General features: G+C 38.0%; 1 protein-coding gene across 1 annotated transcript; it reads right to left on the bottom strand.

Annotated features, from left to right (window-relative positions):
• Positions 1-17,563: 17,563 nt before the first annotated feature.
• Positions 17,564-44,266, bottom strand: PI15 (peptidase inhibitor 15). Its single transcript, XM_079299743.1, has 5 exons — positions 43,364-44,266; positions 27,451-27,569; positions 27,100-27,232; positions 26,824-26,939; positions 17,564-23,409 (listed from the first exon to the last, which is right to left on the bottom strand). The coding sequence occupies exons 1-5, from the start codon at positions 43,634-43,636 to the stop codon at positions 23,274-23,276; spliced, it is 777 nt and encodes a 258-aa protein (XP_079155869.1). The 5' UTR covers positions 43,637-44,266; the 3' UTR covers positions 17,564-23,273.
• Positions 44,267-72,089: the final 27,823 nt, after the last annotated feature.

Here is a 72,089-nt window from a genome sequence, read left to right as displayed (position 1 = left end):
TAATAGGGGTCTGATGAGCAAACACACGAGGAGATGCATCATGTTTTCACTGCAGCACATGTACTTCAGAGATCACATCATTAACAGGTACCAGAAGGTTAAGAAAAATAAAAGCTTCTCACACAGATCTATATTTGACAGCAGCCTTGGGATATGCTTGGTGCCTTTTGAAATAGATGAGCATTCTTCTTGGCTAATGACTCCTTTGGAGCCTCTTCTCAGCCCTGCTTACTTCATAATGGTTCAGTGTTTTCTGTCTCTGTAACTGGAGGTGGAGTGCTGTGAAAGAGCCAAATAAACAGGAAAGTAATGGTTGTACTGTAGAAAACTGAAGATTCAAAAGGCAAAGCAGCAAGTCTGCTAAACTCCTGACTCTTATCTGATAGAAGAAGAAGAAAAGAGGGAGAAAGGGTATAATTTTCAGTATGTCACACAACTTTGTCAACTCCAACAAAGAACTCCTCCCCTGACAGCATTCCATAAGAGTGTATTAAAACTGGAGATAGCAAAATGCTTCAGCTGGGTAGCCTTAATCAAGAGCCTTTGTCATACTTCTCAACTCACCTGTGGAACTATTACAATAAAGTAACCCAAAGACAATATTTACAAATATTCAACATCAACATTAAATATGAAGTGAGAAGGAAAGTGAAAAACAAATCATCGCTGGTGGAAACTGAAAGACTAAAAACAAATTATGCCTTGATATTGCAGAAATGTAACTGGCTGGAAATTTAAAAATTTTTTAAAATGTACTCACATTCTCTTTTGATATTTAATTTTTTAAAATGTACTCACATTCTCTCTTGATATTTACATTGAAAGCTCTAATCCCAAATGATTTGGAATGAGTTTGTTCATCTTGTTCAATTACCTCTGTGCTGAGTTTTGTTAAGAGACATCTCTGTTCCTTAGACACATTTTTTCAGACAGCTTTCAAGGAATTCCAGTGAAAAAACATATAAAATAAACAAGTAATAGCCAGATCTTTAATGGGTATAAAACCAGAACTCTATTAACCCTGTCATTCTAGATCAGGAGAAGAACTACTGTTAAAAAAAGTAAAAACAACTTTAATTTTTTTGTCCATGCATCCCAGTGTCTTGACTGCCTGTTAAATTGTTATCTGACCATTAGGCATTCAACGGCTACTTAACCATCTAAATTCAAGAAAAACTTAATTTCAAGTCAGTTCTGGCAGTAACAAACCTAGGACTCCCGAAAGTTATCTCTTTGGAGCCTGTATTTCTATTATAGTGCTGCTATTACACTGAAACCCTTTTACTGGGTATGTACATATCTGCCTGCAATCTGACACCAGTAGACTTGAGTTCCTCTCTCATAGCTCAACTCCTTCAGGGCTCATAAAATGCACATTCTTCCACTTCTCCCAAAATACACTTTGATTTGGTAGATGATCATACTTATCAACACTTGCCCATGTCCCCCCTTCCCACACATTCCCAAGCTAGCTGAAAGAGTAACTCAACAGGCCAATCATTAAAGTTCTGTGTGATTTTAGCATTTTTCATCCCTCCTTCACCAGAAGTTTCTTCCCACTCTATAAACAGCCAGAATGGGGTATATTCCAAGGTTAACTGTGTGTCACTACAGCAGAACCTTGCACTAAATCCTTGCATTACCAAGCATCCTAGAGCTGAGGTTTTAATGACTGTTCAGGCAGGGGCTAGACTTTGAATCCATGCAAAAAACAGGGATACTGAGAAGTGACACAGATCTCTGTTGCTAAAACCATGTCCTGATCTGCTGCTTTGGAAAGGACTGATCTCTTCTCATTATCCACGCGGATTAAATATCAACCAGAAAACTCTTGAGAATTTATAACTTTGCCTCCAGTTTATATTTAGAGTCAAGTTATTTATTCCAGTAACAATAATTTATTTTTTTTCTGGCTAATGGAGTTAAAAAAGGCTATTTTTGCTGATTTGAACCTTTATAAAAATAGTCAATGTATTAATTTATTTTGGATTTTGTTTTTGAGAAAAGGTCTCTACATACATGGGGTAATATACCTAATGTGTGTATACTGTAACAAAATAGTCCTCTAAAACACTGGACACAGGAAGAGCAAAGGCAGAATTATTTATACATAGAAACATAAGTTTTCCTACTGAAATAGTTTAGACCATACTTTGCTTCTGGTATAGCAGAGGAAATAACAATAAAAACATTCCTTCAGAAGTTTTGAATGATACCTGAGAAGTTCCAGGAATTTGCTATCAAATACTTCAGTACCTTCTGAAAGAAATTAATAACAGAAATCTCAGATCAAAAGTCTCCCTCAGGAATGGTGACTGTCTATTCTTGAAAGACAATTATTTGTGCTGAATTCTGCTTTTCTACCTATTAAGCCACAAAAACATGACCATAAAACTCTTCACTGATGCCTCTATAATGAGACACAGTAGTTCAGTGCCATGGAAGGTTTGATATCACTGATGGTTTCCTGTCCCTACAAAAAGGTTTAGAGTTTTTTCAGTTGATGGAACTATTCTTCCCCTTTAATGTGCATCGTGTTTATGATGTCCTTCTGCCAGCTCCAGGGAATGAAGCAGCTACAGATTAATGTCATGTTCTCCAACAGAGGTGCTGGAGTAATGTTAAAAGAAGCTGTCTCCTATTCAGCACTGTAAATGAAGTTACATGGTGGAACTGCTGGGCCTTTTCCATATCTTGACTGCCTGGAGTTCCCTCCAGTCTTGTGGTGAGGGCACAAGGCAATTGCCAAGGAGCTAATGATCTTGCATACAAGAGAAGGGGCCAGTGAAAAAAAAGAAAAAAAGAAAAAAAAAGGAAGTGTTCAATTAACACCTATTTAGCTTTTATAATAATTGTCAGACATAATTATACTGTCTGGTGATAGACATATGTGTCTTGTTAACAGCATTATATATATTTATGTATGTTTTGGCAAGAAAGACTGAATCCTAGAATTTTTCATAATGACAACCTTGCAGTCGTTAACTTCACCCTACATTCTTGTGATGGCACTTCATTCCAATATTTTCATACTTTTTCCCCTACAAATAACTCGGTTGGAAATACAAGATTGTTTTGAAACCAACTGTTATTTTCTGTTGAAAATAAACATCTCTTTGCATTTCTCAGTTGGAGACTTGCTTTGAACTTACTCATGGTTTTCAAACTATTCCTTCAGAGTGCCTCAGGTCCAAGCTTTCTCTGTCTGCAGCTTAATCCTCAAAAAAGGAGTACTTTACACCAAAAACATGCTGTTTCAGACTCCTACTGCAACTTCTATGGTACAGTACATTTTTCCTACAAATCCACACATGCTCAAATGCAATGACCTCTTCAAAGAGCTGAGCTGATGCTAAAATATCCCTATCATGATCTTACACTGATTTCCTAATTCTGTCCCCTGTGGCTTTGACAAGACACTCATGTAACAAGCAACCATGAGAAGAAACTTTCAAGATAAAATTTAGTGTAAAACACTGATGTCAAAGAAAGAAATATCCTTTCTTTCATTTTTTCACAAAAATCCTATCATTAGTCAGATGGAATGTGATTAGTAAGAATTTAATTTACTCTGCCTTCTTAAGGAATTTGTACCCTGAGTAAGTTCTTCTGTTCCTTAATGTTCTAGGATGGGCTTCTTGCCTCTAATACTAGTATTTCAGTGGGACATTGTTTAGCAGTAATATGTTGGTCTGGGGACAACAGTTGGATTTGATGATCTTTCCCAACCTTAGTGTTTCTTTGGTTCTTTCCTCAATGAACACTTCAGTTCCTCACCCAGCACAAGCTGTTTCACACTCTCCATGCACTCCTCAGCTGACTGAAACCAAGGCTGTCAGTTCATCAGACAGGATGTTTAAAACACTGCAGTACCCATACTCAGTACAGCACAACTGTTCCAGTGGGCCTTCACTAAATGGCAGCACAGGGTCAGGACTCCAAGGATGTGAGGTATTCCAGCAGCAATTCCCAAATTATGTGAGAAGAAAGAAGAGAAACAACCACAGAACTCCATGCCATGGTGGCACACAGACAGGTCTAGAAGTAAGCAGCAGCAACCAATACACCCTGTTACACTCCTCCTACAGTCACTGCCAACCTCCATGTGCTTCCATGCTGCAGAAGGGAACTGGAGCCAGGGTGCTGCTGCTTCAAGAAGGCCACACTGTCCTCTTTGGGAATAGCACAGCTTTGTCTTTCCACTCACACATGGCCCTTGGCAAGTGAAAGCCTGCCAACTAGCAGTGTTAGAGCTGCAGGGCAGACAGGGAAAGCAAGAGTTCCCACATGCTAAGAAACTGTGGCTACTTTTTCTTGCAGGGTAGAAGGATCTTGAGAGATTAGAGTGATGGGCAGAGAGATACTATCACAAATTCAACAGAGAGAAATGCAGGGTCCTGCCTCTGGTGAGGAATAACCCCACACACCAGTACAGGGGGCTGATCTGCTTGAAAGCAGCTCTGCAGAGAGGGACCAAGAGTCCTGGTGGACAAAAGCCTGTCCATGAGCCAGCAGTGTGTCCTTGGGGCAAGGACAATGGTGAGCATTAGGGAGAGCATTGCCAGCAGGTCAAAGGAGGTGACCCCCACTCAGCCCTAGTGAGGCTGCATCTGGAGTGCTGTGTCCAGTTCTGGGATCCTCAGGACAAGAAAGACATGGAGTGGGTTCAGCTAGGAGTGACAAAGACTGGAGCATCTCTCTTATTAGGAAAAGCTGCAAGGGTTGGGCCTGTTCAGATTTGGGAAGAGACAAGTGAGAGAGGACCCCATCAGTGTCCATGAGTGTCTGAAGGGAGTGTGTCAAGAGGATGGAGCCAGGCTCTGCCCGGTGGTGACAAACAGTAGGGCAAGAGGCAATGGCAGAAACTGATGCACAGGAAGTTTCACCTGGATGTGAGGAAGAGCTTTACTGTGCAGGAGCACTAGAACAGAATGCCCAGGGAAGTGGGAGAATGTTCCTCACTGGAGATATTCAAGAACCATCTGGTTACTAATCCTGTGTCCTGTACTCTGGGCAGATCCTGCTTGAGCAGGGAGGTTGGCCAGATGGCACACTGTGGTCCCTTTCAAACTGACTCAGTCTGTGATTTTTGACTTCAAATGATTGCTGTTTGACAGTATCTTTTAGAAGAATCACCTGGGCTTTCATAGAGGGCTGGCAGACCAATTGTTCCTGTAAGGTGGTGACAGGGAATTTCTAACCAGACTGCCAAAACTACTCTCATAACTCTTTATTTTTCTACCATGTTCACAGAAATTTTGGTTTTGCTTAATGAAAAATTGTATTGTTCTTACAGAATAAGTGTTAGGGGTTTTATAGTCTGCCGTTTTATAGGATTTTGCAATACTTGATTATAAGATATGTTAATAAATAATGAGAGGAAATTTAAACTAGCAAAATTTGAAAATTGCAAAACTACAATGGCATAGTTGGAAGATACTCAATCACCAACACTGCAGAAGTAGCACAAAGTAAAATACATTGCATAATCTCCACCTTTTGTTAGTCCAAAGCAAATACCGCACAATTATGCAGCAATAAAAAAAACATATAATATAAACCTTGGCTAATACAGCTTCTGAATAGATAATTCCTGTATTGTCTGACTTGATGTGATGACAGCTGTAGTACTCTATTTACACATAGCTGTCTAGAACACTTTGTTTTAAGGAAGAAGGGTGGGTGGTGAAATTACCTTTATTTAGTCATACTGATTTCCACATGATCTTCAAGATACACCTCATTAAGTTGAGAACAAAAAGGCTCATTATGTGGTGAAACCCTCGTTTAGAGACTTTGGAATTATTTTCTTCACATTTTCAATTCATGTGAATGTGATAAACACTGTTCACCAAAGGTGCAGCATTAAAGCTCTCATGGACTCATGCTAGTAATACAGCAAAAGAAACTGGCCAGAATACACAAAAATAGATTGAAAAACCTTTTAAATTTAAGCTGTCTAATAAATACCTCTTTTTTTTTTTTTAAAAAAAAAAAGTAGCATATGTATATAAAATACATCAGTATCAATGTTGAAGTTGTCAGCTTCTTCCCTCTGCTTCAAAGAAAGCACAGCAGCATCACATAGTGAAACTGTACAATTATGAATTTTCCTCCTTCTCTGAAAATTTCTTTGGTAGGCTAAACATCTGATAGTTTAAGTTTGACCTATGTTTTGCTTTTTAAAATAAGGATTCATTGATCCATTTAAATACTGCTTGAGAGAATGAATCTATCACCTCCTTAATAAAACTTTTGCAAATTGCTGTAATTTGTATAAAATGTTGAATAAAAGCTGGAACTTGTTTCTATTTATCATTGCCAGTTTCTGAAGGTTGGCTATAGTCTCTTTGTCCTACCAATGACATTGACAAAGCCCACTCAAGTACTGATAAAGAAGTGAGAAATATAAAATGTAAGAAGGTGATAATGAAAAGTACTGGGGTGAACAAGATATCCCAGACTAGGAAATTTTTTTTTTTTTTTTATTTTACGGTATTAAATTTTCAATAATGGGTAAGGACAGAGAGGCATTCTCCATGCCCATGAGGCAGGACAGAATCACTCTGCACCAGGAGCAGGACATATGGGTACTTGAGGCAATGTTCCAGGTGTGGGAATGAATGACAACTGCTTCTTGTAGCAGAGAAAATGGGTGTGTGAGGCTGGACCAAGATGCTGAATATCCTCAGGCCCCAGAAATATGTGCTGACACTGAATTCTGCTTCAAAAAGATCAGTAAGCAGAGAGGAAAATAAAATACCTAGATCTGCTCATTTTCTTCTCATATAGGTGTAGAAACCAGGGACCTTTGTGCTGAAAGGAACAGAGTAATGCTTAGTGGTATAAAAGTGGTGTAAGATGAGAAAAATGTGAAATGAGAATGCCAAAATTCCCTACATTCCCTTTAACAGGAGCTGGGTTTAGGGGAAGGAAGCAAGCCAACTGCCTGGAAAAAAAACGTGAGATTTCTTAAAGATAAAGCAGCAATAAAGCAATAATGAACAACAATACATGTTGTCCAACATGCATGTTGAAGGAAGCAGAAGCCATGCCATATCCTTTGCCCTTGAGGGGGCTGGGAAGTCTTACTTTTTCTTGATTTTTACCCTTAGATGTTTTCTCTCTCTTATAAGAGGTGTAACTAGTACAAGTTAGAATTCTCTCCCGGTGAAGGGAGGACCAGTCTCAACACTATAGAAGTTTGGTTTTTTTTTCCAGTACTGTCATGTGCTTCATGTGACCAGCTTGTCTTGTACCTTCACTGCATTTGGAAAAAGTGTTGTGTGTTGGAACTACTCTGCTGCACTTTTCTTCAGTACAGTTTGGCCTCTACGATTTTTTTTATTTTTAAAGGATAAAATAAATCTTCTCTCCCTGACTGGCTATTAGAGGGCTGAATGTTTTTCAAAAGGAAAAGTTGAAATAACAGTCATAATGACAGAGTGATATAGAATGTGGGAGAAAGTTTGTTTTGGTATGCAAAAGTGGGCCATAGAATTACAAGTTACAGGGATTAAAAATGATTTTACCAAAAATGGTTTATCTTTGCCAGCAGATAATATAAGCTAGAGGTTTCTTTTAACTGTCACTCCAGTTAAATCTAATGTGCATGTTTCTATCATCTTTGTGTTTATTCTGCCTCTTACTCTTTCTGCAATTCCTCCTTCTCTCACTTTCTCTGATTTCTGCCTTCTCTTGGCTTCCTGCTATATGCGTGCTTCATTCTCATCCCACTTTGCTGATCAGATCCTGCAGTCATATCCCTACTTCTTACTTCTCCTTACTCATATTGATCTACCAGATTCATTTTTATGCAAAATCTATTAGCAATTTCACTTATGTACAAACAGCTCCCAAACAATTTTTTTAATTTCTTCCTCAAATTCTAATCCCTATATCCAGTGAGATTTATGTATTTTATTTTTGCTTTAAAATAACCTTCTGGTTCAGAGACTAGGTGAGAGAAATCACAGAAAAAAAATCACAATCTTACTTTCCCTTTTTTAGAATATATAGAGTCCAGGAGGACAGATCAGATGTATGCAGATCTTAAACTTCTGAAATATAAAGGGAAGCAACTTGCTGAAGGAAGTGGCACATGAGTTTTTCAAGCATATTTGGCCATGCCCATGTGCAGTCTCAGAACTGACACAAAAGTATGAACAATAAGATTCCTTCTACTAAGTGAGCTAGTTTCTCTTCTCGAAAGATTCCCAACATTCTTCTTGAGGAAGGAACAGGAAACCAGTTACAAAAAAATCTGATCTGATGGTTGCTTGGTTGAGCTTTGTCTGTTTAATTTTCAGTGGATCATGTCAAGAATTAGACCAGCCAGATGCTAGGAACTCGTACCTCTTTATCTGTGTAAGTTACTCATCCAGCTGTGTTTCCTGACACTTTTTTAATGAATGTGCTTCTTTGCAAACTATTTCAGCTGCTAATACTGCCATTATGGCATTCACTGTACCTACAGCAGCTTACCTCCTAATTCAAAGTGAAATGACTGATACAAAACTGATTTTTTAAGCCAAACAAATTTACCATCCCATGGTTATGACTAGAAGGAAGAGCAATAGCACCAGACAGAAAATTGGGTTTGGATGCCATCTCTTCCAGCATGCCTTTCTCTCTGTAAAGAGCAACTGTTGCTTTATTCATTGTCCCTAAACATAATAGTTTCCTTAGGGTATGGACTCCCTAACTTTTTGTACAATATAGTTTTCAAAAACTTTGATGCTTCCTAATGATCAATTCTGGTGGACAGTGGTTAGTTTTGCTGTTGGAGATAAACCGGCCAATTTTTCACCTTCACAATGTCAGGTGTGCTGGCTTTATTACCAGCAGGAAACTAAACTCGAGATCAGCCACTCCCCTTCCCCCACCCCTTCTAATAAGACAGGGACACAAAGGAGTGACTACAGGTCAAGATAAGTGTTTACTTATTATAAGCACAAAGCTTATAAGAGCAGGGAAGAAGAGTCAGAGTGTTAGAGACTATGGAAAAGGTACTTTGTGACTACACAGTGGCAAGACGGCAGCCTTGCTCTGGACATCCTCAGGTATCATTAGTGTTTCAGTAGTGAAATTTGGGCCTTCTCCATGTATGGTCTGTCTTCTTATCAGCTTTCACAGACCACAGCCATGGTGGCATGACAGGAAAGGGAGAAATCTTCAGTGCTGCTGCCACCACACACACTGCTGAGCAGAGCTGAACCAACTTCTGCTGGAGTCACTGGCAAACTTTGCTACCTGGGATTATGCCAGATCAGATCTAGGGAGCTGAGCTTAATTGAAAGTAATTTAATTTAAAGGATGGGATAGAACAAGAAAGAACACCTCTGATTATTAAAGCATTTGCACAAACAGAAGAAAACTCAGCTGGTGCTATAAATCAAGTGGCAAATAATGAGAATTTGTGTTTTAACTGCAGGAAAATCAAAATCATCCTGTTGCAATAGTTGTTTTAAGAATAGCACTGATAGCACTTCCACTTAGATTTTCTGATGGCACATTATTTTCTATATAAACTCTCCTCATGTACTTGCAGCTTCCATAAACCTAGGTGTCAAGGGTAGGAATCCTCAGTGCTTTCATTGTACAGCTTTTGGGTAGGTAGAGACAGACAGAACTATTTTCTTTGGGTTTATCAAACCATGCTTTCATTTGGCATCATTTACAGAAATGGTTCCCAAAGTGTAGCTTGCAGAACATTCACTGGTGATCCATGAAGAATTAGCTCATCACACAATGCACATTTTACTGCCTTTCTTTTCCTTCTTTCTCCTTTCTAAAAAGACAGATAAATCCAGATTCAATGCTTTGCTAGCACTCCTTCTCAGGGCAAGAAAATGTTGTACTCATTGCTGGAATGTTGCAGGTTTCTGAATGCATTGGTTAAAAAAAGTTGATCAGTCCTTCCACTGGCATCTCCTGAAAGCTAACAGCTGGCCCTCCTTAGCTATCTGGCAAGCACCTGGTGCACAGCAATAAGAAATTATAATCCTTGTGTTCTTTTTTTTTTTAAACATGACAAAGAGGCAATACAAAAACAAATCACAGTAATGCACAATTATTCCAGCCGTGGTTTGTGCACAGTCAGCATGCTGAGATATTCCAAGCCAAGAGGATTTTTTTCCTTGCTTTTAAAGAAAGATTTATTCATAAGGGTGAAGAGGGCAAATTCCCAACATTTCAGCCCTCAGCTGGCTTTTGTCAAGGGTTTCTTATGCACACACATGGTGAAGCTTGGCTAAGGTGCAGGGGAAAAAAGTTATGAAGCAAATTCTATGGATTAATATATACTCTTTGTAGTAATGTTAAGGTTTGCCAAAATTTTCATGGATGAGGAATGTGAAAGCTTAGGAATATATGCAGATCCAAATATACTTTTACATGCACAGATAAATAGCACAGTCTTTGTTTTTCTACCATGACTTTACCATTGTATTATCTTACTTTGCCATTAATCCCACTACATAAAGTCAGTAACCCTTTCAACTACACAGCTGGAATAAAAGTAGCAAAATCTGGCCTCTGTGACCCTAGCACTACAGAGCTCACATCCCTCCCTCCCCTGCCCTATCTTTAGGGTAAGATCCATTCTTATCAGATATCCTTCACTTTACATGTAGAAAACATCAAAGGCAGTGCACTCATGATGTTTAAAAATAATTTGGATTTATGTCTACTTCCTTTTTTGAATTTTTCTGCACTAAATACTTTTTCTGCATGAAATAACACACACTTCAGAGCTGGTTTCTACCTAGTGACCCTGGGGACTTGCCCAGCCTATGCAAGGTTTAAAATGAAGTGATACCCCTTCCCTCAGGTAAGACATACACTATTCTATATCAGGTGGTGGATTCTAGTCTGTGTTCCTTCAAATGATGCATTTTTCATTCTATTTCTTTAAATAAATGCATAATGTTAGACATTTTGCATTGTGTATTGTTAGACATTTTGCATGCCAAAATCATTGTCTACAGCCACAGTCCTGAGAGCAGGGGCAGAGATTTGTAACTCTTGTCATATATCCAAACCACCACTTTTTGTTTTCCCTTGGGCCTCTGACATGACTCTTGTACACCTGGCTGTGCAGCTGTAGATCCTTGCCAATGGTGTTTGACAGTGCTCTTTTGCACTTATAGAAAGCTTTATTTTGGAGTCTACAGAAAGTGTGATAAAGGGCTTGAATTCCCTCTGGACAAGGATGAAAGAAGCTCTGAGGCTCCTACTTCTAGTAGGGGTTATCTAAAAAATAATAGACAGTATGTAAAAAACCTAAACATTTATATAAGCAGCACTTTCTTCCAAAAATTCAGCCTCTTCTTTCTATCTGCAAAAGAAACACTCCATGCTCTGTACCTCTTCTGACCCCTCTACTTCCTCCTAGGAAGAAGGCTCTAGCCCTCAATACTTAGGATGTCAACATTTAGTTTTCCTTTTACCATTGAAAACAGGTGAACATGTTTTGCCTCTATGCAAGGTCATCTATATTAGAACATTGTTAATAGAAAGAAATAATTGTTAGTCACTTTCTTAGATGTAGATATTTATATTCTGTCTAAGCAGCTCTTTAAATAAAGAAGTTGCTTTCTGGAATTTTGCCTTTTTTTATCCAGCTGTTGTTGCACATGATGTATGGACTATTGTTTCAGTACCTCCTCTCACTTTTTGTAAGGAAGAATGAGATTTTTATTAATATAATGGTGAGAAATTTGTCATATAAACAGCATTCTGAACTACTAGTTAAAACTAATTTAATGCATAATGTCTTGAAAGCACACAATTTATATGAAAATAGAGAGCAAAACTTATCCTGCAGTTTTAAGAAACAGTATTTTCTGATTGGCAGACCCCAAAGACTGTTTTAACATTGAAAAGGGCATACCATAACACTAGTTAAAGTGGATTAAGATATTTTAAAGTCATAGCTAAAATGTAATTGGAGAAAATTTGTTGAATAAATAGAATAAAATTGTAAGAATTTAGAGTAGAAACTAATTTCTAATGTCACTGGGTTTACAGTAAATAAATGGCATTGTTTACCTTAAGAAAATAAGGGCCCTTAAAGAAGTTAATTTTTTACTCAAGTCAGATGTTTTGTTTATATTATCTTTTTCAGATTACAGACTTTTATTGGTTCTGTTTCTTGTGTAAATGCAGCTGTCAGAAATAAAAGTATTTACACTTAAAGTAAGTTCCACAGTATGACATCTTCAATGCACAAAAAGCAGCATGTGCTAAAGAATAAATTTTGAAAAACTCTGAGTTAAAATCATCCTTTCCATTTGCATAGTTTCATTCAGCTGGGGTTTTACTCCTGATGGATTTTCTCTTTTTTCTAACCCTGCCATCTATGTTACATGCTCATGCACCTTTTGAAAAGGATAAAGCTTGTAGGTATTTTTTAAAGTTCCTTCATTTGCTGAGGCAATGAGATATTTCTTAAAATTGTTTGTGTTTGTGTTCTTCATAGTAGCTGGTATGTGGCTATGCTTTGGATTTGTGCTGGAAACAGTGCTGATAATATATGGCTGTTTTTATTATTGGTCAGCATCAAGGCCTTCTCTGCTTCTCACCCCACCACTCCAGCAAGCAGCTGGGGGTGCACAAGGAGCTGGAAGAGAACACAGCTGGGACAGCTGACCACAACTGACCAGAGGGATATTCTGTACTGGTTGGTGTTGTGCTGAGCATTCATAACTGGGAGAAGGAGGAAGGGCAGGGGTTGGGAGTGATGGTGTTGGTCTTCCCAAGTCACTGTTATGCAAAACTGAGCTCTGCATTCCTGGATGGTTGTTGAGTCTCCCTCACTGGAGATATTCAAGAACCAGCTGGTCACAATCATGTGCCATGTGCTCTGGGATGATTGTGCTACAGCAGGGAGTTGACCCAGTGTGGTCCCTTCCAACTTTGTCTATCTTGTGACTCTCGATTTCAAAAGATTGATGTTTGAGTCCATAGCTATACATCTATATAGAAATACATGCACCTAAATATACATGGACCTCTAGCTTAGGAGAAGAAAAAGGAAAAAATCAGATAGCATGATCTCACGCAAGAAGCAGGGAGAAAGTTATGCAATAATATCAGCAATGTTCAATAACATCAGCATCCACAGAGCATTAGTAACAAGCTGCAAAGATTACACAAAAGAGAGATGATGTTTGAGGGCAAATTGGTAACCCAGTTGTGAGAGTGGGGAATTGACTGCCTCAAAAGCCGTGTTGGCAACCATAATCTATGGAAAACATCGGAAGAAGAGAGTGTCATAAAGATAAAAGGAAATTAAAATACCTTTTATGGAGGAATAGAAAGCTCAAAAGAACCAACTACATTGAAAATTTATGCATATATCAACGATTGCAGACCATAGTCAAAACATTTTCTTGTCATGGAAAGATAATAAATAGATAGAAATAGAAGAGAATTTTAAAAATTTAGCTTCCTTTTTTTCCTGAAACATTCCTCATATTATTCTCAGAGGACCTACAAGTAAATAGAAGATGATACAATTGGATGCAATTCAGGTTGAGTTTACTATCACAGAAGAGTAGAGGAGTTATGCCTGGGTGCCTGAGTGACTAAATGATGGCAAACTTCAATAACAGCTGAGTAAAGAGTGTCTTTTTAAAAAAATTTTCATTAGAAGTATGTCACTCCATTGGTCTTATGAAGAAAGTTCATGCTTTAGGAAGAAAAGCAGCTAAGCAGGTAAGGAATGTGACACTTTCAAGGAGGGGAGGATCTTTCACTGCTGTGCATTCTCCAGTCAGGCTGTTCCAACAATAAAACAGATACTTCCCACCTCTGACTCCTGAGTTGCTGTAGGAATTACATTTAGACCTTTAGCTGCAGCTTTGTCATACAAACAACAAGACTACTTCTGTGTGATGGTTTCATGACATGGCTTATTGAAGGCAGTGAAACACTCTGGAGGTGGAAATGTTACAATATCATCATGAAGCCCAGCTCTGGGGCTCCTGTTAAGTCTTGTTTAGCAAGGAAATAAAAGTATTCCAGTATTGCCAAAGACATCTTCTGTTCCTGAGCCCCTCTTGGAGCATTCCTTGCCCTCAGCTCACTGGTCTATACTATTCGTAGGCATTAGATTTTGATATACAGCTCCAGGTGACTACACTTGGGTTAGAATAATGGATAAAACAGACACAGTCACTTAAAAACAGTGTGCTTATTCTTGCTTTTGGACATACCCAAAATAATCAAACAGATATGTAGAAGAGGAATATTTTCCACTACCTGTGATGGGAAAAATCCTTCAGGAGATGGCTAATGACAAACATTTTTCCATGTCTGATATATCAGCAGGATTCTGGCACTGCCCATAGGAAAAAACCCCACATGTCTGTGCACATTCAACACACCCATAGGAAGACACTGTTTTTTGCAGACTGCCATCACAGTTATGTTTGGCACATATGTTTTTCATTGGAAAATAGAAAATGTTGGTGGTATACAGCACATTAAACAGTACACTTTCTACTGGGAGGAGAATGAGATGAGAATGGCTACAAGATTATGCAGCTATGGGAAAAGCTGGAGATTTTAGGTAAAGCTCAAAAAGTAAAAAAACCACTTATTTGTAATGAAAATAGCAAATATGGGGAGAAGTTTACCTGGCAAGCTTTGCAGGTAGATCACAGTAAGCATGAAGAATTTATCAACCCAAGTGATCCTGCAGACAAGGAAGAAATACATAGATTCTTTGAAGAACGATGCAGAAAAAATGGGGCCAAAATAAAATCCTACTTAAAGCAGCCAGCCAAGGGTCCTACAGTGCTCAAACGAGTGTAGAGATATTAGAAGTTTACAGAACATAGACTGTTATTTAAATAATGCAAATTATTTCTTCACCTTTGACATGTATATTAGCACATGCTTCTCTGTGTTCTGCTCTATATTCTAGTACAACAGTATGATCAAATATGGACTCAGCTGCCATGGCTGCTAATGAAAGTGAATTTCAATACATTCACTTAAAGAGGAGACTTCAGATGCTACCTGGGTGAAAAAATCTTCCATCATTATTCAGGGTCCTTGTTGGCTGAAAATACCATCACCTCAGGGCTGCCAATGTCTACAAAATGCTGTAAAACAGCACTCCAAGGCTGGAGCTGCAGATGTATGGACTGCAAATTGGCCAAAACCTCAGAGAGTTTTGGGCTTACAGACACATTTTCAAACTTTTTTTGACAAAAAAGTGAGATGGAGCAAGTCCAGTGCTAGATTTCACAGACAAAATCAAATAAACCTGTCCTGCTTCAGATGAAAAGAGGATTCAAAATGATGGAGTTAGAGCTCAGGATGAAATCCCACAGAAAATGCAAAAAAGGCCATAAAGACTGCCAAGCTGAGAAAACACACTCTCAATGGCTATTATCTGTTAAGAACTCTTTATGTTGTTTTCCAATACATGTTTTCATGATATTTCTGCAAAGCCTGTCATATGTGTAAGGAATGCAGCTACTACAATGTTCCCCCAGTGAAGCACAAGGCAATATGTTAAAGACACAGGAAAATTTCATCTGGATGAAGAAATAATTTTCAGCTTATTGTTACTAATATGGAAAAACAATAGCAGGTAAAAAGCACCAAATATAGTAAATAAACATCTCTGGTGTCAAATCACTGGGGATTTGGAAAATTGGAGATTAAGGCAAAGCATATTTCAACTGGGCTCTCAGACACTGCATGACTGCATGAGATGGAAGTTGGTTGCAAATGGCTGTAATGCCACATTGACTATTTGTAGATATATGTGGTTATTACCCTATGGACACATACTCTGTTAGCATGGTAGACACTTTCTCAAAAAAATAAGGAAAACACAATTTCCTAGTTTACATGAGAGTTTTCAGCTTGGCCGTAACCATTGTGCAATGATACAAAGCTACATCAAGCCATGGCACCAGAGTGAAATGTGGACCTGATGCCTCCTGACAAGAGTGATTTAATTTTCCCTGCTGTAATCACAGCTCAGAGCAGCTCTTTAGAGCTGAGCTGTGAATGCCACAAACTTTCAAACTGCCACACTCCATCTACTCTCCATATTGGTGTGTGAGCTACATCAGCTTCTCCATGTTTTGGTTCCTCTTGGAGAAAAATCAAAGTGGGAAAAAAAAAAAAAAGTTTCCAAAGGTGGAAACCATGATTAGAAAAATGGAAGACTGAGACAAGGCACTAAGTGGAAAACTTCAGTTATCAGTTCTGTTTCATTCTCAGGTCCAGATAAAAGGACGACACATAGAAAATGAAAAATACTCCATAGCATTGATGTGTCTTAGCACTGTCCTTCCAAAAATTGCAGAGCAATTAATAGATCATGAGAAAGAAGGGAGAGGCAAGATAGAAAGAGAGAAAAAGAAACAAGTCTGTTGAGAAATAAGAAATTAGGCAAAATCATGTTCTTTTTGTTATGGTCCAAACAATACTGGGCTCAGATGAGGGAGACAAGCAACAACACTGAATATTGTTGCTCAGATACTGACATTTGACATAATCCCATTACAATTCCCCAGAGACTGCCAACAGCTTGTGCTGTATTTATTCAGTTGTTCATTATATTAATCCTAAATTTCTTTAAACTTCTACATTAGAAACAGGTGTTATGAAAATCATAAAATGTCATTTCACAAAAAAATTAGTATAGTAGGGAAAATGCATGGTGCCATTCTAAAATAATCTGCTCTTCCTTCATTCTTTCCTGTGTTATGTAAGATTGTGTCCTCCTTGATTAATGTCTAAATGATACACAAAATAACTTAGTGTCATGCTGAATTTTAAGAAAAATAGGGGGTTTTGTGTCCAGGTTGTGATGGATGAACCAAAGAGAACCAAAGATTTACACTCTGAGTTTCAATAGTTTTTGTGATGCTAAGACTAAGCATTTTAAAAATGTCTTTTCTTCCTCCCTCTGTTCTCCTTTGTTCTCATGACACAGGTTCCTTTTTATTTTAAAATTTTCTGGGTTTTGCTTTCAAATGCAGCTTTTATAGCTCTGGTACAACCTTGGAAGGAAAAATAATCATTCAGGAACAAAGAACTACTCTTTTTCTGTCTGTAGCATGATTTCTTCCATGGAAAAATAATTGGCCAATTGACCATCATTCTTCTGCAATTTTCTGTGGATATCTCTTTTGGTTACAGTTCATATTTTTCTTCTTGGCCAGAGGCACATAATAAAACATAGCCTGAACACTAATTGCTAATTCTGATCAAGAGTTCCATCTCTCAACACCAAAAGACAGGCTCCTATCCATGGGTGGATGCATCAAGAAAGATTTCAAGTACCTAATGGAGCTCCAGTGTAAAGCATATGCACTTACATAAATATATTCAAACTGAATTAAAATTCAGTTTGGATCTGTCCTTTACTGTCTCCCTGAAAACTTGTCTTCTTCAGGATACAAATGGAAAAAAGAAACAACAAAAAATGTCTCAAAAGAGCATAAATTGTAACTATTGATAATTTTACTTTTTTATTTAAATGCATAGATGTTAAAAAATAGATCAAAATGATGTACAGTTTTTTAGCATTAGAAGTTGGAACAGGTATACAAATTTATATTTCAGGTATGACATATAATATAGCATCATATGACAACACAAAAGAAATTATACATTGGTAAGTTCATTGCAACATGTGTTAGACAATAAGCTTTCTTCTCCAAAAAACCAGATACAGCCCCACCCACCCAATCACCAAAAAACCTAAACAATAAAAATGAAAATATATAATATGAGGGAGAAAGAGCATTTCACTCTACAAACACTGAACATTTTTTGTGACATGGGTTCAGATAATAAAGCATAGAAATATACTTTTTTTCCAATCCCCAGGATCTTTAAGCCTCAGAAAAATATTCCTTGTTGCATATGGAAAAAAAGCATCTGTAGATGGTTTGCTTCTTAAATGAACCTTGCCTTTAAGCACCATTTCAATTACATTAGAGCTCTCTACATGAAAAAGAAGCTGTTTAACTCCTAAGAGCTATTGATTCCAATATTACCATTCACTCCCAAGGAAGAATTTTATTAGTTTAAATGTCACATCTGAGATATTTCCTGACTTACAGGATGGTCTATTGAAGCTGGAGTGAGTTAGCAGCATGATGAACAGCCAGTAATTTGAATGACAGCTGCTGTTGTGAGCTAAACATATAACATGAGAGATATTCCCTCTCACTCCTGCTGGCCAAAATAACCCAAAGTATGAATTATATGCATTTTCAGTATGAGGGATTTTAAAGACTTTACAGTCTTATTACCCAACAATAATACGCCAAAATTTTCCTCCACTCTGAATTTTGTATTTTAGCTGAAGGAGATAATGATTTGCAACAATTTTAGTCAGGATTTTTCACAGATCACACTCAGAGGAACTCTGCAGAATGTGAATAACAATCAAAACTTTCTATCTGTTCCACTGACTTGTGTGAATTTAGAAATGCAACGCCTTGTAATCCTTTTCTAACAGAAAATAACTCTACCCTGAGGGAAAGTTGGGAAATGAAGGCTAAGCAAAAAGAAAGTATTGAAATTACTGTAAAAATTATTGAAACACTGAAAGAAATTGAAAAAGTAATCCATTTTGTTTATCATTTCTTGACTTAATCAGACAGGCTGTTGCCCATCTGTTGAATTAATCAGATGGGTAATTCCTATTTTTTCTTAATTTTTTTCAACTATTTTCTACTGAAATAAAGCAGTTTGAGAACATTATTGCTATTTCAGGCTTCTATTGATAGAATTTCAACATTCTTCTTGCAAATTTAAACAAGGTTTGTGCACTTTGAGAACACCAGAACAATTACGTATGATCTGAGAACTAGACCATACAAATTTTCAATTCTGCAGTTTTAAAAAGCACCACAAAAATTTTTTTGTGCCTGGATTCCAAGATTGTCTCATTCTAGAACAGGAAAGCAAGACTTTTGTCTTGAAAACTTAGCAGTAATGGGCAGATTGCAACAGTAATTTGGACCTTTAAAATTTTACTATGGATCATCATAATTTAGTAACTGAGTAATCAGACTTTCCACACCCTGGTTTTTAAAAACTGTATCTGACTTAAAATTTTTAAAAATTCTCTTGTTATGTGAATAGCTGTTTTACCTCATAAAACTCTGTATGTTAGGTAGTCACCAGCTAATAAAACTGTAATTGGGCTCTGTACTTATAAATAATGTAAAACTAAGAAATGGAAGAGTTGTGCCCTGCATCTCTTTTCTCAAAGGAAACAGACAAAGTCACGTGTCTCTAAAATCATGGCTGGAAACTTCAGATTTGCATTTGTTTTCAAAAAATCCTAAAACCTCTTGGATTCCTATGTATTGAATAGGGTTATTCTCAGCCACAAGAGGGCATCCATGTTTGCAACCTGATCCTCAGAGAGGATGTATAAACACACATTACCCACCTACCTACAGATGTAGATATGGATATAGACACAGATGTATTTCTTTCCATGCAATCACAGTGCTTTTGCTCTGGGAGTTTCCTCTTCCAAAGCCCCATGGATTTCCCAGTATTAATAGGGGATGGCACATGAAGTCTAATTTGCTGTTCATAGAGCTCTCATGGAATCCAATTTTTCATTCCTGCAGAACTTATATTAAAACTCTGCCTTTTTTCTCTGAAACTTGATCAAACTCATCTCAAATTCAGAGGGAAAAGGAATGATCTCAAAGAACAGATCCCAAGGATAAGGGTGCAGAATCAAGCTCAGATTTTCTGAAGTCATTTATTGTTCAGAGAGACAATCTGGAATCACTAAAACTTGCTCAGCATCAATCTGAAGTCATGACTCTCAGAGGTCTTACTGTCCCCATAATTTGTTCCACAGGCACTTGCCTGTTGTGATGAGAGGAGGGCACTGTTTGTTTTGGTTTTGAACTGGAATACATTTTCCTCTCTGATGCACATCAAACTCTTATTAGAAACAACCATAAAAAGGAAGGCTAAAAGCAAATCTGACCTAGTGGTAAGTTATATGTTTATCTGGAAAAGATCTCACAAATACTGGAGTGTATATGGTAATATTTCCACAAAACATAATCTGTAACTTCAGCACCAGAACACAGAGGTTAGCACCAAAAGGTAACAACTGCTATCCATTACCTTAGATGTTTAAATGAGGCAAAAATTCACAAGCAGATATTATTATAAACAGCTGCACTCAATAATTAATTATACCAATTTTGTTATATCATTTTTTTCTCTTATGCGTCTCACAGTATTTTGACAAAAAACAATTTTTGCCTTATTTTAGCTTGTGCATACTTTTACAATTTTATATTTAGAACAGAAGTCTGAGCTAATTTCTCTGTCTTTAAGGGCACACCCCTCTGCTGAGAAGAAATTAGTACTTCAAGGCAATCAGAATAGCAAATGAAGGTGGTTGGCCTCAGCATGGCCTTGAAACCATCAAGCTCAGCATGTCTTAGAGCTGCCAAAGACATCTGAAGTCTTCTGCATTTTTCAGTGCTTTTTTTTGTAGCAGCACTTGGTGTCAGGTAGTCAGGAAGCACTGGCACTGGCAATCAAAATAGAGCTTTACTGGCATTGTCATTACCTGGCCCAAGAGCAAAAAGGTAATAGAAATTGGGGCAAATCAAACAGGCAATCCAGAAAGGCCTTCTACTTTTAAGTGGAAATTTCATGTGGCAATCAAATATCTGATGATTGCAATCCTCTCTGTTAAATTAAAAATATTCAGCTAATGTTTGAGTGCTTGTAGCTGGTTTTGTCAGGAGCTGCTCGTATGAAAATAGCTTATTTCCAGATCATATTTTGCTGCTGTCAATTACAGTGTGATTACAATAGTTAATCCCTAGCACCATTATGGGATGTTGTGAAAAAACCTGCATACCTGTTTGTTAAAAGCAAAGTTTTCTATATTCACAGAAAACAAAATATTCCACAAAATCAAGGCATTTGTAGCAACTTAAAAAGTAACAGATATGATAACATATATACCCGTGATAGTAATTTCAGCTGAATTACAGAATTATAAATTAATTTACAATGTCTAGTCCTGTTTGGAAAGTGTACCATACAACATACAAGTTGCAAGTTTCAAAGTGCATAGTCATTTATTGTTAGACCTACTGTTGTAGGCTCCATGGCCTAACCTGAACTTTTTCTTATGCTGTGCTTCCTATTTGTATTAAATAAAAATGCTGAAAATGGCTAGATGCACTGTTTTGACTTTTACCTCTATAGAAGATTTTTTTATGCAGAACAAAAATGCATTTTTCACCTGCATCTTTGCCAAAAACTGTGCTGGCTGAGGGGTTAGTGACCCACCACGTAGTTTTGCCTCACTCATTTATTTCGGTGTGTACATAGATAATGCAGAGGTTGTCTTTCACTCCCAAAACAGGACTGGCTTTTACTCCACCAAAGTATTTGACTGATTGAGTATTGTTCAAGTCCAAACTCCTTTGAAAACAAAAGGAAAAATGTTTATGTTGTACCTGTCAGGATAAAAGTTAGAACATTACAAAGAGTTATCCTTTTACAGCATGGACACATCTAAAGACAATATGCCTGTCTAGTTCCTGTCCTGTCAGATACAGAAGTGTCACTAACCAGAAATATCTCAAGAGCCATAGATCAGCTGCTGATGTTCTCTGAGGGATCAGAGTATGGACAGATACTGAAGGGCTGCTACATTCATACACTATACAGCCTGCTCCAGATATCTTGCTGGAGAAAAAGAGTAACTAATGTGAAGAATTCAAATTCTCATCTTTCTTTTTATATCACCAGCATGTTACTTCACACTCTGGTGACAGACTGTCTCAAATACTCTAAAAAGACTGAATTAGTGACTTAATGATACATACATATGTAGCTCTAGTGAAATTGTCCTCTGTAGTTCTACTTGCTCTGCTCAGTATTGCTTTTCAAAGTTCATAAATTTCAGAGGTCTAAATGTAGCAGTGCAAGCAGACTAAACACTTTTATTTAAAGTGGAGTACATTCTGCCCTGTAACATAAAGCCAAAATTTGAGGCTATTTCAATGACCTAGTAGTAGTGGCAGACATTGGATTTCTTCCTTTTCATAATCTGTTTTTCAAGAAAAGTACCTGTATAATATTTCAGTTTTAATGTCTCTATTAGGCACCCATAAGGCATTCAGGTTTTGGCAGAAAGTTTTTGGCAGATTCAGTTTTTAATAATGCACAGAGATATTTTCAGGAAACAGTGCAGTGTATTTTTAATGGACACTGGTAAATGATTCAGAAATTTGGAATTTTTGCAACAAATCTATATGAATTTTAAAGCTCCCTAATGTCTTTTATTTAGAATTCTTCCTGCCTATTTTTACGTCTGATCTCTCCTGATTCTCAACTGAATTTCAGTCAGAGGGATAACATATATACTGGTGAACTCATAGTGTGAAACACACTATGGATGTCATGTATTGATGTATATTGCTTTGTAGCAATATATTTCCTCCTGTAAAAGAATAAATATACTCCTGCAAAGCACCATTATAGAACAATGACTGTTCAGAAATACAGGAAGGTAGAGTCAAGCTCAGCTGTTACACCAGTATTTTTCAAGTGATGTAGCTTTCTATCTAAATAAGACTTCAGGCATGTAAATTAACAGCCACTGCATCTTGGTCAGTGTGGTTCCTCATTCTCTTTAATATCCTTGTCTGCACACAGACGTGATAGCAGCAGCCATGTGCTGAACTTTTGAAACACCATAAATGAATTGATGCTGTGCATGAGGTAGGTAATATCCTGCAGTTTCTCTTGCACATATGTTTTCCTCTGCTCAGTGTCCCATTGACATTGCAGGTGAAAGCACAGGTGTAAACAGGAGGAACCATTGGGAGTGTGAGGGCAATTTGTAGCTTTGCATGTCACACTCCATTTTTAAAGCACAGTATTAAACAATGACCCTTCTAGCTGTTGTTTTTAAAAGGAAGTAATAGTCTATATTCGGATGTGCTTTTAATACAATCTAATCTTCAGGAAGCTGCATTTGCTAAGAGTTAAATGAGCTTGCTCTCCTTTAATGAAATGTTAATCTAAAAAAGATAATGTGAATCTTAAATCCCAAAGTGTTAAAACCAAATTGTACTGTACCTTGAAAGCTAATTATACAAAAGCATACAAAAAGAAAATATCAGAGTATTATTACAATCTTTCTATATATAATATGTGCAAAATTCAATACACAAGGTTCTTGTTACTCATCTGTGGGTTTTCTTTCAAATAATGTTAACTTATTTAAACCAGTATAAGTAGTTTGATGTTACTCCTGGGAAACAAAGATTGTCGATACAAGAACCTCCATAGCTTGGAGGACAAGCTGAACATGGGACTCCTACTTTATATGGTGCTTCTCCAATCCAATTCCCCCTGAAAACAAAAAGTGAAAAAGAATGCTTAATAATTTCAGAGTGGAAAAAAAATATCATTAACCATACTTGTTTTGAGTGATTAAAGTTAATGTCTCCACTGATATCCATAAGTGCTCTGTTACTAAAACATGACATTCATTTATTTCTGTAGTTTACTGATAAACACTGATCTAGCAACTCCCAAAAAAAGAGCAGGAAAATGTGTGAATCCAGACCAGTAACATCCATTCCACATCATTTAGTCTCGGTGGTGAAGTCCCAGTTTTCCAGCTTTTGCTACAATCAAGTGATTTTTGATTCTCTGATTCTATGATGGAATATTTTTTACTGGAGGTCTATATTTAGGAAAAGCAGCAAAATAAGAATTGATGCAAGGTTTTCCTTAAGCACATTTTTGTCTGGCAGTTATCTTAACTTATCTTTTGCTTGGAAGATGAAAAAAACAAACAGAGTGAAACCTTACTCTCAGGTTGCACCACCCTAAGTTCACATTGTGGAGCTCTGAGGCTGAATTCATGATTAGAGAGAAGGGAAGATAAAAGCTATTTGTAATATATTAAAAGGAACTGGATTGGGCATTTCCAGAGGTCTCACAGATGCAAAAGAGAGGAGAAGGAGGGCTCTTATCTGGTGAATAGAGCTGTGCAATAGACCCTAGGGGGGAAAAGGGGTACAAAGTCTGGATGGAGAGTGATCATATGAAAAGAGGTGACTCTGAAACATCTAGGAGCATCTGAAAAACACATCCAGACTTTTAGGGGTTTATATAAACCACAGACTTTTTAGAGAGTCATGTAACACTCATGATGTAGGCAGAAAGTTAAAATTAGATTTTTATTTAAATGTTATGTCTCACAGAGCAGAGAACTTTCCTTTAGTTTGCAAGTGACATGGAATAGCAGTGAGTAATGCAATTATTTATGAAACATTTTGTCATCCCCTACCTCCCAGCCAGTAACTGGATCAAAAGCCCTGGTCTGGGCTGTACCTTGGAAGAAAGTAGAAATCTCAAATAATTTGCTCATTCCTACTTCTCTTCCAAATGGGTACAGCAGACTAAGTGTTCAGGAAATATATTTAGTATGATAACAGATATGGAAATTCAGAGTTTGCTGAAAACTGCCTTCTGCTTCATTTTCTATGCAGCACATGGCACATTTGTGTGAGACTGCTAGATAACCTGGGGCCTTGCTAAACTGCAATTATCCTCTTTAACTTTAGGGGCTTTTCACTCATTTCAGCAACATAAATATTTTCATTGTTACGGCATGGCAACAGTGAAAATTACTGGAATTTTAAATCATAAATCTCTGCCAAATTCCAATCTTAATAACTCAGATTGGGGCTGCAATATTCACTCCCTTCCTCTAGAGGAGTTTCTGATGTGCTGGTTACTCAGAAGGACACAGACTTTACTGAGTGGCAAAGAGACTTCTGCATGTGTGCCCAAATGTCCTTAACTCAATTAAATCTAGAAATACAAATTTAACCCAGGGAAGGCCACTCAATATATTCTTTGTGACCCTTCAAGGAGTAGATGTGAATATCATTATTCCACTTCCTGTAACTGAAAGGTCTACTCAAATCTCACACAGAGAAAGAGCTTGCAACTTCAGGCTTTGGTTTGCTACTCGGGAAGGTGTGGGACTTTAAGACTTAGAAAATATAAAATGTCATTAATTCATTGCTAACTGATATGCAAACACTAAATCAATTTTCAAAAATGCCTGATGTATAATCCATTTTATTCCTATATATGAAAATGAGATAAGTATTTCAGAAAGTTGGTGGGTTTTTTTCAAATGAGGATACATAAAACTCTCTCAGAATCTTTGATTTCATCTTGTCCATATTGTGGACCTATATATTTTTTCTGCTTAATATTTGCTCCCTCATATTCATTTCTTACCATCCTTTTCCAGTAAATATTAAAGACAAAAGGACAGAGGAATCTCCTTGATTTCCAAAGGTGGTTTTTTCCCCAAGTAAATTTTCTTACGAAATCCTATCTTTTATTCAGTTGCAAAACCTTTAAAAATTCTTTTACTCATGTAACAGCTAGAGTAATGACATATCCTTGCATATTCTTTACCACAAATGGACCTGTGCCACCAAAAGTTTATGGAAAACATGCTCAACTAATTATACCCAGGTTCCTATACAGAATTATGTCTTTGCCTAATACCCAGTCAGAGAAAGCAGCCACTCACACTCTGTGCAGCTTTTGCAACAGTGGTGCAAACCAGACCACAAATTGAAGCTCACCCAGAGCCACACTTCACTGACTCATTCTGCACCCAAATGTAAGCTTGGGATGATGTCTAGGAAGTGCTGGCAGAAAATTAATTTCTGCATTTCAACCTATCACAGCTCTCTGCAAGTTATGGGATTTACAGCCACCTGTGGGTGTCTGTGTCTCCAGGGATGGGGAGTGCACAACCTCTCTGGGTAAACTGTTCCAGTGCCTCACCACCCTCACAGTAAATGATTTCTTCTTAGAGTCTAATCTAAACCAGCCTGCCTTAAGCTAAAGCCATTCCCTCTTGTCCTGTCACTACATGCTCTTGTGAAATGTCCCTCTCCAGCTTTCTTGCAAGACCCCTTTAGGTACTGGTAGGTTGAGACAAGGTCTCTCTGGAGCCTTCTCTTTTTCAGGCTGAACAGCAGCAGCTCTGTCAGCCTGCCTTCATAAAGAGGTAAAAGATTCTAGCCCTGATCAATTTAGTGGCTCTCCTCTGGACCTGCTCTAACAGGTCCATGTCTTTCTTGTGCTAAGAACCCCAGAACTGGGTGCAGCTCTCCAGATGGAGAGAATCACTCTCTTCCAGAGGAGGAGAATTATCTGCTGGGCACATGTCTTTTGATGCAGCCCAGGTAAGTCATATTGAGCTTTTCACTTACAGACACCTTCTCCTCAGAGCTGTTATCAATTCATTATTTACCCAAACTGTACCTATGCTTGAATTAACCCAATCCAGGTGTGTTTGGCCTTACTGAATTTCATAAGGTTTGCACAGGCCCACCTGTCAATAAATCAAAAGCCTGATCTACAGTGGGGCTGCTTACCTGAGGAAGACTAGTCCACCATACCTATCTATAAAAGAGTGAAGAAATAAAGAATTCAAAGTGAAGTCAGCACAAAAAAGGAAGAAAAATAATAATAACAACAACAGCAGTAATGGAAAACAAATTTTTCATTTTGTTCCACACACACCAAGTTGTTCCTTTTCTTCCTTGTATACTGAAGTCATACATTTCCATATGCTCAGATGGAAAGATTGAACAAAGGAGCAGCCCACAGAAAAAGAACAAAGAGAGCTCATGCTGCAGAAAAAGGAGTAAGCAGTCCTATGAGAGGACCAAAACATGCACGAAGTATAAAAATAAGCAAAAATAAAAGAGAGCAACTCACTTTGGGGCATAGTTGCACACCAAGTAAACAGCTCGCCGCCAGACAGATCCCCAGACGTTCATATTGTGGCACGTGTGGATTGCGCAGCCTATACGATTGGAAGTGGCCCAAACCATCTGAATAAATATTTATTATTGGTGAAGTCCAAATTGGAAAGGAATATACATAAACATATATTTATAGATATACATTTATTTGAGAGAGAAGGGTGTAAATGCATCATAGGAAAGTCCAGATTTGGACATGAGATTTTTGAATACAGAAAATTTATATAACCTGTGTGTAATGGGTGCACATGGGTCCATAGCATCGCATTGGGCACCTAGGGTTGCAGTCCTGAGGATAGGGGAAAGCATAATCCTTCACCTCATCATACCATGGCTTTACCAGCTGGAGAATAGATCGATACCTGGGTTTGTTTAAAACACAGAAAGAAGAACACATCATTTTAGATTTCTCCTCACATCACTAGGGTCACAGTATTAAGCAATAATATTCTTAAGTCAAATCAACACTGGCAGATATAGAACGTAGAATACTGGATGACTCTTGCTGCAGTCCAAGATCTGGCTCTCAAAGGCTGTTCAAAGGCTGACAAAATAATTATTTTGTAGGGTATCCTCTTACCTTCCAGTTCTTACAGACAGGTTCTGTCCCAAAAATCTCAGAAGATAGGAAGGGCCATGGTCCCAAATGCATGTAGCAGCCCAAGCCTCAGCAGATTTGGCAAGAGTTTCATCCCAAACCTGACAAAATAAAGAATCCTTAGCAGCAGAACAGAAAAAAAGCAGATAATGGTCATAGTGCTAGAACAAAACAACCGCATACCTTAACTCACAAATATACTATTGTGATACATCAGATCTACAGCTAAGAGGAGAACTGTGGAGCAGCATGTTCCACATGATTCCTGAGCAGCAGGACTTGCCCTATTGCTGGAAAGAATTCCTATCCATATCATTAGAGGAAGCCAAGCATTGTCATTTCTCCCTTTTTTTCTGGAAAACCCCTTCACCAAACAGGCATTCTCCTATCATTTTCCCTTCTGTGTTGATGAGATCCATGTGTGGAGTAGAGTAAAATGTTGGCTGGGACTCAAATAGAACGTGAAGGAGAGGAACATAGAGAAGAAGGTATTACACACCCCAAAATCCCAAGACATTTGAAACAGGACCTCAGGAGTATCTATAGCCAGAGATAATGTGCATGGCAGCTCTTCATATTTGAGGTCACAAAGTCAAGAAAGGGATTCCACAAAGACAAAGACTGTGGATAGTTTCCAGGTGCAGTATGGATTTCACTACTTTATTCTGCACAGGAACTGGCATTGCTCACTGCCTGATATAAAAAGATAACATCTCTGTAAGAACAGACAATTTGACTTCTTCAGTTTGCCAGTGTTGGGAACATGAAGTGGACTTAAACACTGTCTCTTTTATATGCTCTGCCTGCTCAATTACATGCTTGATTTGTAACTGTTTTCTCCACAGCAAAACAGGTTTGTCTCAGAAATAATGGAGATATTGACAGCAGAATGTACTGCACCACTGGAACTCCTGATAAAGAATATCTCAATGTTACATTACGAGTGCACACAAGTCCTAGTATATCTTAGTGTTTAAGGGATGACCAGATAGGCTGTAGATTCTGGAATTACATGTATATTTACAATACCCTTCCTGGAGTGTTTAGGTGTAGAATAGTTGTAGTGAATTGAAAGTAGAAAGGCAGAACAGAATGTGGTAAAATTGCCTATGTAGACCATCAGTACTTTTTAAACACAAAAACATGTATCTTAAGTGGTTATGAAATAAAGAGTATGGTCTCTGAGGCATGAAATAAGTGGCAAAGTCAGAAATTAACTTATCAAAAGATAAACCAGCCCACATCACAAATATTTTCTGTACTATGAGATAATAATGATTTCTAACACTGAATTCAGTTTTAATTTCACAAACCTGAAGAGTGAAAATACTGATAATTGACTCGGACAATAATTCATGCCCTGACTCTAGAACTTTGTGAAATTTCTCTTTGTGAGAATGACAAAATTTAGTAAATGTTATGAAATTGCTAGACCACTGAACCAAGCTTTTGCAGCAAATATGGAGTGGATAAGGTGAAGAAACGCAATAGAGACTAGTAAGACTCCTTAACACAAAAATTTTCCATTCAAGTGGAACCACCTCAGGGATGGTAAAATAGGTGCTGCTTAAAGCAGAGAAGATTTATTTCACACCTGTCCAGAAAATTTTCCAGAACAAAGTCAAAGCAAATTGCTAATATAAGGACAAAAGACAGAAGTCTTAAGAAGAAGCATGCTACAAAGGAATACTCTTCAAGCCAGGAAACACTTAGACTTCAGCTCTGAAAATTATGGGAGTTTCTTGGAGGAGTTAGAAATAAAAAACCCAAAACCCAGGGGTTCTAGGGGCTGAGCAAAAGAAAACTCTGCATAGACATTTCTTCTGCTTTGTATCTGTGCCATTAAGTTTACTAGCTGCATGTGGCCAGTGTATAAAAACCCCTTTATAATCCCTGTGGCACAGCAGTGATCCCAGAAGGAGGGTTTAAAGAGTAGGTACAGACATAAGAGAGTGCCTGGGGAGTGTGCCTGAGAGGCTGGGGCCAGAGCCAGCGTTTGGAGCCTGCCCAGCCCCAGGGGAGCAGAGCAGCTCACGGACCCAGCGCACGGTCCAAACACAGCTGCCTGGTGTGCATCCACGAGGGGCTGCTCTGCCAGGACCCTGACACCCCATAAACACCCTCCTTTGCTGGGATCAATCACGCTTCTGGCACTGGAGCTCCTGCCAGGAGGCTGAACGTGAGGTTTGCTGCTTGCTCCCAAGTGACCTGTCTGCACTCCACCGGCGTCTAAACGTGCACTCGCACAAACAGCGCCAGCATCCTCATTCCCACAGCACATTTCTGTGCACTGAACTGCCTCCAAATAGCATCTTAGGTGTTCCAAAGAAATGTGAAGAATGGACTAGGTTTTCACTCTTAACACTCTCTAAAAAAGGCACAGCCTCTGCCTTGGACAGCAAGGGCATTTCTAGCTCACATTTGCTTCTCCTCAGCTTCATTTCTAGTTATCAGGAGTCATCTGCAGCATTGGATTGGCAAAGCTTTGGGGTGTTGTTTCAAACTCAGTTAAAATGTTGTGTGCTTGTCATGTATAGTATACTCTGCTTTCCCTTATCTATTCACTCTCAATCCCGTTCTGGACAGATTAAATTTTTGGCAAACATAAAATATAGAAACAAAGAGAAGGAAAATAACTACTGACTAAGGAATCAGGCGGAGGGAAGCATATGCAGCACCTTTAAGTTTCCTTCATTCTTTCATTAGCCTGGTGAAAAGTCTCTACAGAGTCCCCTACTGCTATGTAATCACTTGTATTTCATGGGAGAAGTTGATTGCCTCATCTTCCTTATTTTATTTACTTCATTTTTTCAGATGAAAAGGTGGTCTCAGTCATTCTAAATCTAGCTCTAGATGATCACCAGAAGAAGAGAATGTGACCTTATAGAGTCTTTAAGCACCTGAATTGAGCCTACAAAATAGCTGGAAAGACACTTTTTGCACTGGGATCAAGTGATAGGACAAGAAGGAATGGCTTACAGCTGAAGGAGGCTGGGTTTAAATTAGACATTAGAATGAAATTCTTTAGTATCAGGGTGGTGAGGCATTGAAAGAGGTTGCTCAGAGAAATTGTGGATGCCCCATCCCTGGAAGTGTTCAAGGCCAGGCTGGATGGAGCTCTAAGCAACCTGATCTAGTGGAAGGTGTCCCTGTCCACGGTAGGAGGGTTGGAACTGGATGATCTTTCAACCCAAACCATTCTATGATTCTATATAAACGTAAGCAACTAATATAGGTTGAAGGTGAAAAATATTATAATGACCTGAAATATTGTAAGATACTCTGCCATTAATTCGCCCTTTCAAAACTGATCCTGAGTCCACAGTTGTACTAATTTTTATCACAGTTTAGTCCCCTATTTTGGACATGTAAGAGAACAGAGCAAAGACATTTGGATTTTGAAGCCATGTGGCTTCATTGGTGTACATAGATAAATAGCATACCAAGGAATGCAAATATATCCTAAAAAGAGAAACTGGAGCAACTTGAAAGTGGGAGAGATAATTTCTGTACAAGGAAAAGTAAAAAAGTTCAAGCTAATTAGCAAAGAATTTAAAAGAAACTGAGTGATAAACAAAATTACAAGCTCTGAAATATGGGCAATCCAGTGTTCCTATTAAACACATCCAATGAAGCTGCCCAACATGAACATAAAATTGTAAAAGAGAAAAACGAGATATTCACTGGGTTAAGATCTTAGAAAGTGACTCATCCTGAAATGCTGATCATGCAAATTCCCAGTGCCAAACTATGATCATCCACTCCCTGGGGACAGCTAATCTTCAATTGCTAGGTTGCAAGTAGTTGAGGAAGAAGTCACCTTCTATCCATTATAAAGATCCCTCCCAAACTCCAGATCACTGAGTTGGATCACAGCATGGAAACCTTCCCACTTCTCAGCTGGGTCTAACTGAGCCACAGTAGAGTTAAAGCCTGTCACCACACTTCCACTGACAACTTGAAATGAACATCCTTTGGCCAATTTATTTTTCTTCTTGAGCCAAAGATTATTTTCCTAGAAAGCTGTCTGACTGTGCCCTCTGTACTGCTCCTTGCAAAACAACACTTCCAAGCTTCATCTCACTTGAAAATTGTCAGAGGACTGAACACAAGGAACAGGACAGTGTTTGTACATGGGGAGTTTCAACACCTGAGACCCCTTCTTGAGGCAGTTCTGGGTGTCCTCTGCACTCACACAGCATGTACTTGATGAGGGTTAGGAGTAAAATCTGAACTTTAATAAAATCAGCAGGAATTTTGCCAGCGAGCCAGAATTTCATCCTAGATTTTGTTTGTTTCCCTCTGTAAACAAACAGTAAAATATTTAATCCTCAAAATGTGCAATAAGCAACAGAGTGTAAAATAAAATCTCTTCCATGTTGAATGAAATTTCCTGAAGTCAAAAAGTGGGCTTTTCCTTCACCAAGGAAAGCCTTTTAATATTGTGGGTTACAGTTCCCTCATGCACTCCCTTTTTATAGCTGTTTCTATAGCTGTCTCTCAGATGTTCTTAGATAATTTCCATTTAAAAACAATGAAGTTGTCCTTTTGTGCTTTGTTGGAACAGGAGGTCCTGGTCACAGCTATGCTCTTAGGTATTAAAACAATGCTGAAGCTGAATAAACATTCTGATGATGAAAAAGAAAAGAAATAACTACAATATTACAAAGATCTGTCCATGACATTTCTGAAAAATAAATCAGCTGTTCCCTTCCTACTTTGATACCTACATTTTAATTTGAGAAACTGAGTATGTAACAATTTTTAACTATAACTTGCACTTAAAAACACCATTCTACTCATTGTTGCAGGCAGAATTGTAGCCCTCAATCATTTAAATGGAGTAGCTTTTTCTTGATACTTTGCTCAATGTCTTAGGAGACAAACCTAATCATTCAAATGACAATGACCTCTCCTTGTTTCTGCAAGTACTCTGACAACAGATAACAAGAATTTATGATCTAAATACAAAGGGAACAGAATACACAGCCATACACTGTATTATTTTCCCATTCTGTGTGGATATCTGTGGGTAAACTGGATGTTTTTAGAAGTGCTTAAATTTTACAGCCCCCACTGTCACAAAGAAAATATTAAAAAGATGTGCTAACAGGAGTGCTCCTTCCCTGACAGAGCCAGCAGACAGACTGTGAGATAGAAGATGTGGGCTAATTGTGGACTCCATAAAAGATATGTTTTTACCTGGTAATCTAAGGACTGATCATTGCAAAACACTCAAGCAATCCAAACCTGTGCTTTCATTCTTCTGCCACCATATCTTTAATCTTTCCCAGCTCATTTATATTGCCAGTAAGAGGAAAGCTCTCCTAACTTGCAAAAGAGCACAAGAGAACCTCAGCAGATCATTGCTCTGGGTATTAAATACCAGCAGCAGCCCTCAGTGCCTCACTGTTTGTGTTTGGTCTGTTTGTTGCAGGCTTTTTTTTTTTTTTAATGACATATCATCTAAGAGAATACCGTGCATATTTCTCAATGGTAAAACAAGTAGTTTAAGCAAAACATACACACCCTGGTCACTCACAACCTTCCTAGGAAAGCCCTGAGTCAGGGCTGCTGCACATAGTGCCAGGACAGCTGCGGTGTGACAAGACCACTGCAGCTGAAGTGACAAACACTGGGTAGAGATGTGAACACAAATCCAGAGCAAACAGGTGAAAGTCACTGTTTTAACAACTCCCTTCTGCAGCAGCTTCTTGACACAAGTGCAGTTACATGAAGAGATGGCAAATGAAATACTGGGATACGCAATTTGAAGAAACTGTTCAATTAGTTTGTCCATTTTGGCATCTTATTCTTCATTTATATATGTTTACTGTGGACTCATACTAGTGATATTCAGATTGTTATTTCACACAAACAAATCTACAGAGATTCTTAGGCATCTCAGAAAGATGGCCTTCTTTTAGAAATGATCAGTTAAAAAAATTAGCCTTTCCACCTCAAACATATCATTTTACTCTCCAGTAGCCCCCTGCTTCTCTTTGTTTGCCTAGCAGAAGATCGAAAGCTCTTACTTCCAGAATGGCAGCAAGCGAGAAGGAAGAAAACCTTGACTCAAGCAATTTCTTCCTCTGATAAAAACACTGTGAAGCCAAGGGATGAAATCCAACATGTCCAGTCCATCAGTGCAGCTGCATTCCACAGCTGTGGTGCAGGTCCCAGAGAGGATTAGCAGATGGAGGCTGCCACCCTGCAGCCCACAGGTCTTGTCCCAGGGGTCACTCAGCCTTGCCCCGCTCACCCCTTGCGCGTGCGCCGCCTGTCCCAAATCCCACAGCAGCCTGCAGGGCACACAGCAGTCCTTTGCTCCCCTTCCCTTTCACACAGTCAGACCTGTAGCATCTTCAGGTTTAGAAACTTTATGTAGGACCCCCCACCACGTCCACTGCCCCCAAATCTGGCAGAAAGCTTAATAAAACAACCCAACAGCCCTTCTGCCTGCAAGCTTTAGCAGCAGAATGACTGAAAGAGCCTCGTCTTCTTGCTCCTACTTTTTTCAATACATACTGTGATGAAAACATATGAGCTCATTGGAACTTACAGAGAGATGTGGCAAACTTTATATATTTATTTAGGCTCTGAGATCATTTGGACTCTGGACTTTCCCTCTGTGAGAATGTGATTTTTTTTTTTTTAATCTCAACAGCCACCTGTTAGAAATTTTTGCATGTATATTGTCATTGGTGGCTACCACACATGCAAGTATTTTCTCACATGCATTAGGTAATAATTATAAAGTTTATACAGAATATTGCCAGTATACCCTCTAAAGAAAAACATCTTGATGGGAATCACAGTTCTGTATGTCATTCTTTTGCAAATAAACAGAGGGTTAATACATCTGCTTGTCCAACAACCCACTGCAACTCAAAGTAAAACTGTGTAATGTTTTACAGTAAATTTATTCTCATATATCCAAACCTCCAAACATCTGAGTCACACTTCTGAAGAGCTCAGTATTAGAAGCTCTGGCTTAATCCAGGCATCATCAGACATATTCCCAAGAAACCTCATTTTCTTATGAAAATCCAAGTCTGTGTTTTACATAGGAGTTTATATTCCTGGGTGTCTACGCTGTGCATACACAAAGTGCTATCTTTTGAAGCTTTACCACTGTTAGTAGTCAATTTTTTTTCTTCTAAAGGTTGTCTACACTTCCTTTCATGTTTGGCATCAAGCTTTTCGACAGCAAGAAATAAAGAAGACTGGTATGCTGTCAGATTTAATAACAATAAGCTCCCCTGATATGTTATTATTTGTTCAGCTTTTGGAAAAGCTAAATATCACAGCTATATATCTTAAAATATTCAGTGCTTTTCTAACCTACTGCAAGACATATTTTAATTGGCAACAGCTTATTTTAGAAGTGGTAACAAAAAGGACCAAACTCTAGCCCCATGTCACCCTGACAATTGGCCAGAAGGCTGAAAAGGAGCATGTCTGACCTCTATAATTTTACATAATATCAGAAGAAATTGTATTTTCTTAGAAACACAAAACATGAATGAAAATATATTTGTTTTGTGGTGTTTGATTTCTCCTATATACAGAAAAAAATCTACATTTTGCTTTTCTTTGTTATTAACCACTGAAGCTTTCCATCAAAACAAAAAATGTTCCTAATTTCTTTAAAAGTTTTCAAAGAAAATAGTTTCTATTTTCTAAGTAGCTCTAGCTGAAAGATATGGTAGCATGACATAAAAGAAAACACATAGAAGCTTATTCTTTCTGCAGAATAAAGAATAAGAACAATAGTTCTTTATTCTCAGAAGAAGAAAGCTCAATTTAAGATTCCTTCTCTTGATAGAGATTAACAGATATCACTGACTGATAGATAGATAGGTGTGCAAAACCAGTTCATTCTCATTTAAATAGCCCTCAAACCCCATCCCAGGGTACCTGAAGATGCATTAATACATGGAGGAGCCTGAGCTGAAGATGGGATGCTGTGCACAAAATGCAAGCCAGGGGCTATCCTGGGCTTCCATCTTTTGCTTCTCTAGGATACACATTTCCACAGACCTGTGATAGACTATTTATCTTTTCAGGTAAAAGGACAAAAATGTTGAGAGGTTTAAGGTTACTATCATTTCCATTCATGTATAAAACAAAGTACTGTGTACTTTGGACCAAGATTCTTGTGAAAAATGCCCTGTCTCTGTTTGTAGCCAAGAAGTTCAAGAGGTGCTACATTTAATAATAAAGGAATGTCTAATTCTGAGGCCTCTGGGCAGGCTGCTTTTCTATCTGAGACTTTACTAAGTTGCTTTTTGTTTGTTTAAACTCCTAGAAGGCTTTCTGCTAATACTAAATTTAAATAATGTAAATATTCTTTTCTAAAACACCATCAAGATGGATGTTTTAAAATTGTTATGCATAAAACATTGGAACAGAGCTCTAGTACCAAAGCAAGTTTAACACAGCCATTCTTTTCCACAAAATTTATCAACATCATTTTTGGCAAAGTTTTTCAGATTTTTCATGGAATGCTTTCCAGGAAGGGTCTTTTCCATTCAACTCCTGAACAGGTCTTCTGTCATTCACTCTGAACATAACAGATGGCTTTTGTACTTCTTATCAGTAACATCCACTTGGATTTGACCCCAGCTGAACACAGTTACTGAGCTAGGTTTTCCTAGCTTTCTGTCAATGAAACTGCTGGAAAATGGGAAACACCCTACATCTCAGTGATAGTCAAGTAGTTCAGTGCTGTGTTATTGACAGTGGTAGACTAGGAAATATCTAAGTGGCTGAACTCACCTGTGAGGGAAAAGAGGGCTAGGTAACTCTATCATGCCAAAATCAGCAGAAAGTAAGCTCCTCCTGCTTTCTCTCAGATGTCTGTTGCCATGTTGAGCCTCCACTGCAGAAAAAGGCTGAGTATGCTGTGAAACAACTGCTTCCTTTCCAGGCTGATGCAGACAGACACCATCAGCTGTAACCATGTGAACCACATCAGTTCCCTCCATATTATTCTAATTTTCTGAGAGGCTCATTAATCCAGAATTCATTTGTCCATGATCGTCAGACACTCCTGGTGCTGGGTTATGGTACTAGGCAGAAGGGACCTACTCACTTGGCTAAACAGAAAAACAAGTGGTAGGAGGCAGAAACTGGAACCAGTGAACACATTCCACTATTATGCCCCTTCTCATTTGTTCTTACCTCACTTGTGAATTCCCAGAATAGAGCAAGCTAAAAGCCATGGCAGACTGGGATAGGAGGCCCACACAGGGGAGCCTGCAAGTATCTTGAGCTCTCATCGGCCAGAAGACTGAGGTGGACTAAACTTACTTTTATTTTGTGCTCTGTCATGATGAAAAGCATATCAAGAACTTTTTACCCTGATTGTTCATCTGATTACTTTATTTCAAACTTCCCCATGTATACAGGATTTAAGGGAACAGGACTACTGAATGGAAAAAGCCAGGCTGCCAGTAACTTCTACAGTAAATTCTTATTGCATTATGGAAGTTGGGTCTTTAGACATGCACAATTAGAATGAAGGACCTAATCTTCTTTGACATCTAAAGGTCTTATTCACTAATTTAACAAACGAATTGTAAATGGAGTGCAACTGTAATTTGATCCCATATGAAAAAGTATTGTAATGGCATGCACATGCAAATTAAGGAAAGATAATATGCATCATGATGCCAAGAAAACTGTCAGTAAATACGTAAAGGGTAATTTTTGAAATGAAAATGGATAGAAATTCTATTGGCAGTTTAAAAGTGTGTATAAAGATTAATTATCTGAGGTTTAGAGAGAAATATTTAGGTTAGACATTTGGAAATAATTTTTATTCCTAAAGTGAAATATTTGCCAAGAGATGTGACTGAGACAGCATCACTATATGTGTTCAAGAGTAGACAAGATGAAAACCATATGTATGTAATGCAGAAGGAAGTCCTGCAACAGGCCAGGGATAAAGTACATGAATTAAGAGACTCTATCCAACTCATTAGACATAAATCTTGAAGAAACTACCCTGCAATCCTTCCTCACTGACATGTATGATTTCAGTGGGACCATGTAAATAAGCCAGGGCAAATGACTCAAGAACAAAATGTCCTTAAAGATTTAGAATGGTCTGCAAGAAACAACACTGAAAACAGTGAGGAAAAAACAAACAAAACAAAACAAACAGGTAAATAAGTTGAGAAATTTATTTATCAGAAATGCTATTGAACTGGAGAGAAAACCTAACTCACTTTTTTCATAGAAAGAGTTTTCATTGTTAAGCAGGACTTTGGAAAACTAGAAGTAGGTTTGCTGGGGGTTTCTTTACTTTCTCTTAACAATCACTTACTGCATATTCACAGAATATTTTGAAGATCACCTTGACAGCAAAAGAATGTTATCAAGACTTTAAAACCGAGAAGTGAAATAATAAGGCAGTTATTTGCATTTGTGAGCACTAACTGGGTTACACCTTGCTTCTCTGACCTGACTATGGAGGTTATCTGCAAATTTTCTGGGACAGGAAGTATCCAAATACATCACTTCAGCAAAGAGTGTAATTCCTGAGCCACACAGACTACACAAATTTCCAGCATGACACACATGGACTCCTTCACAGGACTACAGGAGCTTCTTTTGGAGCATAATTGCTTTTCTTCTACAACAATAGGTCATTTCCTTTGTTTAGTCTATTATGGTCTTTTATGTGGATTTACTAGAAATTAATATGCTGAAATTCTCCATTCTCTTCCAGTTTTTCTGCCATCAGCTCATGAGAAACATGAAATAACTCCTGGATAGCTAAATTAACACATTTCAGGCTAGTCTGGAAATCTTTTACTACTTTGAGTTCTACAAAGTGAGTCAAAGTGGCAAAGTTCAACCAGGAGCAGATTTTCTCAAATATGAAAGTGCAGTTACATATCACTGTGTCTTGGGTTGCAGTAAAGGATGTGCCCAGAAATGTGTATTCTATCACCATCAATTGAAGCCAGGTGGGGTAGTGACCCTTATCTCATATTATCTGGCACATATTCTCTGCTAATGGGCCATCTTTAAAACCAGGTGGGGCAATCATCTTTATCTTCTCCACATTCCATCTTTCCTCCAGAAGATATCATCTGCTGCTGGGCCATTGAGTCCCAGTGTATGACTGCTAAATTACATCCTCCCATTGGGAGATGCTCCAGCCAGGGGGAGGAACCAAGCATTTCCTACCTAGATAAAAATCTGAGATTTTGGACAGCAAGACACCTTCTTTCCTCTGGATTCCACAGGTTAGCCAGACCTTTCCACATCATCACTGGACCTTTGGAAGAAAACTGCACCCTTCTACAGGAGCACTGCTTCAACTGAACCACACCTGCCACTGCAGGGGGACTGTAGCCACCATTTAATGGGACTGCAGCTACCAACACCCTGACTGACAGGGTGTCAGGTTGCATTCTGACTCTGTCAATGTTTTGGGATTGTTCTCTGTAATACTGTACTTCTATTTTAATTTTCCTAGTAAAGAACTGTTATTCCTAATTCCCATATTTTTGCCTGAGAGCCCCTTAATTTCAGAATTATAATAATTTGGAGGGAGGGGTTTTACATTCTCCATTTCAAAGAGAGTCTCCTGCCTTTCGTGGCAGACACCTGTCCTCCAAACCAGGACACACTGAACAAAAAAGAATTGAAACTGTCTGAACATCTTTGGTATATTAGCAGGCTCCAGTATATCTAGAGAACTTTCTTCACTTAAAGTCTTCAGACAGCATTCCACAAACATATTTTTGAGTATGCAATCCTGCCCCCTCTATTATACTTCAGACGTGCTACTGCCAGTCCACTAATAACTGTGTTGATCCATACTGGGCTCAGGATTCATTCTTGCAGAACCAGCTGTGAAAATATTCATGGCTTGTCTTTTGCTCTGGTTCTTCAACAAGTTATCCAGATCACCTTGGAGAACTCTTAAATAAAACAGATTTTCCCATTTTGCATGGGAATGCCATGGAGGATGGTTCAGTGCTCATCAAGACCCACTCCTATCAGTTGCTGCTTTTGCATGCAAAGCTCTAAAGACCATGTCTGTATGTAAGTACCTGCTCAACCAGCTTTTGCACAAACAGTTTTGTGGGATACAACAAAGACCATACAGACTTTGAATAAACTGGCCTCGAGTGGGGATGACTGTAGAAAACATAAAAATAACTTCTGATTCTCATAGGAACAGTTATTTAATGAATGAATGTTTTGGAAGCCTAAAGATAGCACCAATGCACACTAAAAGAAATTTTATGAGACTCAAATTTCAGTTGGCAACATCTTGCAAATATTTACTGGCCTACTAAGTAGTTGAGATGTTCCAGAAAGGCAGCACAGGTCTCTATAGTACAGAATTAGCATTCAGGAAAAGGGATCTCTTTGTTCACATGCTTCCACTAGATCTATAGATGTACATACTTTTTACATTAGACAGCTGCTAGCAACTATACACCTCACTTTTTCTGAATCATGAATTTTATGGAATCCTTCTACTTGCTACACTAAAAAGATGCAAATATTTTCACCCTTTGTCAGGCCAAAAGTATGGTGTCATCTTTCTTTCTGCAGGTTTCCCTCAGCTTTTAAAGCACAAGCAAAGACTTTCTTAAGATGAAGAAGAAAAAGGTCCAAATTCAAATAAGGACTCATCAATTCTGCATTATAGACCTGGAAGTTCTTGTTTTCTTGAGTTTTACTTCACTTGTACACTCACTAGAATTGGACCTGTAGAAAAACTTCCAGTTGAGGGCATCAGCAACTCCAGAACCAGAGTCAAAAGGAGGACTACCTTAAAGTCTGACACATTGGTTGCCAATGTCCCAACAGAAAGACTTACCAAAGTGTAATTGGCATAAGTCACATCAGTTTCTTTCACTGGGCACTGACACAATGCCTCCCACCATGTTTGACTCTCCAGCTGTCTGCTGTCATGTCCCAAAGGGAATTCAAACACTTCCCAGGTCTGTTTATCTGAACTTACCCTGCCTAACCCATGTGCACTCAAAACTGTTCTTCCAGACCTCTCATCCATGGTCCTACAGTACATAAACCTTCCAGACAGTAAGGGCAGAAAGAAGAACCAAGGAGTGTGAAGCATCTATAACTGCACTGAACATGTGAGGAGCAGACTGTATTAGGGAGAAGAACAGAATGTGTCAAGTAGAAAAGTCTCAAAAAAGGTTGGGTGTGGAGAACTGGAAACACAAGAACCAAACCCTGTAGCCAGACCCTGAAGGGGTTTTATTTCCACCAGGGAGAGGTGGAAATAAAAGCCAATGGAACTGCACAGAAGTGAGAATGTGATTCAGAAATTAATAAGAACAACTCCTAACAGAATTAGGAAAAAACAACAAAACACAATTTACTATGATGGTGAACAGAGAAAAGATGAAAAAGTGTCTTTTTCTAGTGCTTCAAAACTGCTTAGTTTTTCTCTGTTTCAACATACTTACAAAAGATTTCCACAATCTACTGCATCTGTAAGCAATTCCAGCCCTCTAACATGTGACATCCGTTTAAGTCATTGTTAGGGAAAATGGGATAGGCCATTTTCTGCCCCAGCACTTTTCCATAGTATTCAGGAAAGGAACACACACTCTGCAAGGTTCTTTCAAGCACAGATACACGTTGTTTGCTGGCAATGACAATGTCCTCATTGTCTGATTTATGAAAATAAGTATTGAGAAACATAACATCTTTTTTATATAGCAGCAGTAACCTCATGTCCCTGTAAGATACAACAGATGCTGCCCCACACACTGAAATTATTCAGAGACCAAAGAATGGACAAAGCAAACTCAGTTACTGATAATGGTGTTTCCAGTCTTGGTATGGCTTACAGCACCACATCATCTTCAAGGCCTCCCTACCAAAATCCTTCTGTAGTCAGAGGTCAGAAGTTCCATAGATAGTGCCATGGCCACAGTGCAGATGGCAGAGCACACCATGTGTGATGTCACTCACTGAGCACTTTTTGCTTTGTAGTTACATGGGACACACAGAGACTTACACAATTCTAAAAGATAATTGTTGGCAGAGGGGTGGCTGCCAGTTGGGGATTCAAGCCCAAGTTGCACTCTCGATCATCACCTACATAGCTTGAGGTGCTGATCTGAATTCTGCAGCATGAAGTCACAAAGTACTTTCAGACTGGAAAACCAACTGTAAAAGAAAACCTTCAGTCCCTGAACTTGAGACTTCTGATGGGGCTGATGCTGCCAGGAACATGGGTACATCCTGTGGCTGGTTGCTACTAGCAAAATCAATAGAAAGAAATGCAGGGAAAAGAGCAGCATGCCAACTGTAAAGAGCATGGTTTCAATCTTGCTTTTGTATCTGTGTTGCAGCAAAGCTGCAGCAGAGTACCCACCAATATAGATAAAATCTTGGCAGTTTCCTTTTATGAGTTCATTAAAATAGATTCAATCCAGGAAGCTTGCTTTCTATTTACAAGGGTTTTTTACTGAACAGGCTAAGAACACTGCACTTACAAAACCCTTGGGAATATGACAGGGTGCTGGCTTCACTTAAGCAAACTGCAGGAGCACATTTCTAAAACACACAAGCCAAGGAAGGGTATGGTAGGCTGCCATTCCCTCAGACATTACAACAAAGTTTATTTATGCAGAATCAAAGGAAACATCAGTGGAGAGCACAGCAATGAAAATGATGACTGAGCTTGACTTCTGACTGCTCTGGTTTTTCTGTCTCTGACCTTTCCACTTAACCAGACTTCAAACTCAGCCTATGATGTTCATCCTGCAGTATTCTGAGAGCACTCAGCATTCTGAGGTGCTGCTGGGATGTGCTGAACAGATCATATGATGCAGATTTAGGTAACATCTGTGATAGAAACATGTCCAAACTGTTAGTCATTAGCTGCTACACAGGAGGAGCTGTTATTACTGATATTCCCTTTTTATGTCAAGCTGTGTCCTGTTTCTCAAACCTATTAACTGTCTGATATCATATGAGAAACTGTGTGACTTTAAGCATTTATTATGGTGCTGACACAATTTGTCTGTACTTTCAAAAAAGTGTGAATATCTTAATTACAACTTAAAAAAAAATTTGCTGGACAACTTATCTTTAATACTAGAGGCCCACATTATGCATGTATGTAAAGTTGGAACACGAAGTAGCAAACACTGCTTTAGCCAGTAGGGCTAAGTATGAGATCACAGTTAATCTGAGATCACACTTCTATTATACCTGCAGGAACAGATATTTCCTGTAAGTATTTTCCAATAAGGGGAAAATTTGCCTGCACTTACTTTTTTTGAGAACATTGTAATCCTACATGCTAGAGAAACATTAAAAATCAGGATTGTATTTGATGGAAAGATAAAGGTATTAGGTGTACACAAACAATATGCAGTAAGTAAAACACATAAACAGGAGACAGTACATCAGATGAATTACTTTGCAAACACAGTCTTACCATATTGCTTCCATACATACTATGTGTAAAATAAATTAGAAATGGTCATTGGGTATCTTTTTGTCCACATCAGGGCAATGACTTTCAGTGTACTTCACAAAAACTATGGGGCTAATGATCAGCACTTTAAACACTTTGGTTTGCACATGATCACATTCTATTCCTCAGGCCAACAAACAGTTAACTCACCAATTCACTTACTTCATTGGAACTACACATGGAAATGAAAATTGAATAGGGCAGATAAGAGGTTGAGAGTTGAGCATTTAGTTTTTGCTTGCTGAAGTTAATGCAGCTTGGAAACATAAGGACAGAACATTTTAATAAGCAATAATAGATAAAAAAATCAGTTAGTTAACTAAGCCATTACAATTTGTTTAAGATAATCAGATCACTGATTTACAATTTGTTTCACTCTGGAATAAAGAGTTCACTTACCATATATTCCATGTTGGAAGCAGGTGGAAAGACTTTGCCTCTGACTTGATTATGATAATCAAGAATGGCAATCATGTCATTCTGTGAAATGTAGCGCTTCCGCCTGGCTTTGGGAATTTTTGCAGAGTCCAGATGAGCTGCCAAAGCTGTCTTGATGTCAGTGAAATTATTGTCTGACAGGAATAGGTCAGTGGAGTTGGGTAACACTAATGCACTTGTTTCACAGAGAATGGAAAATAAGAGAGTACAACTGATTGCAGCAATTACTGTCATTTTGGGGCCAAAGGAGACAGATAGGTCACAGAGGTGCTCTGCTTTAAGTCAGGGCAGCAGAAAGCAAATCTGTAGAAGAGAAGATACAAAGATGTGATTCTGTACATCTGGGTAGCAAGACAAAGTGAACTAGCAGGCTGTGACCAGGAAAATCATTCTGTCTGTCAGCTCAATCATAAAAACTATCCAGGCAGAACACGTGTTGCTGAGCAATTTTCAATAACTGTATTAAGTGATGATGGTCTTACTACAACACACCAAATGAAGTATCACTATACCACTGACTACATGGTCAGAGCTAGTAGTATTCCTGAAATAGTGACAGTGCTATGACACCAGATCAGTCCATAAACCACACTATAAATCTTAAATGGGGAGTCTGCAAGAAAGGTGTTTTCCATTGAAAATTAAAAATACATCCTAGGCTATGCCTATCCCACAGGCATGGACTGTTTTTACACAGTGTGGCAGGGATAAACCGGTAGGCAAAAGAAAACATATACAGCATGAAAGCAGGACATCTTAGAAACAGCATTCAAATCTTAAGTTCACCAAATGTGATGAGCATTGACAAAACTGCATGCAAAGCAAACTTATGGAACTGAACGGCTTACCTCTGGATAATACCAAGCAAAAAAGAACACAGCCTATTGTTCTCCCAGTATGTATAGCACTCTCCTATGTGATGATGTGAACCTTTGTGAAGCAGTGTCTCCTGTTACACCCCCAAAGAGCAGCACAGCTGCTGTGGCCAGCGGAGCGGCTGACAGCGTTTATATGAGCGGCGGCGGAGCAGCGCGGGCAGTGCGCGGCAGAGGGGCTGGCCGAGCGCACCGCAGCCATTGGGTGCCACCCCGGAGGGGGTGCTTGGGGCTCGGCACTCCCCCGGCTCAGGCAGCACAAAGACACTCTCTACTCGCCGTTTCCTACCTTTTTTTTTTTTTTTTTTTTTTTTTTTCCCTCCGCGGTTGATTTTTCCCTCATTTCCCGAGCATCGCGCTGGCTCGGGGAGCGCTGTTTCACGCAGCCCCCAGGGTTCGCAAACCGGAGTTTGCTGTCGCGGTGCCAGGAGACGGAGCCCGTGCATCGCCGTGGGCCCGGCCCGGTTCCGTCCAGCCCAGCCGGGCGAGGGGCCCCGCTCCGTCCATCGCCGGCACGGCAGCGCCCGGGGCTCCGCTCGCCCCCTGCGCTCCTCGCTCGCCCCCTGCTCCGCCCGCCGGGGCACGGGCAGAGCTCCGGGCGGTCGCGGCTGTCCCACAGCAGTCACCTGAACGTCTGCCAGGGAGAAGCTACGGGAGCGGCAGGACCGAGAGCGGCCGCCAGTGCCAGGGAGACATCTGCTTCCCATTAGCCAGCCTATAGCTGGAGTTATTTAAGCGCAGAGTGGTCCAGCCACTCACTCATAACGCGGGGCCATGACGAAAGCGAGCAGAGGAGCAGCAGCAGCCAGCGATTGTGTGCTGGGGACAGCGGATGGGAGCTGCACAATGTCAGGCTGAGCCCCCGCCTGGGCTGGGCGATCTGGGGCAGTGTAAAATCACACCCTTAAAATCAGACCCTGATTACACTGTTTTGTGACATCATAAAGGAGCTAGGAGAGAGAAACACAACAGGTTTGCTATATTACACCAAACTTATGAGTGCTCAAAAGTTTCAGTAGCTCTGTTAGAGCAGCAATATGGGATTTAAGTATTAAGGAAGTGCAGTCCAGTAGTCGGAGTGCAGGGCTGGAAGCCAACACTCACGCTCTCCTTTTGGCTCTGCTGCTCGCTCGCTGTGTGGCCTAACCCAAACCATTTAATCTCTGTGTGCAATCTCTACAACAGTGTAATAGTCTTCTACAGACATGTCGTAAGGATCAAATGACTGGTGTTTGATAGTGTACTGTGTGATGAAAGGTGTTAAGCATAAAGTATCATAATTAGTTACATTGCTATATGTATACCCAGCCGGTCCAAAACTGCTACTTAAGCTGCAGGTATTCCTTTGCATGATTATACAAGAAACTTGAAGACATAATTTATCCTTGCAAGACTAGATGTTGGATTATTTGTTTCATTCAATTTTCTTTCTTCTGAAAAGAAGTTCAGATTTATTCATGTTAATGTCGGGAACTGTCTTCCCATTGTTTGAATACAATAAGAATTCTCAGCTCCTTTGAATTGCCGCAGGTCCTTTGATTTCATCTGATCTGAAATAAGTTATCAAATGGAAGACACCAGCTTAACTCATCAGGAAGTTCAGAGTGTAGATTTTGCCAGTTAGTCATATTATAGAATGCTATAATTATTTCTTTGTATCTCATGGCAGTACTTGTAGGGTCTTATGACACAGGGCACTACACAGAACAGCAAGGATATACAAGCAAATGTGAGATGGCCATGGCTTTCTTTCACATCTGTAAAACTGAGCTGTACTTCCCTACAAACAAACCAGTCAGTGAAACTACTCACCTAAATGTAAAAAAAAAAAAAAAAAAAAAAAAAAAAGGTTATGAGCAAAGCTAATAAGCATTATTGCAAAAAGTGCACTGTGAATGTGAAAGGCCTTAGAGCATGAGGGTATTTCAGTCCAAGTGTGTTGTACTGGTCAGTTGTCAAGAAGGAGTTTCAAATAGTGAAAGCATGGCAGTACCTCTCAGGCTTGACAAGTAAGATAACAAAGACAATCACAAGCAACATGACTCTCTCTGTGTTCTTCTGAAAGGGTCAGTCACCAGATATGCAGTGAAATTTAGCAGGCAAGACCAATGAAGCCACACTAAAGTTTTCATGAAGGTCTGTGCCAAGGAAAGGAATGTCTAAAATGAAGAGGAATGAAGAAATAACACATCAAAGACGTCTGCAAGGAGAAAAATAAGAAGTTGATGGAACCATCTGCAACGTACACAAGAAGAACTATTTCCTGACTCTTCAGCCATCTCCAAAAAGGCAAAGCAAACAATCAGACCTGTGATAAAAGACCATTACAGGCCAGAGACAGAGCATTAGTGAGACTTTGAGTGAATCAAAATAGCTGTAAACCTAATTAAGAACAGAATGTGCCAGCCAAGATGGCCACAACATGGTTACTGAGCAGCCTGGAAAAAAACAAAGGGCAGTAATTCTTGTACTTACTGTCGGCAAATGTTACCAGTGAGAAAAGTTATATAATCAAGAATGAGAAAGAATGTAGAAGAAACTAAGAAAGAAAAATAACTCAGTTTATCTTTTGAAAGACTCAGTTCTAGGAAATGGATTAGATTTCAAGGCTTCACTAGAAAATATCCACATTTTCACATAACCAGTGTTCATGCATTAGAGAAAAAAAAAAAGACAAACGTTAATATAATATATCAGCAAAATTGGTCTGGGCCATAGGCTGTACAAAGGCATGGATCCACAAGAACAGGATATAAGTTTATTACATGTAGTATCTTTACCTTCACTGCACAATAAAAGTGATGACTCACAATAGTCATGGTTCTTCTTTTTAATTTCTTTCATTAAGACCATAAATTATGGATTTCTGAGTAATGGGTGATTACCCATTACTCACCAAAGTAGGATGAACTTCATCACGCTGATCATTAGCAAATAAAGAATTAATAAAAGCTGAATTGTTGTAATTTAAGAATAGCATATTTACAGCAAAATAATTTTATGCTGATTGCTAATATTAAGCAGTTAAGCTTGAAATATTTATTATAATTTATTTTACTTCTGAATAATTTGACAATACCTGGGATTTGAGATACTTTTGATATTATATCTGTAGTGGCAGACAATAATTCATATAGTTGAAGTCAAAAATGCTTTTTTTTTTTTTTCCCTGTCCTGTATCTGCAAGCGCAGTAAAGTTCCATAAGCCTCACACTTGATATTTCTCAAATTGCATCAGACACTCTCCCTGGCAGGTTGCTTGAATAACTGAACATCATTGTATTAACTGCATTGACTTCAACTGTATCTTTGTTAATTGCACTGGAGGTTTATGCACTCAGCTTATATACAGACAGTACTTTTGGGGTCTTCATCTTCAGTTGTATCCAATATTTCAAATTGTCCCAAAGATAAAAGCTTCAAACAAAGAAGATAGAATAAGTATGATATGGACAATCATATTCTCATCATTATACATCTTTTCCAAACAAGTTCAAAGTATAACTTTCACCAAACACAATCATTAATGTCTTTAATTACTGTGTAGCCAATGGCATGGGATTGGGTGACAACAATAACAAAATAACTCATGAAATAGACATTTCTCAGAATTGTTAGGGTTGGAAGGGACTTCTGGAGATCATCTAGCCCCCCTGACAAGGCAGGTTCACCAGGAGCAGGTGACACAGGAACAGTCCAGATGGGCTTTGAATGTCTCCAGACAGGGAGACTCCACAACCCCCCTGGCCAGCCTGTTCTTCCACCCTCAGTGTGAAGAAGTTCTTCCTCATGTTGAGGTGGAACTTCTTGTGCTTTAGTTCATGGCCATTACTCCTTGTCCTGTTGCTGGGCACCACTGAAGAGAGTCTGACACCATCATCTTGACACCCACCTTTGTAATATTTATATGTATTAATGAGGTCCCCTCTCAATCTTCTTTTCTGGACAAAACAGGCCCAGTTTCCACAGTCTCTCCTCATAAGAAAGATGCTCCGAGTTTGCTCAGGTTTGTCTGTTGTTACTGGAAATATATCAACAGCCTAGAAAAGAATTAGTAGAAAATGAGGAACAATTATTTATAATGAGAGGAAATGCTAATTACATGTATCAAGAACTCTGCTCTGCCAAGAAATTCCTGCCGAGTGGAGTGAATGCTAAAGAGCTGTTGCCAGTCATAATATAACATTTCTTAGAAATGAGGTAATTAGCACACTTTGAAGCACTGATAAAATCAGCATTCTTCTCACTGACACATCAGCAGAAACCACTGGTCACAGAGAAGGGAAGCAGAAGGGTTAAGAATTTACTAGTCTAAGTAGTAGACTTGCCATTTCAGGCATATATTTTCCAGAGTTTCCTTTGGTTATTGTGTCACATTTCACTACTTTGGGCATTGCTTAGGAATCTTATCATAACCAGCATAATGAAAACAGATGAATGCATTGGTCCTTAATTTCTTTGGATAGATAAATTATAAAACAAAATCTCCCTAAGTATCAGAGTAGTGTCTTCAGTGCTTGTCTTGTGCGATCATCATAACCAAGCATAAGCAATTTTTTTTGTCCTCTCATATCTCCTTGATGATATGATGTCTTTATATGGTGTTTTAAGCATCTCTATAAATGAAAAAGGAGTTGAAAAATCCAGTCTAAACCAATACTAAAAAAAAACAACATTTCTCACTCCTAGTGCAGAAGCTCATGTTTCATTTCTGCTGGATTGAAGCATCCTTTTTAGAACTTTGAAGAGTACTGAAATGAAACAGAATAATATTTTGGTGGGTGTTCAACATTTGTCTTCTGCCAATCAGGTTCTTACTCTAGGATTATGTCACTTTCAACACTTCCAATATTGCTTTTTCTATATAAAGCAAAGATACATAGCAGCTTGGCACTCATATGGGAGAATGGGTGTGTACATTCTGCAGTATTTCTCCTGACCTTTAGAGTATTCATTTTAGGAGCTTAGGAGCATAGAATCATTTCAGTTGGAAAAGACCTCTAAGATCATCAAGTCCTGTTAAACCACCACTGGCAAGTCCACCACAAAACCAGATCTACATGTGTTTTAAATATATCCAGGGATGATGACTCCATTGCTTCCATGAGCAGCCTGTCCCAAAGCTTTCAAAGAAAAAAATGTTCCTAATATCCAATCTAAATTGGATAAGATATCAGAAAGTCATCAATGAAGATATTAGATCTGCCCCCAGCACTGAGCCATGGGAGCACCAGTTGTGACCAGACACCACCTGGTGTAACTTCATTCACCAGTACTCTCTAAGCCCAGCCATTCAGGCAGCAGTTTTTTTATCCTTCCAAGTCATGAGCCACCAATTTCTCCAGGAGAATGCTGTGGGAAGTGGTGTCAAAACCTTTACTGGTTTCTAGATTGACAACAACTGCAGCCTGTCCCATCTGGCAACTTCCAGTTAGCTGGAACCTTCCAGTTAGCAAGGGCTGCTGGTAGATGATGGAAAGTGACTCATCAAGAGCTTCCCTCAGCTCCCTCAGCACCTTTGGGTGGATCCCATCTGGCCTCATAGATTTGTGGCTACTCAAGAGGTGTAGCAGTTCACTGACCATTTCCCCTTGGTTAATGGGGATTCATTTTGCTCCTCATCTCTGTCTTCCAGCCCAGGGGACTGGGTACCCAGAAAACAACTGCCTTGCTATTAAAGACTGATGCAAAGAAGGCATTACAAGGGGATTTTCCTCAGCCCTCCTTTTGTTGCTTTGTATTTATTGAAACATTTTTTATTGTCTTTTATAACACTAGCCAGATTAAGTTCTAACTGAGCTTTGGCCCTTCTAATTTTCTGTCTGCTTAACCTCACAATGTCCTTGTAGTCCTCTCCTTCTTTCAAAGGCCACAACCTCTCCTTATTTTCCTGAGCTCCAGACAAAGCTCTCTGTTCAGTCAGGCCAGTCATCTTCCCTGCTATCTCAACACTCAACACACGAGGAAGACCTGTTTCTGTATTTTAGTATTTCCTTCTAAAATAATGTCCAGTTTTCCTGGGTTCCTTATCCCTTCAGGACTGCCTCACAATGGACTCTGTTAAAAAGTCTCCTAAACAGGCCAGAGTCTGTCTGTGAAGTCGTAAGTGACAGGGCTGCTCATCCCCCTCCTTATTTCTCTGAGAACTCTCTGAAAACTCTAATTTCATGACTGCTGTGCTCGAGATGGCCTCTGACCCCAACATCACCCACCAATCCTTCTCTGTTCAAAAACTACAGGTCCAGTGGGGAGCCTTCCCTGCTCTGCTCCCTCACCAGCTGTGTCAGGAGCATATGTTACACATCCTCCAGGAGTCTGGAAAGCTGTTTGTTCACCTTCTTTCTTCAAATGCAAATTTTGTGGGCAGGACAACCTTCTCAATTATGTTTGACCTGAATGTGCCCAAATGAACTTTGCTTAAAGAAACTAAATTTAAAACTGAGAAAGTTTTTAAATATTCAAATAACATAGGGTTTATTGAACAGTTTCAAAATCAAAAATGTGACACCAGTTTATGGATCAGTTGCTGGCCTTCTTTGTGACTCTGAGCTATGTAGTTTATTGCTTACAACTTCAGGCAAGAGTCTAAATCTGTATCTTTAGATGCTCTTCTGTGTCTTTTTCTATCTTATCTATTTGCACTAAACAGATAACCCTCTTAGGCCTGGAGCACAATAAAGTACTGCCCGAGTATTACAATTTTAATTTTTTTTTCTTGTCAGAGGTCTGTTTAGATATCTATTTCTCCCCTTCACAACATTTTTATTTTTATGTTCCTAGATTGCTCAGTAATATGTTGTCACATAATCTGACACAAATCTCCCATAGAACACTGTCTAGAGAGATGAAGGAACACTTTTTTAAAGCATAAAAGTTGAAGTGGTAAGTTATTAAATCCCTAGTAGCTAATAAGCTACATAAATAAATTCAGTAAAAATTCCTCAGAAATACAGCAGAAAAGTTGAGCATGAATTTCATATCTTCATAAGGGTGAATAAATCAACTTTAAAAAATTATAAGCAAAATATATTTTCCTTTTTATATATGTACTCTTGGGCCAAAGGTATGAGAAGAGTTTATTATTCCAGAAAAGTGAAATGGTATAAAGCAATTATCAGCCTGTGCTACAGATATTTTAGGAAAACAGAACTCCTAGAGAGAAGGAATCTTTGAAAAGATATCTGTTTCTTAAGAAAACTTAAAGAGAGGATGAAACTTTTCAAGAATTTACAACAGATTTGAGACTGTTGAGTTAAATATGTAATTTTTAAGTTTTAAGGAATCTCTAATTTAGGACTGAATTGTAGTAAGAATCAGAGACCCAAAGTGGGGAATGAGATTGCTAGGAGAGTGTGACTTCACCATGAACAAGAACTGTTAAAATATGCAAAACTGAAGCTAAGAGACACAATAGTTTACAGAATAGTTTCTAGGCTCTTCTTTATCTTCTGAGATCTTCTTCTAACATCTTTGGGGACCTGTTGACAGTCTTCTAGAAACTTTAGCATGACTGCTGCTGGGAAAAGGTAGCTATTCCACAATTTTTCTTCTACCAAATCTATCAACTGCTAAATACTTATTCAGCTGTTTATACTAAAACATGTAGACGAGTTATTTTATCTTGGCTGCCTTCTGATTTGGGAATGTCAGAGGGAAAAAGGGAGGCAAGGCCCTGGAGGGAGCCTAAAGGCTGACATTGTGAAAAACCATCTCCTCACTTGGGTGTGTTGAGGAGCCAGGTTCCACGTTAAGGAGACATGGAACAAGGATCAGGAATACAGTGTCTGGGAAGATGACAGAGACTCAGCAGAGAGGCTGAAACCCCAACTGCAGAAGAGGACCTGAGGCTTGGTGGACCAAATGAATATAAGCTAGCAGCATGTCCTCACTGAGGACATCAAAGGCTGACAGCTTCCTGGGATGTATTAGCAGAAGCAATTATTCTCTTTTAGCCAACAGTTTTTAGGCCACGTCTAGAACACTGTAGTGCATCCAGTTTCCTCAGACACACCCTACCCAATAAAAGAAAGACACCAGTAAGATGGAGTGACTTCAGCAGAGGGCCATCAAGATGATCAGGGGCTGGAGCTCTTGTCCTGAGAAGAGGATAAGAATAGGCCACATTCAGCCTGAAGGAGAGATGGGTTTGAGGAAGACCTGAGACCAGCCTGGCAGAAGCTACGTGGAGGTAACTGAGCAGATGGGGCCAGTATCTTCAGCAGAGCTCAGCAGAAGAACAAAAGAAAATGGATATAAATTGAAACAAGACATTCAACCAAAGTAAACTTTTCCTTTATGTGGGTGAAACAGCAACAAAACAGGTTGCCCAGGGAGTTTGGATGATGTGTGTTCTTGGAAGCTTGTAAGATCCAACTGGCCAAATCCTCAAGCAGCCTGGTCTGAGTTTAGAGCTGACCTTAATTTGAGACTTCCAACTCAGTTATTCTATGACAGCAGTGCAAACCAGATCAATTTCTTGGAAGAAAACAAGGACAATGCCACTAGAGCAGTGAACTTGTAAAGCATAACCTCACAGGACTATGCAACATGTCAAAAAAGTGACAGTTTCAAAGAGACTGTAAGGCAAAAGAAAAATGAAGCAGGAAACAGCTCTTGTTTTCAAGAAACAAAGGCTCTGTGTAGTATGAAAGCAAGCACAGCACTAAACTGTGTCCTGCTGTGGAACAGGCATTTTATTTTAGAAAGGTCTAGACTGAAGTTGTAAAGAAATAAGATTAGAAATACTCTAAACATTAAGACAGCATTTGCTCTTCCAGAAGGAACTGAATGCAACAGTAACCAATGTCATTTGGTCTGCATTTGTCAAGAATTATTGCAGAGATTGTTGCCTTCTGAGAGTGGAACAAACATTTGATGAAGTCTTTCTACATTATAAGTGAGATGCACAGATCATCACTATGGATGAACTGCAGAAAAATAAAAAAAGCTTAAAAATATCCCAAAATCCCAGAATGCAGTTAAAAAGCTAAAAAGATGATTCCTACTTACTGAATGTAAAGGTAAATCAAAATATTAGACAGGCAAGGCTTACAATTATTTCAGAAGATTTACATTAAAGGTTTATAATAAAAATCAAGGAGAGAGGGACAAAAAGTGTGATTAAAGCTGAGTAAAACTAATTAAAGCTAGCAAGTGAGAAGTAAAAATAATAGATAGCATAGAAGAAATTGTACACAAATGTCAATGTCAAACCTTTGTACCAACTCAGAAAAATTCACCATGAAGAAATAGCTGTTTAAGCAAATGATAAATTAAAAACTGACAGGGAATCAGTATGGAAGGATGACTTCTCAAAAGATTTTCCTCTTTCATGGTATCTAGACATAAGGCAAGAACTTGGCTTTTGTATTCAGTAACTACAAGACTGAGAAGATCCAAATCTTTCCTTCTTTATTTTCCACATCCATGGAGCTACTGTTGCCACACTGATACATTGGCATCGTTCAGTGTCTGAGCTGACTCAAAGTGCAGTCCTCCAGCAGCGGAACAAGCTTACCCTCAGAAAGGGAGAGAAAGCCCCTGACTCTACCCTGTCCTTTAAGAAAAACATTCATTGCTATTGAACTGTTACTGACACTCACCATTAGTGTTTGTTTTGCAAAGAGAAGGTCAAAGATATTGACTTTATCTGACTTTGAACTTCATCTCAACCCTGTGACACTAGAACCCAGGGGAGAGATCCCTCTATCTACAGAAGGCTTCTTCCCATTTTAGGAAGAACTCGTTAACTCTCTTTGTACTTAGGTCAAGTTACTCTGATTTCTGACATGATTTAATGTTTTGGTTCCCAAAACCTTTGAAGAGCATGCTATGCTGTGCTTTCAGGGCTATGCTTCAGATGGTAAAATTATTTGCTCACAATGTGTTTTAGTGTAGTTTTTTCCATAGGTAAAGTAGTCAAATGACACTAAAAACACTGATTTGAATTACTCTACATTTAAAATATCACTCCCATTTACTAGTTGTCAGTGAGAAAATGGAGAGTACTTATCCAGTTATAAATATATCCTGGGAAGTTGCCATCTAAGATACTTTTTTATATAGGAAAAAGCAACTCTGCATGTTTTTTGACTCCTGTGATTCTAATTTAACCTGGTGTGCTTAAAACAAAGATGGTGAGAAATGTGAACACTTACCTTTTACAAAATACTCTGTGCCCTGTGATAAAGAGCAAATTTGTGTCAATTTTTTCTTCACTCTCCCTCATTCCAAGGAGAGATTAGGAGTCAAAAAATGGTTTTGATTTTTTGTCCAGTTCTGAGGTGCCATTGTCCATGCTTTGGTCTTTCTCACATTAGGATAAGATAAGCAATCCAATCATAGGCCTTTCAGATGAGGAACTCCCTTCTGTACATGTGTGAAGGATATCTGTCTGCAGCTTGTGCTACATCTACTTTCTCCCCTTCATTTCATCTGCTTCCAATGGTTCAAAGCCACTGTGATGTGAAAAATGCAACAATATTCAGCATGGTGTCAGATTTACATCAGAAGAAATGAAACTTATTTTTCTTTTGCTGCTTATGGTTAAATATTGTCTTCTGTTAGGAAGTGCTGCTATAAAAATTTCAATCAAGTCTAACCCTAATGACATGGAGACAAAGAAAAAGCTGCTAGCAGACAAATTTTTTTATATTGATTACCTCTGGAAATTTTGCCTCACGTAAGTTTGTTCTTGAGTATTGGAGTTTAGGTGCAGATACACCATTCACTTTGGATCCTGGATAGATCAGCTTTTTCCATTTGTTTTGTGTTTTCTATATGAACTGAAAAATGAAACCTCTGGACCAAACATGATTCACAAAATGTTTTCTTAATATATTAAAGCCTTACTTTCACCAACACAGAGGTGGAAAGTCCACCATATAGAGAGCAAACAACACATGGTGTTGCACTTGAAGTAGAAGTTCTTCCATATTAAAAAACTTTCATAACTGTTTCCATGGGGGTTTTTTTATAAAATTGATAAAAGAAATATAGCTCAGTCCTGTGATTGACTTAAAAAATCTATGAACTATCTCCATTTTGGACAAAGTGTGAAGGAGTCACTGGCTTTTAAAAACTTTGCAGCAACTTGATATGAGCATTCATCAGGGAAGAAGGATAAATGGCACTTTTTATTTGTCAGTGAACCACTGACTGGAGGAATTCTGGGGACACTATCTTAGAAGGCAAGCAGGATGTGTAAAAGGAATTTCTTAGTTCTGAGCAGAATGGTGGCAATGGTTTTATCAAGCTTGATCCTTGTTAAAACCTTGGACTTGGGCAAAAGTATTGTATTGTTAATTTGTTTTGACTCATTTTTTGGGACTTATTCCTTGAGGCTGAAAGAGTTTAAGAGAAATTAATTTCAATTATTTATATCACCTGGATCAAAACTATTATCACTGGAAGGGCTACTCCTGTATGTCTTCGTTTTGAGAGTATGCCTATAATCAGTAGTTTTTCCTTAAAAACATCTGCATTCAATTTGGAAAGGACTGACAAAGACTAAAGGAGACACCTTCAACTCATGTCAATCTTCTGTGTCCTGTTAGATTATTTACCCTTTTATGAATACAGGCAATACAATGGCCTCTTTGACCTCAAGTAAAGATCTTTGACAAAGATCTCTGGTAGTACAACTAGACAAAATATTTTAAAAAAGAGGAATGGTGGTGTTGAGTTTGTTTTTACAGCAGGTTTGCCAAGTGATGCAAATGCAAATTGGAATTCCACATTATGTATTAACAAAACACAGAGCACAGTATTATTCTTTGATGCCCTTATGAATGTTTTTTTCCAGCTGTATACAACAATTCTGATCTTTTGGTAAGAACACTACATTCTTTTCTTCATCAAAGTCCAAGTTCATAAAATATAATCAATCCTGATGTTAATATCCTTTTAATTTAGTAAAACAAAGTCATTGTTTTATCAGGCATTTTGATATAGTGGTAATCAGAGTGATTTCATGAAATTATTTTAAGCGCTCATATAAATTACTAAGTGGAGATAGAAACAGCTCATATGAAATCAATTAAGGTCCACTGATTACACTGGGGTTTCCTTGGGCTCTGTGCTTGCATTGTTGCTGTGTGTATTCTTTTCATTAATTTGCTAATAACTATTTTATACTGCATAATGACCCTAACAAAGATTATCTGGTGTTTTATGAGCCATACACATGAATATCATCCCTCAGCACTGAGACCTTGTTCAGTCTCTTAAGAGTCATCTCAAAGGATGTGTTCCAAATCTTTTAACTCAAATTATTTCACCTGCAATTTTGTTTGCGGTTTCAGTTAACTGAACACACAGATGTTCACGTCACCTGAGCCACACTAAAAATTAGGGAAAATGAAATTCCTAAATCAGATACCAGGAGTAAATGACAGCAGCCAGATCTGCCAGAAAATCAGCTATTGGCCAACAGTTACTTGCAGGTGCAAAGTCCGGATACAAATAGGAAGATGAGCATCTAATTTTCACATCTACTAAATTCAAATTTAAACCTGACAATCCAACACCATTATCTTGAACTGATTTTTCATCAATATGGGCCAAATCCAGCTGCATCAACAATACAAACTACTTCTATCAGATTACAGCAGAAAAAAAAGTAAAGCAGCACCACAATAAACCAAACCAAGCCAAAACAGAAAAACCCTAAATGAATAGATTAAAAACTAGAGCATTTCCTGTCAATTGTCAGTGGAAATATAAGAAGGCTGAATACACCCATCCAAGTTAGGATGCAGCTAAAACATTCAGGAAAATAGCTCCACTCCCCTGCAGAGTTCAGTGTGATCTCTACTGACTGTACTTAGTCAAGTACTCAGTTTCAAATTTTATAGGAGAGGATGCTGGGTCAGTGACACTGACTTGCAAGAACAAATGCGACTGATTAAACAACTGTTTCATGTTCCATTTAATCTTATTTTGGACCTTTTTTCATGCCTGTGCACTTTCTCTATCAGAGAAGAGCATTATATTGGAAGTTACATGGTGACCATGCAGATTCTTTGAGTTATTTTAAATTTAGGGTTGAGAGTTGCTGAGCAGCTCAATTTAGAGTCAAGGGCCTCATTTCTCAAATAGGCACAGTGCTGGTAGATTGTGCTGTGTCAGCTTAAAGATGGTACATTTAAGGACATCTCAGGATGAGTGAAATCACTGCTGATGGGAATGATTAAACTCTGACTGTTGTGTTTATAATCACTGCACTGTGCCATCAGTGAATGGTGGTGTCATGAATATAATGATATACAGAGTGAGATTTTACGAGTATTTTTTCTTACAAGCTTATCCATTCCAAAACATAATTTGAAATTATGTACAGATTCAGAAAAGCATTCCTAGATTTTCAGCATCTTTCTTTAGAGCTATAAAAATAAAAATGCTGCAATACAGGCACAATTTTTTTTGCCTTTTTTTTTTTTTTTGCTTATATGTTGTAACATTTTACTTTCCAAGACATGAAAAAGGTCACATTTTCTCAGAATAGTCTCTATCAACACGAAGATTTAAAAGACAATGTAAAAACAAAGTTCACCAACCCACAGACAGATAGTCTCTTCCTAATACAGGCCTCATTCTGTCAGTCAGGATCTGATCTTGCAGTCACCTCCACCTTGTGGGACTAATTATCAGCCAGAGTAAATTAGTGATTCTGAAAGATTTTCCACAAAAAAAAGATACTATTTTCACCCACCCATATTCACAAGACATTAACCTGAAAGTAGTTATTAACTCAACCTGTGAGTTAATAACCAGTGCTAGCAGAATTTTTCCCTAACATAGAAGACCATATGTTAATGATGCCATCTGGGACACACAGAAGTTGAACCATGTCTGTTCTTTAAATGTGACCCTAATTTCATTCCAGGTGATAACGCTAAGTTTAGATACGGTACAGGGCAAAGGAGATCAAAGACATTCATTCCCTTCTTCATGGTCAAATTAGCTGGATTTCAATTTCTCAGAATTTTAAAAGAAACTTACCAACCCTTGCAAAACTGTCTCAATCACTCTAAGTCCTATATCCTCTCAGCAAAAGATTTGTTAGTTTAAACTCTCAGAAAGCCATATAATGTTCACAGGACTGTTTAATGCAATGCAGTGAGTGCTGGTACACAGAACAGTGTACTTGTTCATAAAGTACACTTGTCCAGAAATCCTTGCCAGTTTTATATCTTGCCAAGAGAGATCACTTCAACAGATCATCATTTATATTAGCAGTTGGAAAAATGAATGCAGTGTGACACATGAATTGTCTTAAGGAGAAACACCAACCTCTTACTAAGACTAAGTTGAAATATCCGTGTCATTTTCATTCTAAAATGTTTCTAAATAGGTAATTTAAAATAATAACAGGGTATTAGCAAGCTGAAAAAAAATAAATAAATGTCATTTATGTCACACCAAGTTTCACAGTCAAAATTGTTTCTTCTGTTCTTTCATGTTTTCTTCTCTCTTTGAACTGGGGGAAACCTGAGTCTTTCAGCAAACTCATCAGTTTACCATATTGAAGAACAGTGCTTGGTTACTTACTTTGCTGCTTCAAAAGCTGAAAATTACTTGACAAGATAAACACATTCTGTAATGAGTTCAGCATATGTGTGTGTTAAAATCGGAAAAAAAACCCCTCTAAACAATTATCTGGAAGTATTACCAAGGGCCATATTCAGGTGTAGAAGAAACTGGTATAAAGAAGAGTAAATTATTTGAAAATGACAGTACTACACTAACACTGCCGAGTGAAAACTGGAAGGAGATTTGATATGTTCAAACTCCATCCTCATGTAGAAACTGAGTGGTAAAAGAATACTGAAGTTCTTTATTTAAAATTAGCTACTGAACCCTGAGGAATTGTAGTAAACATCTCTTACCCATATCTGAGTGTATTTAACTGGTCCATCTTTTTTGTTTTCCATTTATTATCATTAATCCATCCCAAAATTTCCACATCCTAACATAATGTTAGCTCCATATGGAATAAACTACTGGATAACACTGTTATTGTTAAAGTATGCATCTCAGGTAAATTTTGTTGCTATTTTTGGAAAGCAGTGCAAAGTCTTATATTTTCTTTAAATAATGCCAAAACTGCTGCTTACTATAGTGATACAAAATAGGTTCCTGACAATCTCAAATTTGGAAGGGAAAAGATAGAACTGAATATGCAGGTCTATCTTTCATATTTCTCTGAGAAAATAAAATGTAGCAAAAATGTTATTGTTGTCAATAAACCAAGTAGAAATGATTCAGAATGCAAACACAGGAATCAGACCTATGACTAAGGCACCATTTTTAAATTCAAAGAAAGATATTATTACAATTGAAACTTTATTGCTATTTTTCATCTGCACCAGATGCATAATTTTCCTGCAGAATCAGAAAACGTGAGAGTGAAAACCCCTGAGAACTAAATAACTAACTAAACAACACTGTCTTTTACTCACCCCACTAAATGCTGCCTGGAGAACAAGACATATCTCTCTGACTTTAAAAATATAGAGGTCTAGACATAATTTTACCATGAGGGAGAGATGAATGAGAAAAGATATCATGTATCCACACATCAGGATGTCCACATGGGGTGGTTATATGACCCAATTGCAGTGTTTATTTTATAAAGAAGCTTAGAGGAAGATTCACATAAAGTGTCCTTCTGGGGAAGCTCTTTGTCTTGCCTTCCCTTCCCAGTCAATGGAGGGGCAGTAGCTTTGTTGCCTTTCACAAAGGGAAAGGGAACTTATGTAAAATTCACCTTCTTTTCAGTATGCTGAGTCTTCCAGGATATTCAGTAGAGAAACCTAAATTTTTCAAACTTCACCTAATGGGCTTTTCACCTGGTGATAATACAGGCTACCCAGCTGTCATATTTTTCTGTTCTTCTGCTGATCCCTGGGGAGGAGGAGACTCAGAAGCCCAGCAGCCCTCCCCAGCCCCATCCTTTGCTTTTCTGCTTCCACAAGACCAACAGCCAAGTGACTTGAAGGTCCAAGTCCCCAGTGAGGTGATTCAGGAGTTGGACTGCAGGGTGAATTTTGTCATATACTCACAATCAGTTTGGTCACAGCACCAACTGAAGACAATCACAGTATTAGCAGGGATTTCAGCCAAGACCTCTTTCATTGGCATAGTTCTTTTTCTACATTTTTAAAATAATATATTAATCCAAAAGAGCCTTTTTCAAGAATGGTTCTTACTGTTTTCTATTTTAGGCAGCACTAAAAGATGAGGTATTTGCACATGTAAAAAAAAGTCTAGCTTCAAACACTCTTTCTTCTCTATTTCATAACTGGTACTAAAGGACATTACACTTTTTCTAGTGAATGTAGGCTTAAGTATTTTCACATTGAAATATTGCTGCCATTTAATATTTCTTAGATGCCTAACACTTTTAGTAACACAAAATTAATTGACAGGAGATGAAAATCAACAAAGTTAGGCCAGAGAAAAAATTTGGTAGCATTTTTTTGTCCTCTATATAACATGGAAAAATTATGCACATATGAAAGACATACAGTTCTTCATTAATATATTTATCTTCACTGTTCATGGATCAAATAAGTATTTAAATCTGGAGTGCTAGAAGTATGAAAAACCTCCTGTATTGTACTCTAGTTTATGAGAGAGCCAATGACCCAGTGATCAAATGGCAAATTCTACCTTCCCTTTCTCTTGAAGGGCTTTGAATATTGGAGAACTGTATCTGGAGGGCACTTGCATGTGCCATCTGGTGGCAATCTTATGGAATTATATGTTTAGGAGGGAAAAGCAGGAAGCAAAATGGGCTGAAATGTTTTGCCATTTAAATCACCAATGTTCCTGAAAAATCCCTGCTTTAAATAGAAAAATGAAACAAAAGATCAATTTTGTTGCAAACATCAGACTAAAACAGACTGGAAAGATAATTTCATCCAAGATTGTCATCTCCTGCCAAACAAGAAAGGCAACTGAAAATATTTGGAATAGACTTCTGTGCCTTCAAAGGTTGAGTTTGAGTTTTGATTTGTAGTTATATGAACTAGACTTGTGGATAAAGAAGATAAAGGAATCAGATCTCTAGTCCAGAATTGTCTCACAGCTTAATTCCAGACATCTAGCTAAGGGATCATGCAATGTTTTCTCTCCAGTTATAATTTTTCCCTCATTTTTCTAAAAAGTTCTGTCGAGTTTTTTGAAAAAGTAGAAAAAAAATGGTTGTTATATTTTGAGTTTTATATGGAAATTTGGTAATGAGATCAACTCTAGGCTATCCCAGGTTATGTGTGTTTGGTTTGGCTCCATACAGGCATATGGGCATTTTTGTCATGCACTACACTAGCCACTCCAGAGACATTATCAAAAATCTTCATCAAAGTCCAGGGTAGCCATCACTGCACAACATGACCCACTGAGGTGTTTGGCAGCAGCTAGGACCTGCCACCAGACCTGATTTCTAAGTCGACCTCTACAAAAGCTTCTTCCAGAGCTCTAAGAAATGTCTGACTTCATAAAATAAATCTGAGAAATTATTTTCTAATGCAGACCATTTCTAGATGTTTTAACCTTTTTTTTTTTTTTTTCCCTAGGCTTTCATGCTACTACCCATGACACCAAACTATGAGTACATACATGAACAGAGCATGCATACCACATGGCATGTTTTTTTTGAAATTAAGTAAAAAATTACAGATACTTACATGCCTACACCTTGATTTACTAGTACTTTAATGATGTACTGTGAGATAGGATTTCTTAAATTGCCCCCTACTGAAACTCTGGGGGAATTTAGCTCTTCTCTACTCCACTACTACTACTCCACTGAATTGTGGATGAATCTAAATAACCTATCCTAAATCTAAGCATCACACTTTCTACCACGAATAAGGTTTTCTTCATGCTGACTGACAGCCCCACATCCTTATGAACTGGAGACAGTGGGGAACTGGTGTGTCCCTCCATTTACAATGGCCCTGACACATTTTACTCCTCCAGTTTAGCAGAAGATCCACAGGAACAGATATTCTAATTTCCCTCTAAAATTCCATACACATCCCGCACTCACCTGCACTTCTATCCATTGTGAGACAAGCTTTTCTCATGCTCATGGTGTTCCTTATCAGAGATTCACCACTCTGGGCTATCCCCCACACTGATTTTCCATCTGGAAGATTCTCATTCTCCTCTTTGAGCACTCAAATAGTGCTTTCAGTAGATGGGTGATATCTCACTGAAGTGCAGCTTTAGCAGTTAGCATAGTATGGGAGACATTTAGAAGTTGACATAAAAAGTGATACTGCAATGTGCTCTGAGCTCCTGGGGGCCCTGTTGGATCAGGTTTTTTGAATGGTAGCTCAGGAATCAAACTCAAAAGAAATTTAATATTTACTTCTCCTAGACACCCATGAAATACCTAGTCTTAAAGCCAAGCTAAATATATATATGGTTTCTAAAAAGTTTGACAGCAGCTGTAACCAAGTCCATTATATACAACTTGCTGAACTGCACCTTAAATCTAACTCTGGAAGGTTTCATGCATCCTTTATTCATTGCTCTGTACATATCTTCTATGCTGCTTCAAAATGAGAGCAGGCATTGGATGTTTTCTCTGTAACATTTGGCTGTCCATCAGAATGAGAACAACATTAGGTGTAAATCACAAAAGAACTTGTTCCAATTTAAATATTATTTTTGTAATGGGTCTTAGACTATTCCCTCATATATCAGCTGTTCCCATGCAGACCAGCACAAGAACATCTGTTTAAAAACAATCTGTTTGTTTTATTACATCTCCCAAAGTTTTGCTTGTGAAAGCATGCAATAATACTGGGAAAGGGAGAAGCCACCTTCTTTCTCTGAGTTCACATGTATGACTTAGTTTGATGAAACAAAGCCTGGCTGAACCAGCTCACACTGCCATTTTGTTCATGTGCTTTTTGAAAGCAAAACAAATAAAAAAGAATCTAACATGCTATTTCTCAAAATAAAAAAGCCCAGGAAAAGTGTGTGGAAAATAAACATTCTAATGAGACACTTTTATGCTTTGCAACTACTTTTATATGATGAAGTAGGCTGGCTGTGTGTGCCAAAATACTACATAGAATATATGTTAATAAACATTAGCTTCCATGTTCTGTTCATTGCTGATACATCCACAATTTAAAAACTGATAAATTGCAGGAATAATCAACGCTAAAATGTTACTGGTGCAATTCTGTAACTAATTATTGCTTCTCTGTAAAAAAAGGAAATAGCATATAGATGTATCTTGTTATGTTACAGTTTTGAAATGCTTGCTTTATTAAGCTATACAGCAGTTCCAATAATTAATCCAGTAAAACCCTTTTTAACTTGCAGAAAGGGAGACTAAACTATAGTTAAGTTCACACCTACCTGTCAAATATGTAATGTCCTCCATATAAGAGACTGTTCATGTCTCAGAGAGAAAACAACCTGACCTGTTGTTCAGCAACAAATATCTCCCATTGCATGAGTCTATAAAGTGATTCCAAAAGGCTCAGGCTAAATCAATAGAGCAGGGAATGCTAAACTGTTTTACTGTTTCCCCAGCGTCTACAGCGATAAAAATAGATTATAGAAATATGCTTCTTGCAACAGAGTCTAATTTTATTTTCAGAAAATGTTTTGGGAGAAAATAAATTCCGTTACAATACAACATCAAATACTCATGTTTTCTGTATGTATTTACTTGCTATTCCAATCAAATTATCACTTCCTTACAGTGCAGGTGGTATTCCTGTGTCCAGAGCATTCAGTGTAGCTGGAGTTCCAGACCTGAAGTTCTCTAGCTATGGTACACTTGCCACAAGGGAACCACACATCTGCAGTCCCTGGGTGTACATTGGAGCAGCAGCAATAAATGTCTTTTCTGCTGGGTAAGTCTCAAATGTCCTGCATTGCTGATACAGCACAGGAAGGGCATAGACCTGTTTGAGCAGATCCAGAGCAGGCCTATAGAGATTATTAGAGGGATGGAGCACCTCTCTTATGAGGAAAGGCTCAGAGAGCTGGGATTATTCAGTCTGGAGAGGAAAAGCCTCTGGGAGGACTTTACAGCAGCCTTTCAGGTACTTGAAGGGGGCTGTAAGAAAAATAGGGACAAGCATTTTAGCAGAACTTTTTCCAACAAGACTAGAGGTAATTGAAGGAGGGTTAATTAGATGGCCCTGATTGCAGGGGGTTTGCACCAGATGGTCTTTAAAGGTTCCTCCCAACCCAAACTGTTCTATGAGTCTGTGCTTGGTGCAGTATGTGGTAGAAACTCTTCTCCAGGTCCTGAAGGAAGATGGCCAAAGACACTCAGGCTTTTGGCTTAAGACCTGAAGAGGACTCTCAGGGTGTGAGTAAGGAAACAAGACACAGAGGGCCAGGGGATTTGCCATCACACAAAGTCAGAGTCCTGTCTCCTTTAGACAGGAGAAGGAAGGAGGAGTTGGGATTGGAAATAACAGCATGGAGCTGAATTCTTCTCACTTGAATTCAGGTCACTTGAATGTCTTTTCTAGTGGTCTTGACTGAGTATGTTCTCTGCAATGGAAAAAACTTAACAACAGATGGATGCTCAAGGACTCAGAAATACTAGATCATTTTGTTAATGTGCTAAAAAACATGACTGCCATATCAGTCCAAAATAAACTATTTTTATTGAAAATGTATTTTCAGAACATATCTTCTGGTTAAAGTTTAGAAAAATACACATCACCCCCCTTTGTGGAAGAAATATTTTTTGAGAAGGAATCCTCCCTAAACAAACAAATATTATTTGAGACGGTTCCTGCAACTCAGGGCATATTTTACATGCCAATTTTTGTGATGGAGAGTTAAATGGGTTCTTTAGAAAAACACCTGGAAAGTCAGACCAAAGGCACAAAATGTGACTTTAAAGTTTGTACTGTTACTGTACAGACTGTTGGTGCAGGTACTAGGTGTTGCAATTTGTAATCCTGATTTATCTATAAATGCACACTTTACCTATCTCATCACTTTTCCTTTTATCTTTTGGTAAAATATTGCAGTGATGTGGCACAGGGACCCAGTACTTTCTGACTCATTAGCATATGTCTTCTGGTAAAGAAGATTGCTGAAGAGGTTTGAACATTTTGATTGTCTCAGAAGTGTCTCATGAGACCCCACCTGAGTACTGGAGCCTCCAGCTCTGGCATCCTCAGCACAAGGAAGACATGGAGCTATTGGAGCAAGTCCAGAGGAGGCCACAAAGATGATCAGAGGGCCTGAGCACCTCTCCTAGTTCTCCTCTGTTACTCTATGGTTTTTCAGTCATTGCCTTGGAAGGAAAAAGTCATTAGGAAAAATCTGTTCACCATGACTTTCAGCCCTGAAAAGCCAAATGAGTAGCTAAGTGTACTATATTTGGCCAGTGAATTTTACATTACATCTGACTGCTTAAACACCTTGGAGGATGTCCTAAGCCCAGATCTTTGTTACTAATGCCAGGACCTACAAGAAGGACATTAGCATGAGAAAAGTCAGGGCTCCTGCCAAAAGACATTAGCTACTACATTTGGGCTGAAGAACCAGAGTTTTATTCAGAGAGACAGTAAAGAAAGCTTGGGAGTTTTAGGTGGGTGAACTTGGAATGAGCCTACTGCAAAAACATAATCACTCCCATATGTCTGAGAATGGGAGTGAAGGATTTGCAGGGTAAAAAATATGGGTCAGAAAACCAGTAAGTAGGGATACAGTAGACAGGAAAAAGACTTTTCTGGGATAGAGCTTTTTTTGGAAATGAAGTTGGTGAAACCAAAAAATCTTTACAATTAAGAGATATGTATTGAGAAATTCATGAAATATATATGTAAGTTTTATTAAAGAGATTTTATAAAATCATTTTTAAAAGATACAGCAAAGGAGAAAGGAATTCACTAGTTCTAAGATAGACAAAAGAAAGAAAATATTAACATTGATAGTAGTTTAAATTGTCTAAATTGTAAAGAAATTACTGTGTATTGTCTGTGTAAGAAACTTGATTTGGTCAGTGGTATGGAGGAACAAAAATAAGTTAATATTTCACATACACATTCAAGCAATTTGGAAAAAAATGAAGAAAGCAGAGTTATGAAATGGAAAGACACTAACAGAAATAGAGTCACACATGGAGTATAGCTAAGTCACACAAAAAAGATAAGAATAAAAACAAAAGATATGAAGCATCACTAAGATTTACTGATTGAGAAGGAAAAAAAAGAGAGAAAGAGAGAAAAAGAGAAAGAAAGAAAGAAGAAAGAAGAAGAAAGAAGAAAGAAGAAGAAAGAAAGAAGAAAGAAAGAAGAAAGAAAGAAAGAAAGAAAGAAAGAAAGAAAGAAAGAAAGAAAGAAAGAAAGAAAGAAAGAAAGAAAGAAAGAAAGAAAGAAAAAAAGAGAAAAAGAAAAAAAGAGAGAAAGAAAGAAATTTTGCTATCTCAAGCTCACAGAATTTTAGAAGCCACTGAGAGAGGCTATGAAGAAGAATCATTAGAGTATTATTTCAGACCGATGACTCCATAAACTCTAACATTATGGAAGACTTTGCTTTCACAGTTATAGATTGGAAAACAAATGCTATTACTCATAAAGAGGCCTTAAGAATATGAAAGTGTGGTCATTGACAGGTTCAGTTTAAAACAGAAAAAAGCACTTCCTCTATTGCAAAAAGGGAAATTCTAGTTAATTAAGTCATCTGGCCTAAATGAAAGACTTTTCTATAGAGGAAAGCCTTATGCAAAGTTTCATAAACTATCTAGACCATGCTTCCATTTGAAAAGAAAAGAGTGCAGGGAAGAGCATCAGACCTAGCTAAAAGAATAAACAAAAAGGGCATTAGAAGTAAGCAGAGAGCCATAAGGAATGGAAAAAAAGGAGTGAACAGCCAAGAAATCATCTTTTGAGGTCAAGAAGTGTCGGGATAAAATGAGAATAGCGAAAAGTCAAGCTGAGTTAGACCTTTAAAGGATATCAAAATAAATAGGAAAGAAAAGCACTTTGGGAGTATAGATAAAAACAGAATAAATAAAAAAGAAACAAGAAGGCCAAGGTTGAGATTTAAGATAATCTAGGTATGGCCCCCATACTAAATGAATTATTTGCCTCAGCTTTCAGTAAGACTAATTACTTCAGTATGGAATGTCAGAGGCAAACTGAGTAACAAAAAACAAGATTTAAAAAAATATCAGAATGGAACTTGACTTAGAAATCAGACATCTTAATGTAGTCACAGTTAGATAATTGGGTGATCACCCATTTCAAAATTTTCAGATAATTAGCAGGTAGTGTAGTAATTGCTGGTAATTGCTATAGTAATTTTGACTAAAAGGAAGATCAAGCATAGAAAATAAATAATGAAAATATCTAAAAGTACTGAAAATATCTGTAATAGGCAATTCAGAATGAGTATGCACTTTCACAAAGTTTGCTGTTGGTACAAAACTGATTCATTTATGCTCTTGACAGGAAAAAGAAATGTGTGCTAATGCCATGTTGTTGGTAATGAAAAATTGGATGACTTTGAGAATAGGAGAAATTGAAAAGAAAAAAAATTAAATAGGCCAAGGAAAAATGCTGAACATCCAGTAACAATTACTGAAACAATGCCGAAGAGAAATTGCTTTCAGAGACAGCCATGAAAAAGGTGCAAGAAGTGGTCAATAGACAGAGGGGAAATAATGTTACATATTATCATGTTCTACACAATGCTGAAAAAATCTCATTATCTGCATCCACAAAAATTAAAATCAGATGACATGCAGAAGCTGATGGATGAGAAAACCTATACTGGGCAAAGGTAATCAAATAATTTGACCTCCTTATATTTAGAAAAATCAATAGCAGAAACTTCACATAGAGAAGATCAGGGTTATGGAAGGATGCAATAACTTGAAGTGTATTTCATGCTGTCATGTGATTCTCATACACATTTATCAGTAAAAATAAGTGATTTTTTTCTTTCACCTCTCCCACTCTTGTGCTTGAACACATTGAAAAAGCACTTTTTTCTAAAGTAGCATCACTTTTTTGCTTTAGAACAGGATTTTCTAAATAAGAGTGCAACTGAGCCATCAGACCCAGCTTTTAAATGATGCTTCTGGAAATCCGATCATTGCTATTATAATGTCAAATTTCACTATTGTGTTTGAAAGTTCACTCCTGTTGAGGGTGGCTGTTGTCATGGAAAGTCAAAATCTTAGGCAGAAATAGAATTCCCTGCATTGGCTAAGGAGTGCTCATTTCAGCATCAAGCTTTGCCCTGAGTGGTGTATTTTGTAGCAATGGAAATACAGTGCAGAGAAGATTCACTCTTTCCAAAAGTAGATGGGATTAGTGTGAATTGCTTGTAAATCCTATCACAGAGTGGATTTTTTTTTTAAGAAACTATGTTTTTGTGAGAAATTTCTTTAACAAAAAAAAACAAACAAAAAAAACCAACCAAACAAACAAAAAAAAAACCACCAAAAACGGGAGGACAAATAATTCTGAAACAGATCTGTTTTTTTCTTAATCAATACACTTGCATTAACTTTACATTAAGGCTTTTACTAGTCTTTTTTTTTTTTTTTTTTTTTTTTTTTTAATAGCAAAAGGCATTCTAATTACTTTCAGTATCCTTATTAGATGCATTCAACATGCAGGATACTTTTATAACTCTCCCTATTTATTCACAGAAGTTTTTGGATAAACCATTTGCTGCAAACATAATTTACAGGTTCCAAAATTCCATAACCCTGTCTGTTTTGTTTTGGGAAGATTTTTGTTCATTTTCTTTTAATAAATAAGCAAGTATTAAAAACAATTTTCAGGGCACCATACACAAAATCTGCAAACTTCTGACCCTGAAGTGTTGAGCTGTTGAGTGAAAATGACTGACATTAAACTACACATAGCTTCCCTTCCAGCCAAAAAAAGCAGGGGGGAAAAAAGCTTTTTGGAATAGTCTGTAGCTTTTCTGAAGACTTCTACCAAAATTTTTATAGAAATTTATGCTCATGCCTTAGTCATTTTGACTAAGTGTTGAAAAAAAAAAAAGCTTAAAAGAAGTTAAAATTAAGCAATAGTGTAGGAAAATTGCTGATAATCATCTGGTAGCAAAAGAAGCTTTCTATAAATAAACATGGTGTTAAAGATGTTCAGAACCTGTCCTCTGAGTAGCAAGAAGAATACAAACTATAACACCACAACCCAGAAATAATGAAGAACGTGCAGATGACAGGATGAGAATTCCCTTCCAATATGTCTTTTCTGACACAAGATATCCAGACTTTTGTTTTTTTTTTCTGATAATTATTCTAGTGAGAAGACAGAAAAATTAAAAATGTAAAGGAATCAGGCCAGATCTTGTTAGTATAAAATTCTGTTGCTTCTTAATGACGACTTCGTATAAAATTCTGAAAAAATACAGTGATGCAAAATAAGATTTCTCTTGCATTATCAAGCCTTAAATTCATGCTAAGGACCAGTAGAATTAGGAGCTTTCCATAGCTAAATGGATGCTGCTAAGAGAAACTCAATGTAACTGCAATAGAAACTCTCTGAATCCTCATCTGCCTTCCCCTTAATCTCCCATTTCTTCATAAGAGCAGGGATAAATGTATTTGTGTAAGGATGCTACCAGTAACTATTACAAAGCACTAATATTTATAAATGCTATGCTACTCAAATTACTGATGACCAGAATTTTAATCATTATGTAGTTTGCAAATAAAAAAGGGTGCTCTCTTTACACAAGGTTTTCTGGTTTCTTTGCATCAAGAACAACAGTACTGATTTGGGCACCTTGATTTGACTTCAGCTTTTTTCAATTTCCCCAACATTTCCGGCTGAACTCAAATTAAAAGATTCCTGATACAGTTTAGCTGGCTGTTTTTCTTAGGATCTATTTTATACAATACATCATACTTGTTCTTCTCAAATTCTTCCATACTTGTTTTACAGATTTTTTTCTTTCTTTCTTCCTTCCCTATGCAGAATTTGCTGACAGCTTCTGTGGTAGCTAACTAAAGACAGACAGTCATGCTCAAATGACAAAATAACAAATGACTTGGACTTTCACCCCAAGGCTGTAGTAGTGGGAGGCTGGAGCTGAATCTTTTCTAGGGTAGGAGGAGACAGAACAAAGTTTTACACCAAGATTGGAGGAAAAGGAAAATGAGTTGTAATGTTGTAGTCGTTCTTGGCCACCTTTTTCCTGACAATCTGACAAGATAGCTCTGTCAGCATAAGGTAATGAAAGTACTTTTGTAAGAGGTATTCAATCAACAGTAAAGCCCTTTCTTAAAAATCTACAATGAACAAGCAAAGGAAATGGAGTACTGTGCACCTTTTGATGTATTCAAATACTGATTTAAAAGATAAATTTTACAGAAATGCAGATTACAAGAAATTACAGGATGATTATAGTTGACTGTGAATTTTTTTTTAATCTACAGGAGACCAGATTATATAATCAAAGGGTCCATTTTGGAGTTACTCTTTATGATTCCATGAAAGAGAGAGGCAAATTAAAATGCACATTGCTCTTCCATCTTTCTTTCTTGTCTATCCTCTTTTTCGTCTCAACATCCACACTTAGAATAATTCCCCTCCAGTCTCTCTCAAGGAAGCAAATGAGTTTACCTCTTTTACCTCCCACAGTTATAAATTTTAAGATATAAGACTGATAATAACTGTTCACATTTTTGCTGTCATTCCACTTCCATCCACTGACTGCAGTTAACAAGGTTTTCCACCACACTGTGGTAAATTCTGTGTATTATTGATCATGAAATCTCAATGATCCATCAACAATTAATTTTTAGGAATCAAGCATCCTGCTGTTCTGTACAGGGAAGTGTTTTCAAAAAGGTGTAACCATCTCTGAAAAGTACTTCAGTGGAATCTTTAAATATCTTACATTTTACTGTTAATCTTGCTGGCAATCCTGCGTAGAAGTTCAGTAGAACTAGAAACAGAGTGCTGATTATACTCTTTTTAATAAAACACTTTCTGAATATGTGGATCTGTTTCATGTGGGAAGTTACGTGTGACTGATTACACAGCATTTGATTAAAGTAAGATAAAAATCACAGTAAACTGACTGGAACAATACACCATAAGATACGATGATTTTCAATTTAAATTAATCACATTATGGTTCTGTTCTTGACTGTTTCAGGGAACAACTACAACCCAAACGTTTGCAATTTTCCATCTTTTATCACCAGAAAGCTAAAATGTTGTTTATTTATGTTTAGTTTGAGGTTTTCTGTTGTTAGATCAGAAAATAGGCCTTAGCTCAATATATTGTCCTTCAGTGTGGCCTCTTGAGCACTTACTCCACATGGACTGCACACATGGAAACTCCGAACTACCATTTTCCCAGATTCCTTTTACTACCTCCAGAAGATTACAGAAATACAGCTTAATGTTACAAAAACACTCTCAGAATGCAAAATAAAAGGACTCAGAGTAACTCTGAAGTCAGGATTTTATCCTCCATTTCAATCTGTAGTTCTTCTTTTTAAGGCTAGAAGATAAATGGTAAGATCAATAATTAATCAAAGGAGCTAGGAAACAACAAGGAATTTATGAAAATTGTCACTATGTCTGTGTCCACCTATGATCTAAATGGTGGAGCTATTAGTCATCAAAAACACAGACTTGTCTAGACAAAAGGATTTTACTGTTATGACACGTGAATGACATGGAGGTGTGGCACAGATAACCATTTTTTTTTCAAGCCTAGAAAATTTTGCAAATAAATGGGCTATGTGCCAATATAATTCTACATAAAGCTGGGCAGATTGTTATTTTTCAGTTTTCACAGTGTTGAAGTTA

This window comes from Erithacus rubecula, assembly GCF_903797595.1.
Source record: "Erithacus rubecula genome assembly, chromosome: 3".
Lineage (NCBI taxonomy): Eukaryota > Metazoa > Chordata > Aves > Passeriformes > Muscicapidae > Erithacus > Erithacus rubecula.
The sequence above is the reverse complement of the archived record's forward strand: the minus strand, read 5'-3'. Positions and strand labels throughout refer to the sequence as shown.

What these genes read in the sequence shown, in the direction of transcription:
- PI15 (XM_079299743.1), bottom strand. Translation starts at nt 43,636, where the DNA reads ATGACAGTAATTGCTGCAATCAGTTGTACTCTCTTATTTTCCATTCTC. An exon ending in CTTCCAACATGGAATATATG is followed by an intron (nt 27,570 to 43,363) that starts GTAAGTGAACTC and finishes TTATTTTGTCAG; the next exon opens with GTTTGGGATGAAACTCTTGC. An exon ending in TGTGCACCCATTACACACAG is followed by an intron (nt 26,940 to 27,099) that starts GTTATATAAATT and finishes ATATTTATTCAG; the next exon opens with ATGGTTTGGGCCACTTCCAA.